The following is a 60,948-nucleotide window of genomic DNA, read 5'->3' as shown; positions in this document are numbered from 1 at the left end:
AACACAAATTACAACTCATTTCAACACCTCAGACACTGTATGCAGGTACTTAGAGTCAGGCAGTTCAGCACAGAGCTGAAACGCCATACACTTTTGTCCAAACCAAAATCTTGTCCAAACAAAAATGAATATGGTAGCATATGATGAGTTTAAACATTTACTGAAAAAGTGCTAGAAATTTACGTGCAAAATGTCAAAGTAAACTTATATGGCTGAGGGTGTAATGAACTGGATGCTGAATGCATTTTGAACTACTGTGCTTTTAAAGTTGGCACTATATAAATCCCAATAATAATAATACTGTTTCTATAGCTCAGTATTAGCATACATATACCTGCATATTTTCCGTAAGCATCATGAAATGACACCTATAGGATAATTTGTATCCCATAGGTGCCATTTCAAAATACTAACCCTTACCTATAAAGCTCTAAACAACTCTAACTGATACCGGAGAAACTGACGGAAGCCAAGCACAGAGAGATGGACACAGGTTTCTTCAGGAAGGAAGAGATTCTTTATTGGATCACCGATCGGGACTCAGAGGGACTAATGTCACCAAAATACAGCAAGTTCTGAGCCCCGGACAATAGTGCAGGCTCCTTATATAGGCACATAACTCCTCCCATATTAAGCTCCACCCGCACATTCTCTTGACCAATCAATACAAATAAGAATTAACTTCCTGCTTGACCGCATGGCCTGTCCAGCACAATGGAGGAGGGGAATACTACATCCTGTATTCTTGCACATGCTCCGTACACTACTGATCGTATCTTGCCTCGTGCAACCAACTGATCGATACGTCAGCATATGCACGTACACATGCCACGTGGTAATCTCGGCCTACTAAATTTATTTTTACAGAGATTCCACCACATTCCCCCCTTTGATGCCTCTTGATATTTCACAATTACTTGAGGCATCACTTAACCTTAGTTTGCATACACCGCAAGTTACCTTGAACCAGACCAGACTTATCTTATGATGTGAATCTTCAACACTCATCTTCCTGCATTGGTTCTCCCTGATCTAGAGCCTTATATTTATAAATTGCCATTATCTGTGCAGCAGCCTTCCTCTCTGCTATATTTTCTATCAGGCTTTGCACAGACCTAACTACTAAGGGTATAAGACACGGCAGGAGTAGACACAACATTAAAATCAGTAGGACTCCACCTACCACTGCCTTAAGCCCTCCAAACCACTCATACCAGCTACCAAACCAACTGCTTGGATTATACCCTTTCCATACCTGAGTAGGCACATGCGCTAGTTTAACCATATGGCTAGTAAGCTCAGCTATTGCTTGCCCTTCGTCATCTATTTGAAGACAGCAATTGCTCAGGTTAAACTTCCCACATACACCTCCCTCTACTGCCAAAAGGTAATCCAAGGCTAATCTATTTTGGTAGACTGCTGTCCTCATCCTGGTATTATGCTTCGCTAGAAGATTGAGCGCTTGTGATGTCTCGTTAGTAATGATCTCAACCACCGCCTGTAATCGTATAATACGGTTGAGCATATCAATAGGGGTTCTATAACCAAAGGTACCATCTTCTGCCCACGTGGCTGGCCCATAATAATCTATAATACGCTGGGGAGGCCATTCATTATCTTCCCAGGCGCCTATCTCTATGGGTCCTCTTTTCTTCCTATGATTCACATCATACACTTTAACACCTAAAGTCTCACCTGGTTCAATAGGTAACAAGAAGAAGGATGGTTTGAGCATACCCAACACACATGCCCCTTCCCAGTCCTGTGGCAACTCCGAATAGGCTTTCTTACCACAGATCCAGTACAAATTTGCTGGGGCTCTCCAGGTAGATGTGATGGATAGATCAAACCACACATCCTTTAAATTGGCGTATCTAGCAAACGGGTTAGATGGTTCTGAGACATTTGAAGCCGACCACCAAGTTGTATTCTTTGTATCATCATCATAAGCTTTTTGCCCTAGACAAGTTAATTCTCCTACAGAAGTATTATACATCATTCCTTTCCTTGCTATGCAAACATAACCTATGATGGAGGTCTTTAATCTCCACTCAGATTTACCTCTAACACTCATATGATAATCGGCTTGTGTAGATATTAATTGGTCAACTGCCTCAGAACCGGACATTACCTCCTTTGCTTCCCAAGGCCATTGGTCTCCCATGTTAGTACCTCCACACACATAGCAGTTGGTAACATTAAGACTACCGGCAATACTTTCGGCTAAATCAATAAACAGGTTTTTAGCATTATGGGGGATCTTATTATCTATGCTCATCTCTTCATAAAAGGAATGGTATACTTGATGAGTCTGGGAGGACACCGTATCAGTCTCTATCCCTATAAACAATACTGTCCCAGGATCTAAACCCGTCCCATATATTTGAAACCCAAATAAATTACCATATTTATCTAAGAACTTGTCGGGGTTATTTATAAGTATATGGACTGGATTGCATTCCATAGACTTACAATATGGGCTGGTAGGCAACTTAGTCACAATCATGTCCTTGTCTACTGTCTGTCCCCAAGTTGCCCACCCCACACAAGACCAATATGGGCAAAATTTATAATCTCTATTTGGGCATCTAGGACTCACATATTTATTTTTACTACTGGGACAAATATATTTATCGTTAGACCCATACGTCCTCTCCCATCTAAGATCCCCACATACATTCCACGGCTTTCTACCACTTGATATCGCCTAACACGCATCAAATAGCAGAACACCCGAAGAATGTACGGATTCTAACACCGTCTTATTAATTAGGGTCCCCTGAGGATCTCCATTCCTGAGAGTCAACCAAATTGTACGAGGTTGATACTCCAGACTGAAGCACTTAGGTTCTCCTACTCCTAAATGGCACACACTATATTCTATATTTAGGTATCTACATCTTGATACATCTCCTTTACACTCGTATTGTGAATGCCAAATTAGGGTTTGGGAAATATGGTTACCTGTTCTTGTAGTCTTAATGCATACCTCACAGCTAGGAGTGTCGGTACCTCTACCTTCCTGAATATAAAAATACACATAAATAAACATTATCATAAACACATCTTTCGTCGTCATCCTCAGTCTTCGTCCGTGCGAAGGCACCTCAGCTTCCAGGATGTAAGGGCTGCAGGGAATGGAGTTCTGCTCGTCTTCACAGGAGTCCCTTCGAGACTTTTCCTGGCTTATATACTATACGTCGGTGAGCGGACAGGCTTTATTATGGCCCTCTCACTCACTTATCAAATCTCTGAAACAATAAAATTTTGTAATCCACAAAGTTCCTCGTCACTCCGACTGAGTCGTGCGCTTTAACCGGATCTTGCAGGGATTCTCTGGATCTGCTGTAACTTGCCAAGAATCGACTGCTGCTGGTTTAACCCTGGAGTGATGTATCCACGGAGTCACTTCGGCTACTTTTATCGCTGTAGGGGTAGACAAAAGAACAACATAAGGACCTCTCCACTTGGGCCCTAACGGTACATTATTCCACTCTTTAATCCACACTTGGTCTCCTGGGTGGTAACTATGAACTGGGGGATAAATATTCACAGGTAATCTATCTTGTACCCATTTCTGTACCTCCTCCATAGTCTTACCCAACTCTACAACCTGCTGCCGGGTAATTCCTTCTCCCAACTGACTCAAATCCCCCCTTAAGTTACCAAGTACGGGAGGTGGTCGCCCATACATGATTTCAAAAGGAGAGAGGCCCATCCTTCTGGTAGGTGTACTGCGGATTCGCAATAGAGCTATGGGTAAGAGAACGTTCCACTTAAGTTGGGTTTCCTGACACATTTTAGCCAACTGATTCTTAATAGTTCTATTCATTCTCTCTACCTTACCAGAACTCTGGGGTCTATATGCCGTATGAAGCCTCCACTTTATACCAAGCATATGAGTCAGTTGTTGTAGGCACTGATGAACAAAAGCTGGACCATTGTCCGATCCTATTGAGCAGGGTAGTCCATATCGGGGTATTATTTCTCGTAGCAGGAATCTCACAACTTCTCCTGCTTTCTCTGTACGAGTAGGACATGCTTCTACCCAGCCTGAATAGGTACACACAACCACCAGCAGGTAGCGATGTCCACCCGATTTAGGCATCACTGTATAGTCAATTTGTAAATCGGACATGGGGAGTCCCCCCATAAACTGGACTCCTGGTGGCTTTACTGGTCCTTGCCTTGCATTATTTTTAGCACACGTTACACATCTTCGTACAATGGCCTGAGTCAAGTTGGACAATCTTGGTATGTAGAAATGTTTTCTGAGAGATTCTTCTGTGCTATCTCTCCCAGAATGTGTCCTGTTGTGATAGTTTTGGACAATTTCTACCGCTAGTGATGCTGGAATGACTATTCTTCCATCTTCTAACTGATACCATTTGTTCTCCAAATACTTTCCAGGTTCAGTCTTTAACCACTCCTCTTCTTGAGCTGTATAAACTGGAGTCCATTGAGACAGTGGAGTTGGTATAAGAGCAGCTATATGCCCCACATACTCCTGTCTTCCCGATTCAGCGGCATGCTTAGCTGTACTGTCTGCCATCCGATTTCCTTTGGTTACATCACCATCTCCTCTCAGATGCGCTCGACAATGTATAATACCGACTTCTCTCGGCTCCCACACTGCTTCCAATAGTTGTAGGATTTCAGCTGCGTACTTGATTTCTTTGCCTTCTGAATTCAATAGTCCTCTTTCTTTATACAAAGCTCCGTGGGCATGAGTGGTTAAAAACGCATACTTGGAGTCCGTGTAGATGTTCACTCTTAAACCTTCAGCCAATTGTAACGCTCGTGTCAGTGCTATCAATTCTGCCTTTTGTGCTGATGTTCCTTTCGCCAGTGGCCGAGCTTCTATCACCTTGTCTATTGTTGTTACTGCATATCCTGCATAGCGGATCCCTTCTTTCACATAACTACTGCCGTCGGTGTAATATTGAACATCGGGGTTCTGGATGGGAAAATCACGAAGATCTGGTCTACTTGAAAATACTTCATCCATTACTTCCAAACAATCATGTTGACTTTCAGTAGGTTGTGGCAAAAGGGTAGCTGGATTTAAGGTGTTTACAGTCTCTAAATGCACTCTTGGGTTTTCACACAACATTGCTTGATACTTGGTCATACGGCTATTACTAAACCAATGATTTCCTTTGTAATCCAACAACGTCTGTACTGCATGTGGGACTCGTACATAAAGTTCTTGACCCAGAGTGAGTTTATCGGCTTCAGCTACTAGCAGGGCGGCTGCAGCTACTGCTCTTAGACAAGGTGGAAGTCCGCTGGCCACTGCATCCAGTTGCTTAGACATGTAGGCAACAGGTCTTTGCCATGATCCCAAGTACTGTGTCAATACTCCCACAGCCATTCTTCTTTGCTCATGTACATACAGGTAGAATGGTCGTGTGTGATCAGGTAGACCTAATGCTGGGGCACTCATCAAAGCCTTCTTCACATCTTCAAATGCCGTTTGCTGTTCTTGAGTCCATAAGAAGGGGTCGTGCTCTGTACCTTTGATAGCTGCATACAGAGGTTTTGCCAGTATCGCGTAGCTGGGAATCCATATCCTACAGAAGCCTGCTGCCCCCAAGAATTCTCGCACTTGTCTTCTATTCTTGGGTATCGGTATTTGGCACACAGCTTCTTTTCTCTCTGGCCCCATAATTCTTTGACCTTCAGAGATATGGAATCCCAGATATTTGACAGTTGGCAAACACAACTGAGCCTTCTTTCTAGACACCTTGTATCCTGCCTTCCAGAGAATGTGTAGTAGATCGTGCGTTGCTTGCTGACATATTTCCTTTGTAACTGCTGCTATCAACAAGTTATCTACATATTGTAACAATACACACTCTCCTGGGATGGACTCGAAATCCAATAAATCTTGACTTAGAGCTGAACCAAATAGGGTAGGTGAATTTTTAAACCCTTGGGGCAGTCTTGTCCAGGTCATTTGGCGTTTTGAGCCCGTTACAGCGTTTTCCCATTGGAAAGCGAAGATACATTGACTTTCTGCGGCAATTCGGAGGCAAAAGAAGGCATCTTTGAGGTCTAAGACTGTAAAATAAGTAGCCCCGCCCGGAATTAAAGCAAGCAGATTATATGGATTGGGCACAACTGGATGTATACTAACAACCGCATCATTGACTGCTCTCACCTATCAAATTTTAGGATACCATACCGTATGAACTTATCCAGATAAGATTGGATGTTCTTCTTAGCCTTCTGCGGGATGTGATATTGTCTTAGGCTCACTGGATAAACCCCAAGTTTTAGTTCGATTTTAATAGGTGGAATATTGCGGGCCAGTCCTGGTGGGTTGTTCTCTGCCCAAACTCCTGGTATGTTGAATAAGGATTCATCACTCCTAGGGTTTTGGCTAGTCAACGCTGTATAAAGTCGCCACTCTTCTTCCTTTGGTACGGATAATGTCATAATACCTGAAGGTCCATTAAACTTTAAGGATGTTGTTCCATTTGGTAGGAACGTAATCTGCGCTTGTAATTTAGATAGCATATCACGTCCCAGCAATTGGACTGGACATTCAGGCATATAAAGGAATTGATGTTTTACTACGTGGCCTCCCAATGTACAGAGTCGACTTTTAAGAACCGGTTTTTCAGCACTTCTTCCAGTTGCTCCTATTACAGTAATAGTTCTTCCAGATGGAGGAGCAACTAGATTAGTCACCACCGAATGTTCAGCACCAGTGTCGATCATGAACGCACTCCTTTTTCCCCCTATTGATACATCGACCATAGGCTCCGCTCGACCAAGGGGGATGGAGCCCGGTCGGTATCAATAGTCCTCCATGACCGTGTCAGCCAATCCTACAAAGTCCCTACCTTCTCTATCGCGGGACCTTTGCGCTGCTGGAAAATACCTATCTTCCCTAACACTTCCTCTGTTCCCATTGCTCCCTCTATTACCATTACTCCCTCCGGGGGCCTCCTCTACCTCTCGCTCTGCCTCTAAAGTTTCCATAACCTGTCCTAGGTCTGTCTCTCTCATACTGTTCTCTTCGCGGACACTCATTTCTCCAATGCCCTTCTTCCCTACAGTATGCGCACTGATTTCTACTCAGAGGTTCCTCATTCCACTTACTATCGCCTCTATCTGGGCCCCGTCTATCTACGCCTGCGTTCGCTACCGCTAGCATATCTGCCTTTCTACGCATCTTGCGCTCTTCCTCTTTCTTACTTTCTGTTTCCCTATTCATATACACTTTATTCGCTACCTCCATTAGTTGGGTGATAGACATACCTGCAAACCCTTCTAACTTCTGTAGCTTGCGCTTAATATCTCCGTAAGCTTGGCTGACAAAGGCGGAGTTCACCATTCGGGAATTATCTGCGTCTTCCGGATTAAAGGGGGTATACAAGCGGTATGCCTCCAATAATCGGTCATAAAAGACACTGGGCGCTTCATCACTTTTCTGAATCTCCTCAACTGTCTTCGACATGTTAATAGCTTTCTTTCCTCCGGCTTTCATGCCAGCAATTATAGCGTCTCTATAGGCTCTGAGTTGAACCATATCTGCACCATTTACATTCCAGTCGGGATCGGTGTTAGGATAATGTGTTGCGGCCCATGCTGCTGGATTGGCTTGATTCAAAGCACGGGCTCTATCCTCTAGCGCTTTAATGGCCGCTTGGTTAATCCTTGTCCTTTCCTCATTGTTAAACAAAGTCATTAATAACTGCTGGCAATCAGCCCATGTCGGGTTATGTGTCTGAACTATCGAGGTGAACAGATCGGTCATAGCTTGTGGTTTCTCAGTGTACGAGGAATTGTGGGTCTTCCAATTCAAGAGATCGGTAGTCGTGAACGGGACATATACGAAGACTGGGTCAGCATGTGCCATTTGACCTGCGGCATCGATATAGGCTGACCCGGGATTCAGACGAAGAGGCATCTGATAATGTTTTAATTGTTGGGTACCGGTCAGTTGTCGGGTTAGTATGGGGCTACGTGGAGGAGCGTCAGTTAGAGGTTCCGGTCGGGGGGTAATAAAGCATGAGGATGTGGGAGCTTGGTTTTGGGAAAAGTTAGTAAATAGAACACTTCGAGCCGAGCTAGAAGAAGCTTGACCGGAAGTCTGAAGTGGCGCCAAATCAGGATATTCAGATCTAATGGGGGTTGGTTCTGGTTCCGGAAGGGGAGATTTAGTACGAGAGGGGGTGGATTCTGTACTGGAGGAGGAAGCGGAAGTGGATGGGGGCAATGGGGGAAGGGGTGCAGGACTTCCTGCATTCGCGTCACTTCCTCTTAAAGGAAAGTAAGAGGGCGGCAAAGGGATCTCGGACTCAGGGGGCGTGTCCAAAATGGGCCTAACACCAGTCCTAGTGGACAAACAAGTCCTAGCCACCATGAGGCGACATTGCTCCTCGTGGCATGTCTGAATCCATTTTGGCGAGTCATTTACGGCCTGTCTCCAACAATCAATATAAGGAAACTGCCCGTAAAGTTCAGGCCTACCCGATACAGCCACGTGTACGCGCTGTACCAGAGTTGGATCCAAACTGCCACGTGGCGGCCATGCCGCAACCAAAGTAGGCCACTCCCTAGTACACAAAGTGACCAAACGTACAGGAGACATTTTAACCCCAAAATCACATGTTTTGAATCCCTTTTTAAAATTCTTCACCATACAACCTAAGGGATCCGGAATCGTTGACTCCGACGCGCCCATACTTATCAATGGAACGTCGTTGACAACGAATACTATGCACGCGTTCTATTCAACAGTCACACCCGTTTCCTCTGGCAACAGCACCACGTGGTACGGTTACCAAGTGAAACGTACACAATAACACAATAAACACTCAGGGAATTCCCGTACACGCACAGCTGTTACACCAGTCACTAAATAATCAATATTATGCCCTTTGGCGAAACTATACAGTCACCCACGCTATAATTCTCTATATATGAATTACCCGTCTATAACACACCCCAGTAACATCGTCTTTTACAAATAGCGGTTACAGTACGGTTAGCATAGGTCAAAGCACAATTTAAGGTCACAATACAATTATTAGTGGTTATGGTGTTAAACATGCAATAGACGACAATGATTAGTACTTATATACAGTGTCAGTAAATATACAGGGTTATGGTACCGTGCACTATGATACAGCAACACACTATTAACGCTCTCGCTAGACGGCTGAGCTCGCGCTATCTAACAAGATATACACTTTACTAAACAATCTTTAACACATTTACAATTCCCAACTAAACTATTGGCCAGTACCTTGAATGGACTACCTAAAACTATGTACACCCGTTTTGGTTATCCACACTGCCCAAGCACCACATATAGCGAGCTAGAGGACCGAATTTACACAGACTCCTCTTAGTCGATTACTATCAAAAATCTAGTGGGTTCCAAATTTACACGCCTTCCCACTTAGCCAAGATAGGTTGAGAGCTAGCGAACCGAATTTACACAGACGCCGCTTAGTCTCCCGGTCCCTCCGACCTAGCGAACAAAATATACACCCTAGAACGCTAGTCTAGACAAGACACCGGTGTCCGGCTAGGGCTATTTACACCAGAACCCCGCCTGACTAACCAAATCAAACGGTCTGACTAAAGAGCGTTCGATTGAGCGGTGCGCCTTCGCTCCTTCCCTCCGACAGAGGGGGCAGATTCCATACACAAATAACCCCTTATGGGCCTACCGCACAATCGGTATACCCCTAGTGGGTCTGCCGTCTAAAACAGCAGTTGTCTTACCTCCTCGTTCCTGAACCTGAGTTCACACTCATCGACGGGGACACCCCAGCACTTCTTACGTAGAGGCCGATGATCTCCTGGACAACAGACCAGTGGCGCCGAGACGAAGGGAGGTCCACGCAGAAGTTCAGGGGTGCAGCCGTAGAGAACGTGGGCAAAGATAGACCGTCTCACGCCTCTGCCTCTCAGCTACCGTTGAACGATGAGCTTCCCGGCCAATGCACCAAATGATACCGGAGAAACTGACGGAAGCCAAGCACAGAGAGATGGACACAGGTTTCTTCAGGAAGGAAGAGATTCTTTATTGGATCACCGATCGGGACTCAGAGGGACTAATGTCACCAAAATACAGCAAGTTCTGAGCCCCGGACAATAGTGCAGGCTCCTTATATAGGCACATAACTCCTCCCATATTAAGCTCCACCCGCACATTCTCTTGACCAATCAATACAAATAAGAATTAACTTCCTGCTTGACCGCATGGCCTGTCCAGCACAATGGAGGAGGGGAATACTACATCCTGTATTCTTGCACATGCTCCGTACACTACTGATCGTATCTTGCCTCGTGCAACCAACTGATCGATACGTCAGCATATGCACGTACACATGCCACGTGGTAATCTCGGCCTACTAAATTTATTTTTACAGAGATTCCACCACATAACCCTGTTACATTTCTTCCCTGATTTGCAGATATGCCGCTTTAGGTGTCTCCTTTCTGCCTGTGACCTTCTCCTGTCCGCTGCTTGCACCCTTACTGCTAACACGTGCTTGCAGAACATTTCCTGGGTGGCTTCTTTTCCTTTGGAACAACCTGCCCACCCCGATCATACTCTCCCCTATTCTTCAATCATTTAAAATGTCTATCAAAACCCATCACTTCAGAAATGCTTATAGCCTCCCAGAGTAACTCTGTCACATATCTGTCTCTTGCTCTCACCTAAAGAGCCGCATTCCATCCTTCCTCCAGTTCTGTTACTTTCCCACCTTGTTTGGTTGCTGCACCATTGTGTATTTATACCCCACCTCCTCTAGACTGTAAGCATGTTTAAGCGGGGTCCTCATCTACCTATTGTCACTGTGTAATTGTCTCATTTATTGTTAAATTTCCCCCTTCCATAATATTGTAAAGCGCTGCGGAATAAGTTGGCGATATACAAATACCAATAATAATAATAACCACTACAGCCCAAGTTGTGACATAAACCAAGTGTCCCCCTGTCCCTTGCTGTTCATTTTGCTAATGTGGATGTGACGCGTCCACATTAGTAATACAGTATACATTTTTGGTATTGATATTAATTTTTGTCTCAGCTGACGCGCTGAATTAAATACTGTACAAATAGGGCAAGAATAAATATGGTTAACATAGCAGAAAAACTTCTATTGGCGATATGGGCAGCAAGTAGCTTTGCCACGGGTGCTAAGTGGGCCATCAATTTGTGTAAAACCGCTTTAAAACAGTTTGATACAGAATTGGGATAAAGTCCTAGAGACATGTTGGCACCATGACCACTACAGAGAGCTATAGTGTGTGTACATCTATTTTTTTATTATTATTATTATTATTAATAGTCAGTCATTGTTAAGGCTGACTGAGCATCAAATGTGTGTACTGGTCTGCATTGCCAATATTAGCCAGCAAAGCCACATCCTATTGCTTATCATGACATTATGACTGCTGTGGACTGCACAGCTTTCCATACAGCACATTTAGCATCACGGGAAATGTAGTCCAGCAACCTCCATACTCGGCTATAACCTAAGCATACCGAAGTCTAAACTGCGTACTACAATTCCCGTGATGTAAGCAGAGCGCCTAGCTGCCCCCGCTGGGGTCCTTTTTTAGTTGACCTCATTGCTGCCCGAAACGATGAAGAATACTCGGCTCGTTACTCCTGCAGTAAAAAGTCGGCCAGATGACGAGGTTTAATAATGTCTCTTTCAGTCGGTTCGTGGCTCGGTTTTGAATGGCCGTTACGCTCAGGCATTGACGCGGACAGCCTCTCAGTCTTCTTTTAGGGGGAGGCGGGGCTTGCTCTCTCTCTTTCCGCCGGACCCGCCATCTTGCAGGTAGCCACATGAGAGCTCGAGCTCCGCCGAATTCACTAAATATCGGGGAAGTGGGTTCCCCCTCCGGATACAAACAGCTGGGGGTGAGAGGGTAGCATGTCTGCCGTCACCGGGGAGGGAAATCTGGGGATTGTGGGTAATGGGAGAGGTCATGGCTGGGCTCACTGAGACTGGCCGGCCTTCACAGACTGAGACTGCCTAGCCTCAGCTTATAGCATGGATCCCACTAACTAACTATCCAGCCTCTCACTGAGCCCAGCTATCAGCATGGATCCCACTAACTAACTATCCAGCCTCTCACTGAGCCCAGCTATCAGCATGGATCCCACTAACTAACTATCCAGCCTCTCACTGAGCCCCAGCTTATAGCATGGATCCCACTAACTAACTATCCAGCCTCTCACTGAGCCCAGCTATCAGCATGGATCTCACTAACTATCCAGCCACTCACTGAGCCCAGCTATCAGCATGGATCCCACTAACTATCCAGCCTCTCACTGAGCCCCAGCTTATAGCATGGACCCCACTATCTACCCAGCCACTCACTGAGCCCAGCTATCAGCATGGAACCTATTAATAGTGATATCCAGCTATAATCACTCAGACTGCCCGGCCTTCACAGACTGAGACTGCCCGGCCCCAGCTTATAGTATGGTCCCCACTAACTATCCAGCCACTCACTGACCCCAGCTATCAGCATGGATCCCACTAACTATCCAGCCACTCACTGAGCCCCAGCTTATAGTATGGACCCCACTAACTATCTACCCAGCCACTCACTGACCCTAGCTATCAGCATGGATCCTATTAAGTGATATCCAACTACAGACACTGAGACTGCCTGGCTTTCACAGACTGAGACTGCCCGGCCCCAGCTTATAGTATGGTCCCCACTAACTATCCAGCCACTCACTGACCCCAGCTATCAGCATGGATCCCACTAACTATCCAGCCACTCACTGAGCCCCAGCTTATAGTATGGACCCCACTAACTATCTACCCAGCCACTCACTGACCCCAGCTATCAGCATGGATCCTATTAAGTGATATCCAACTACAGACACTGAGACTGCCTGGCCTTCACAGACTGAGACTGCCCGGCCCCAGCTTATAGTATGGACCCCACTAACTATCCAGCCTCTCAATGAGCCCAGCTATCAGCATGGATCCCACTAACTATCCAGCCTCTCACTGAGCCCCAGCTATCAGCATGGATCCTAATAGTGATATCCAGCTATAATCACTGAGACTGCCTGGCCTTCACAGACTGAGACTGCCCTGCTCTCACAGACTGAGACTGCCTGGCCCCAGCTATCAGCATGGACCCCACTCATATTGATATCCAGCTACAATCACTGTGACCGGCTTTCACTAACTGAGACTGGCCCCAGCTATAAGCATGGACCCCACTAACTACCCAGCCTCTCACTATGACCGGCCTTCACAGACTGAGACCGCCTGGCCCCAGCTATCAGCATGGATCCTATTAAAAGTGATATCCAGCTATAATCACCGAGACTGCCTGGCCTTCACAGACTGAGACTGCCTGGCATTAGCTATCAGCATGGACCCAACTAACTATCCAGCCTCTCACTATGCCCGGCCTTCACAGACTGAGACTGCCCGGCCCCAGCCTTCCAGCTACAGTCACTATGACTGGCCCCAGCCGTCAGTATGAACCCTACTAACTATCCAGCCTCTCACTGAGCCCGAGCTAACAGTATGGATCCCATTAATAGTGATATCCAACTACAGTCACTATGACTGGCCCCAGTTATCCATATGGATCCTACTAATTATACAGCCACTCACTGAGCCCCAGCTAACAGTATGGATCCCATTAATAGTGATATCCAGCTACAGACTGAGACTGGCCCCAGCCTTCAGCATGGAACCTACTAATTATACAGCTACTCACTGAGCCCCAGCCTTCAGCATGAACCCTACCATGTTTACAGTACCTCACTGAGCCCCAGCCTTCAGTATGCATCCCATTAATAGTGATATCCAGCTACAGTCACTGTTACTGGCCTTCACAGACTGAGACTGACCCCAGCCTTCCAGCTACAGTTAATGACTGGCCTTAGCCTTCAGTATGGATCCTACTAACTATCCAGCTACAGTCACTGTGCCCAGCCTTCACAGACTGAGACTGCCTGGCCTTCCAGCTACAGTCACTATGACTGGCCTTAGCCTACAGTATGGATCACATTAATAGTGATATCCAGCTACAGTCACTATGACTGGTCTTGGCCTTCAGTATGGATCCAACTAACTACCCAGCCTCTCACTGAGCCCCAGCTATCTGTATGGATCCTGTTAAGTGATATCCAGCTACAGGCACTCTCTGAGCCCAAGTTATCGGTATAGTCCTTACTAATGACAAGCTACAGTCACTGTGACTGGTTTTCACAGACGGACACTGGCCCCAGTCTTTAGTATGAATCCTACTAATGGTCACATGCAGCTTTATTAAATCACGGTGCCCCAGCCATCAATATGGACCCTGCTAGTACTGCGATCCAGCTACTGTCACTGGGTCTGCACTTCACAGATTGAGACTGCCCGGCTCCAGTGATCAGTATGGATTCTACTAAAATCTCCGCGTTATTTACTCTGTGAGCCTCCGTTATCAGTATGGATTCACCTATTAATAAAATCCAGATGGCAAGGCATAGTAAACTATTTCCAAGTATTAACATAGGTGTTTCTTTAGAGATGTATTTACATGAATGGAATGTTGTAGAAATATAAACTATTTAAAAAAAAAAAAAAATTTTTTTTTTAATTTTTTTGAAGCTTGTTTCAAAACAGTTTTGTGTTTATTGGTAAATTTGTTTATTAATCTAACTTTACACAAAGATTGACGTGTACAGTTTTGCTTTAGAGCATGTGCTAACTTTTCTGTTGTTGCACTCATCCTATTTAAAACAAGGAATTTTCAACACCTGGATTAGCATTTTGAAAACTTCCATAAGTTCCTTTGGAACTATAGCAAGAACTTATTTTTGAAATATATTGTAATTCCTTATTTTCCAAGCCCTAGAGTTCAGGTTTTTGTGACTAGTATCCTGTGTAGTGTTCTGTCATGTACAGTTAATGTGGCCAGTGTCCAGGTTAGTTTGCAGCATATATTTCTGAAGTGTTGACTTCTAAAACGTTTCTGTGTTTTAAGTAAAGATTAATAATGTAACTTTTTTTTTTCCATGTCTCTTTCTACTCAGTAGTAAATCGCAAAAATGACGAACACAAGAGGAAAAAGGCGTGGAACCCGTTATATGTTCGCCAGACCCTTCCGTAAACATGGTAAGAGTGCTGTATTTTTATTTGTAGAAAGGTGTGTGTGTGTGTGTGTGTGTGTGTGTATGTATAATTTACTTCTTTTGCTCTTTAGAGAAAATATGATTGTAAATGTCAAGGCTAGAGTACTTATGGAGTGTATTTTCTCTCAATTTAATGTAACAGCTGCTGTTAGTCTGCCTACAAAGCTGCACATTCAGAATATAATTCTAGCGCTGCCAATGAAGTTAAATACAGTAATAGGAAAGTTTTGATGCAAGCAAAATGTCCTTGGGAGTCAGTGAATTGGATCATGATTTGCTTCACTGTCCCTTGCTAGAGAAAAACTCTGCCATCCACAAATCCTTTCGATAGCAGTTTTGTGGTGTGATATTCCCTGTGCTGGCAAAATAACGTAACGTTCATCTGTCTCCCACTATGGAGTCCTGAACTGGATAAAGTGAATGCTCTTCTACTATTTTAACTAGGGGGAAAAACTTAAATACCTAATGGAAGTTCTGCTTTGAGATTTGGTGTGGTGGGTGGTTAGGTTGACAAACATGCTATCCATTTCTCTCTAATATTTGGGTAATTGCTACTACCCTAATGCTCTATGATGATCTTTCTCCTTACTATTTACGCAAGTAAATGTGAGTCAATTATTTCACCGGTTCTGAGAGCATTTATAGTTCTTTTTGGGGATATTTGTAAATGCTTAAGATTATATAGTTTTAAACTTGGATTTAGAAAATTGAGCAGACCAGATGGGCCGAATGGTTATCTGCCGTCACATTCTGTTTCTATGGGCCACTCCTTTAAAACATACACTATTATTGCAGCCTACGTTTCATACTTTGAGAGCATTATGCTTGGCTTGCTCTTTGTCCAATCACGTGCTTTTAGTAGAGAAATATTGCTGACATGACAGAGCTTCCAGTGTACCCATGCATTGCTTGGAAGTGGCTACGGTATTTGGTACTTTAAGCCATGTAGCCTTTCAATGCATGCAGATGGCAGTGTTTAAGCCAACTTTAATAAGGTCAAAGTTAAAAGAACCCTCCAGCCCCACAAAACTGCTTCATTTCAGTGACGAGGGGTCTGAAGGTGCTTTGAACTGTAATAAATAGAATGGCACGTGTGAAGGAAACTGGTGCAAGCGTGAATGCAAATGCAGCATTTTCATTCATACTGCCTATCTAATTGTGAGGCTAGTGATGTCCTTTTTATACTCTATAGTAGCCATTTCGGAGGAGGCAGACCAGTTTCTTTTGTATGTTTATGTACTGGCTGAGAATTTTGCTAGTCTGATGTACTAATGCAGGCATAGGCAACCTTTGGCACTTCAGATGTTTTGGATTACACCTCCCATGATTCTTGTCCAACATTAGGGGGATGTAGTTAAAAACATCTGGAGTGCCAAAGGTTGCCTATCCCTGTACGAATGTATAGGTTACTACATGTAGCTGGCCATACCATTAATGTTTTCTGAATAACATGTCCAACGTTGAGATTTCTTCCGCCTATGTATACTTCACTATTGTCATACATTAGCTTTTGTAGTAACTCTTGCTTTGAAAATGATATAAATACATTGAGTATTGTGATCTATGCAACTTAGAAATAAAAGCTTGCATTCTGCTCCCTTATAGACCCATTAATAGGCTTCTTTTTGTGGAAATTCAAACCTAAACGATGTCTGTTCTGTATTTTGAGTTTGAATGTCTTTTTTTTTTATTATTTGTAGGTGTTGTTCCACTTTCAACATATATGCGCATCTACAAGAAGGGTGATATTGTGGACATAAAGGTAATTCATGCTTTACACTTTGTGGCCTTCTTGCCTTTTATTACTTCAACCATTTTAATTATGAAAAACTTGTATCGGGCAAAAATCTCAACTGTTTGGTCAGGACAAATCACTGTGTAAAGTGCACACTGTAGGGCAGTTCTGCTTTGACGTTTGGTCTGGTGGCTGACTAGGTAGACAAAAACATGCTATCCATTTCTCTCTGATAATTGGGTCATAATTGCTACTACCATAATAATGCTCTGTGATGATATTTCTCCTTACTATTTACGTAAGTAAATGTGAGTCAATTATTTCACCGGTTCTGAGAGCATTTATAGTTCATTTTGGGGACATTTGCAAATACTTTAAATATATCTTTAAACTGGGCCTATTAAAAAAAAAAAAAAAAAAAAAATGCTTCTGGTAGAGAAAAATTGCTGTGCATGAGTGTCCCTTGCTATCTCCCAATTCAGAGCTTCTCTTCAGAAGAATTGTATGCACGCCCAGTGTTTAGCAGCAGCATACTTTGATGGTAGATGAAAAATTGATGGTTACTGATTTAGTCTGCACCCCTATGTGGCTGGCTTGCTGACAACACTCGAGGCGTGCGAGTTGTAATATATATAGTACCAGTTTTTAAAGAACTGGCACAGATTTCATCTGTACGTTTTGTAGGGGCAAAATCTCTTAATATAGTTATATTGTCCCTTTAACTATGTTGGGGTTATTTTCACTTTTAAAAATACAATTTCAAATTGGGGAGGGGGGAGGGGGATTTAAGGTTTCAGGTTTTTCATAAAATTTTCTTTTTCAGGGAATGGGCACAATTCAAAAAGGTATGCCCCACAAATGTTACCATGGCAAGACTGGCAGGATTTACAATGTCACTCAACATGCTGTTGGAATTATAGTGAACAAGAAACTCAGGTAAGTGTTACTCTTGGCAATGTCCATGCCCTTTCACTTTACCATGTAGATTGGTACATGTCTATATTGGTCATTCAGAAGGGCTACAACAAACATCTTCTTAAAACCCAAGCAAATCATTTATTTGACTTGAGTCCTGTCAGAGGAGACAATTTTCTGATTTTTTTTTTTTTTTTTTTTTTAAATAACTGGTAGCTGGTAACTTCAGTAGGGCCACAAATGTTGAAATAATGTATACATGTAAACTTACGGTTGTGACACATTTAAAGGGGGTTTTCTACTGGTTTAGTTGCACCTTTTTATAACAAGCAGTAGGATTACAACTTCTACATTCAACACCTCATCTATAAAGAACTTGAGTCACATTTTATACACTTTATGTTAAAAGGTCACCCATGAAAATATTATGATTGGATAAAGAGGTAGTTAAATGTATCACACTGTGGCAGAGCGGGGCAGTCTTTGTGTGCTACAATAAGTTTAGTGGTAATTATATTTTTTCCTGTGTAAGTGAAACATCCTGTCCAACTTTGTGCCTTTATCATATATTAGACCAATTGGTAGTTTCTTAGAATGTCAGAGATAAAAAAACACAACTCCTTAGAACATTATCTACCGGTGGATATTGGTTTGACTCTTATCACTGCACTATTTAAATATGAAGGAGGATGTTAAAAGTAGGCTATAGCTAAAAGTAATGTTCTTGTATTTGCAAGTAAAGGGATGCCAGGCTGAAGTGTTTTGTAATATTTTAATAGTAATAAAGCTGTGAGTCAAAATGTGTACTGAAGGAACAGATCCTACAAGTCTCAAATGCAGGACAACTGTCACCTCAACACAATTTTGTTCAGTTTTTTACAATATAATCCTTTCGTGCATTCAAGTTTTAAATGGAAATGGATTATTTGCTAAATGAAGTATATGTAAAAAAAAAAAACAAAACTCTGCCCTACCTTTAGTATGAAAGAATTTTCTATTTTTTTTCCCCCAGTTCAATTAAATTTTTTGGTGAATTCCTCATTCTCAGGTCCTCTACCAGAGGCCTAGCAGTCTGAGTGTTCTGCGCAGTATCTTGGCTGTTCCTAGAACTACACTTTTCTAGACAGCGATCTCAGATGTTACACCAGGAATCTGTTGAAGCCACTATCCCAACTTGGGGGGGGGGGGGGGGGGGGGGTCACAATCCCGGGAGCTCCTATCACAACTGGGACTACTACTGCCTTCACTTTCCACATCCTTTCTAGATCATCTTTCAGTCATTGATGTCTCCCTTCTCGTCTTCCTTCTACCTGATGTTTTAATTACTTTGTATTGCTACATCCACCACCACTGCAGTCTTCTATTTCTTGTGTTAATCGGTGCTGAGTTACTCGAAGGCATTGACTGACGGCTAGGAGAGAGTCCCATTTTTAAACAGGGTTTTCTCCTAATCTAGACATTTATCAAAACTGCTAGCACGATGTATAGATAAAATCTTGCACTCAATCGAATAAGCATAAGTTTGGGGCATGACGGGTGTCCTTTTATCACACACTAGAGGATCCTGCAGGCTATTAAAAAAGTTTAAAAGTACCGTATATACTCGAGTATAAGCCGACCCGAATATAAGCCGAGGCCCCTAATTTTACCCCCAAAAACTGGGAAAACGTATTGACTCGAGTATATGACTAGGGTGGAAAATGCAGCAGCTACTGGTAAATTTCTAAATAAAATTAGATCCTAAACAAGTTATATTAACTGAATATTTATTTACAGTGTGTGTATATAATGAAAGCAGTGTGTGTGTGTATGAATGCAGTGTGTGTGTATGCAGTGTGTATGAATGCAGTGGGTATATAATGAATGGAGTGCAGTGTGTGTATATGAGTGCAGTGCAGTGTGTATATGAGTGCAGTGCAGTGTGTATATGAGTGCAGTGCAGTGTGTATATAATGAGTGCAGTGTGTATATAATGAGTGCAGTGTGTATATAATGAGTGCAGTGTGTATATAATGAGTGCAGTGTGTATATAATGAGTGCAGTGTGTATATAATGAGTGCAGTGTGTATATAATGAGTGCAGTGTGTATATAATGAGTGCAGTGTGTATATAATGAGTGCAGTGTGTATATAATGAGTGCAGTGTGTGTGTGTGTGTGAGTGCAGTGTGTGTGTGTGTGAGTGCAGTGTGTGTATGAGTGCAGTGTGTGTGTATGAGTGCAGTGTGTGTGTATGAGTGCAGTGTGTGTGTATGAGTGCAGTGTGTGTGTATGAGTGCAGTGTGTGTGTGTGAGTGCAGTGTGTGTGTGTGAGTGCAGTGTGTGTGTGTGAGTGCAGTGTGTGTGTGTGAGTGCAGTGTGTGTGTGTGAGTGCAGTGTGTGTGTGTGAGTGCAGTGTGTGTGTGTGAGTGCAGTGTGTGTGTGTGAGTGCAGTGTGTGTGTGTGAGTGCAGTGTGTGTGTGTGAGTGCAGTGTGTGTGTGTGAGTGCAGTGTGTGTGTGTGAGTGCAGTGTGTGTGTGTGAGTGCAGTGTGTGTGTGTGAGTGCAGTGTGTGTGTGTGAGTGCAGTGTGTGTGTGTGAGTGCAGTGTGTGTGTGTGAGTGCAGTGTGTGTGTGTGAGTGCAGTGTGTGTGTGTGAGTGCAGTGTGTGTGTGTGAGTGCAGTGTGTGTGTGTGAGTGCAGTGTGTGTGTGTGAGTGCAGTGTGTGTGTGTGAGTGCAGTGTGTGTGTGTGAGTGCAGTGTGTGTGTGTGAGTGCAGTGTGTGTGTGTGAGTGCAGTGTGTGTGTGTGAGTGCAGTGTGTGTGTGTGAGTGCAGTGTGTGTGTGTGAGTGCAGTGTGTGTGTGTGAGTGCAGTGTGTGTGTGTGAGTGCAGTGTGTGTGTGTGAGTGCAGTGTGTGTGTGTGAGTGCAGTGTGTGTGTGTGAGTGCAGTGTGTGTGTGTGAGTGCAGTGTGTGTGTGTGAGTGCAGTGTGTGTGTGTGAGTGCAGTGTGTATGAGTGCAGTGTGTGTGTGTGAGTGCAGAGCATTGGTGGGGTGGGCATTTTATTAATTATTATTTATATATTATAATATATATTTTTTTAATGTTATTATTTTTTTTTCTTATTATTATTTTTTTATTTTCTTATTATTTTTTTTTTTTTTTTTTTTTTTCGTCCCCCCTCCCTGCTTGTTAGCTGGCCAGGGAGGGGGGCTCTCACTCCCTGGTGGTCCAGTGGATGGGCTGTAGGAGGGGGGCTGTCAGGAAGCTGTAACTTACCTTCACCGCAGCTCCTGTCAGCTCCCTTCTCTCTCCTCCGTCCGTGCAGCTCCCAGGTCAGCTCCCTCTGCAAGTCTCGCGGCCGCGCGGAGCGTTGCCACGGTAACCCGTGGCAACGCTCTGACCCCGCGGCTCTCGCGAGAGTTGCAGAGGGAGCTGACCTGGGAGCTGCACGGACGGAGGAGAGAGAAGGGAGCTGACAGGAGCTGCGGTGAAGGTAAGTTACAGCTTCCTGACAGCCCCCGGTCCTTGTCTGTATTATGGCAATGAAAATTGCCATAATACAGACAACTGACTCGAGTATAAGACGAGTGAGTGTTTTTCAGCACAAAAAATGTGCTGAAAAACTCGTCTTATACTCGAGTATATACGGTAGTTATTTGTTTTCCTCTTTGTTTTTTTTATTAAACTTTTTACAGGATGTTTTTGTAGGAAGGCTGCTGTGTAAGTCACTGCCAGGGCTGCATAAACAAAGGGATTTCACTCCTTAACAGAGAATTGAGCACTGGCAATGCAGGTGCATGAACTAGACACCATAGGGTGTATACATTGATTTAAAAAGAACTATAACTAGAACCTATAAAGTTAAGGGGGGGATTAATCCTATTGCTCTTCAAATCTGTGTACACACAGAACAAGTAGTTTTAGCAAAAAGAGATGGGATACAGCTGTGTAATCTGAAAGAAAATCAGCAGAACATGATGGTAATATTGGTACAAAATAGTGACACACTGCTTAGATTGCACTCACAGGATTTGTAGTTAAAATTCACCTTAAAGGGACACTATATAGTCACCTGAACAACTATAGTTTAATGTAGTACTGGTGAGTAATCATTATATGCAGGCATTTTCATGCAATCTAAAAAGGCAGTGTTTACCCCTAGGGACACCACAGATGGCCAGTGAAGGTGCTTCCTGGGGCAGTGCTGCTGTTCAGGGTCTCCATGATCTGCATGGGATGCTGAATTTTCCTCATTGAGATGCATTGATTCAGTGCAGCTCTATGAGGAAGTGCTGATTAGCTAAAATGGCGTATGACCCTGCCCCTTTGCTGATTTTGATGTCACCAAGCAGACCAACATGGCGCTAGAAATAATGGTTTTAATTCCTTTGGGGGGGGGAGAGGCAAGCCACCTAGATGGTGGGTTTAGCACTATAAGGTCAGGAATAAATGTTTGTGTTCCTGACCCTATAGTGTTCCTTTAAGGGTGCCTTCCCTGATGGTAGTGGGTGTGGTAGTAGGTAAAAATTAAAATGTGAACAAAAAGTATGTCTTGAGTCCCTAATTTATTTTTTATTTTATTTTTCATCCTTTGGACTGGTTTTATCTTTCAAATGTGCTTTACATTCTTGTAAAATCTAAATTTTTGTATTTTTCAGAGGTAAGATTCTTGCCAAAAGAATAAATGTGCGTGTTGAACATATTCGCCACTCTAAGAGCAGAGACAGCTTCCTGCAGCGTGTCAAGGAGAATGAGTTGAAGAAAAAGGAAGCAAAGGAGAAGGGAACATGGATTGAGCTTAAACGTCAGGTGAGTCCTCTAACAAATTCAAATTACGTGTGTGTGTGTAAGCTCCATGAAGACATTACTCCTAACTATTTACAAACATGAGTAAACTGTTTCACCGGTTCTGAGAGCACTTAAACTTTGTTTTACATCTGAAATTCGTGAAGCAATGTGCTGCATATTTACGTGTCCTTTCTTTTCCTTGCAGCCTGCCCATCCCAGAGAGGCACACTTTGTCCAGAACTTCGGCAAAGATCCAGAGCTCCTTGAGCCAATTCCATACGAGTTCATGGCATAATTTACTTCAATTAAAAACCTTTTTTTGGAAACAGACAATTGATTTATTTGTTTTATCAAACTCGGAGGGTTGTGTGTGGGGGTCTCCCCCCAACCTTTAGTTTTCTTGCCATTTTTTAAGTGGGCATTTCTCATTAGGAAATTTATTCAAGGTATCAGCAATTCAGTATCTTGATATAAACCTTCAACCTCTATTGGTGGCATTCATTCCGGATGTTAGATTTCTGACCCTAAATAATAACCCCATAAAGACAAATGCTTTGCTATACGGTCATCCCAATTTTCCATTTATCAGTGTATTGGCAGCTCTGCAATGAGAATAAATATTTCCTTTTTTTTTTTAAGTTAAGTTTATGCATCGCATGATGTTTGCTTAATGGGATGCATAAATGTAGAATAACTGCCATTTTATGGAGACATGACTAATAAATCTTAAGACAGTGTTTTTTTTTTTGTTTTTTTTTTAAATTCTTTATTCCAGGGCATGGCAGTACATCAAAAACATAATACAACACATTATTGCAATATCTTATCACGGTCAGTTTATTAATCTCACATTTTTCTAAATGATGAGGCATTTGTTTCTATCGGTTCCTGGTAAATTGTTGTAATAGACATTGAGATTAGAAAAACGTCAAGTCCTGGTGTCCTTGTCCGCCCTGGTAGGTTTTTTTTTTGTTTGTTTTTTTAATTTAGAATTAAAACATATATAACTAAAGATACAACCATTTCTTATTTTTATTTAGCATCCCTTGTCTTCTCCTTTGTGCTCCATAATTCGCTCCTATATCCAGTTTGTAAAGGGGGGGGGGGAGCCTGCGATTATGGGCTTATCAAGCGTTTGCTGCGCTATTGATCCAAGGGCCCCATATTTTCTCAAATTTTCTCGTGGTTCCTCTTATCCGAGCTGTTAGATCATCCATGAGGCATGTATTTTTTTTTGATTTTTTTTTTTTTGTATCACCGCAGACATATTGGGTGTCTCTCTCTGCAGCCACACCTGTGCCAAACCTCTCCTAGCGGCCAGATTCAATATATTGAATAAAGTTTGTTCTGCTTTGGTCCAATTGTCTATAGATCTAGCTATCAGGAATACCCATGGATCCAGCCTGATCTTTTTCAAATGTCTTGCAGCAGCTGTACAACTTGTTGTCAATATACCTGCACTAGTGGGCATTCCCAACACATATATGGATATATGTTCCTTTCAGGCAGCATCCTCTCCAGCATAGGTCAGTGGGTATCTTATTCATTCAGTATAATTTTACCGGTGTTGTATACCATTGAAATAGTCTTATAAGATTGTTCCTGCAGTGAGACACGTATAGAGGACCGCGCGGCTGCTTACCACATTTCCTGCCATTCTAAAACTTCCAATGTCTCGCCCAGGTCCGCCTCCCACTGATCTATATGATTCCTCCCCATTCTAATGTATTATTGCGTAAGTGTGTGTTAAAACAGTGTTTCTGACTACTCATTTCAGATCTTGTACAAAATATTGCCAGGTATAGCATGAAATATATATATATTTTTTTTCATTCCCAAACTTTTTTTTTTAAATTGATGAACCATTGAAGATTGTGTAGAAATAAACTCCTTTCCCAGGTGCAGTCGATGGGATAAAATATGACCAAATTATCTTTGCTTGGTATTTCTGGGAATGGTGAAGTGAAGAAAAAAAAGGCATGTCTACATAATGCAAGTCCATAAGCAGACTCTTGAAAAGGAAAATCATATCTTTGCTGGTTGAAATGAGCTGTAGTAATTTATCATGCGCTCATTACAAGCTGTGCAACAGCTAGCTGCATATTTACTGTACATCATAAAAAAAATGGAACACGTGTCCGGACCACAACACTGGGGAGCATTTTCTTAAAATGTAATTATATAATCAACCTAAACAACTTATATTACAGTTCAGGAGTACATTTGTGTGTCTGACATTACAAAGAAATATGATCTGGGTTTATGTAAGTTGATTTTATTATTGAAGAGTGCTTGTATCCTAGGGCCTGTTCTTAAAAGGGTAGAATGCTGTTGTGTGAAGGTATACCTCAAATTTGTTTGCAGTTCCACTATGCTAATTTGATGTTAGCATTACCATTTGTAGCCACATGAGGGCATACTGGGTCTACTACCTATTGCAAACATTGGTAACAAGATTTTATTCCGAATGTCCAAGCAGCAGTTATCACAAAGGGGTAGTTTAAAACCCACAGAGAAACACTATTCCTAATCACTGTGCACATTTAAATAACTGTTTTTTTTGGTTTAGGTAAAATTTGAGACAGAGGTGTATATTTTCTAAAACCCTACACACTTATTAACCCTTAATAGAAGGAACACGTGGGTTAGGTGGCCGCACTGTAACATAGCTGTGTAATACAAATGTACAAAAATAAGTACTGCCCTCAAAGTCCCACTATGCCTGGGCGGCAGCAATGTCTATGGTACAAATCCGCACCAATAAATATAATAAACCAATCCAGGTATAGTGTGGGCAAATGCATACTTGATCCTCGTTTTGGCGCAAAATCGGATGTGACCTAAATTGGCACCTCATGTAACATCAGGCGGGAGCACCAGAATTGGCCAGAGTTCTACTGGATATTCCTTCTCAACCTTGTCATTTTCAACTAAGAATTAAAGTGACAAATGTCAAAAACCTCTTGTTATGAATGATTATTCACTTAATCTAGGTTTCAAAATATCTCAACACGCAAACAAAAATAGCTCATGCACCATCTGTACCCAAGGATTAATAAAGTACAATGCTATAGAAGTAAATATATTTTTAAAATTAATCCTTTGTTTTTTACTCCAAATAGAAGATTTGACATATATTAAAAATAAGTCGGTACTTAAAATTAATCTTTTAAATCTGCAAGCAATTTGAAAAGTGACCATTCAAAATCCAAGTTCAAACCATGTAGTTGGAGGGTGTTAAGCTAAAAAAACAATTTCATTTCCATTTGGCCCAATGTTTCTTAATTATGCTTTCACCTCTCCAATAACATGATTTGGTGTATGGCAAAACAAAAAACATCCCTTTTGACAGTTTTTCCATATACATTTTTATTTTCCTGAATACAAATTTGTAATGGATGCGTTGTCATAGTATAGTCCACATGGACACATTATAAAATATATTATATTTTGGGAATAACCAGTAAGCAGTTTAATGTTATATACATTGTCTTCTTGTGGGTGTTTGAAAACATTTCATGCAGCATTACTTTTTACATTTATTTTTGCTGTGCAGATTATAGCAAGCACAATATAGTCATACAGACATAAGCATGGCATTGAGACAGTAGCACAATTTTAAGTGTAAGAAATACTGAGTTGTAGAGAATAAAAACAAATACGGAATGGTACGCCTACAAAGGAAATGCGAACTGGAGCTTGTCGATGATAAGTTGGTACAAGCTTATGCCCACGCATAGCAAAATCTAAACAAATTCAAATTGTGTTAGTAGATTTAGGCTAGGCATTCATGGCTAATATGTTGATTTATACTAAGTGAAGTTGCACAGGAAATTATTTAGACAAATAGATTGAAGGCAATAAAACATACATAACCATATGCTGAAAACTACAGTTACATGGACAATGTTTGGATTCCAGTGACTTGGCCTACACCCAATGTATGATGGGATACTGCTTATATGATATGAAGTCTCTAATGTCTGCACCCTTCCGGCCCCAGTCCCCAGCGCATTCCTGAGCACCTGTAACATTAGTTCCAGAGCAGAATGCCGTTAAAACTAGGTGCCCCCTGACATGTTGTTTTCTCACAAGTTGAGTGTTGATCTCCTGGAGGACAGAGAAGCTTTGAGAGAATCGTCCCAGAGTAGGCCACTGCCTAGAGAGAGGGCGGCCTACTGCTGGTCTAAGTCTTCAACGCTGACACTTTCGTCGGAGCACTCGCCTCCCCGCTATCTGATCTGAGTCAGGGCCTCATCCAGGAGATGTGGATTGTTGTGCGGTTTAATGTTAAATTGTTGCCGGTAGAGCCTTCTCATGAGTGCCCAGGTGGTAAGAGAAGTTGGCGTACAAGCGGTCAAGTTTCTCAGAGAGAGGGGGCAGGAAAGCACTGGATGTAGGATTACACGTGGCATCCACCATGGTAGTCATAGCTGGTCTGTTGGTACAGGTAGGACAGTCTCTGTATCACAGTAATTGTCAGGATATCCTTCACTGGCAGGGGGTGAAGAGTATGCAGGGGAGAGCTCCAGGTGAGCATGCTACAATCCGCTAAGGGATCAGCCTACCTCAAGCTGTCTAGGACTCGTAGGCCTCAGGTCTATACCCACGAAGAAGCCTCCGATCTCGGTCGAGAACACAATCATTTGTAGCCTCAGTGGTAGACACCCAGCTCCGGGGTATGTAAGCAGGCAATATTCATGGCTATTTTAAATAGTTTTGGCTGAATATGAGCTGTTTTGCGTGGAGCTCATATGATGTGTGACTGATCAGCGTGGCTACTAGGCTCCAACCGCCCATGCAGAATTTTTTTGGTTTCCAGTTTATATACATGCAGAACAGACACCACAATCATAGAAGTAAAATAAAGGGTGTCATCAGAAAATGCGGCCAATATTTTAAGTAGGATTTGGAAACAGACTGCATGTGAGGAGAAAAGTAAAACCTGAGTTGAAAGTAACTCCAAGACAGCAAGCTATGGGGTTATAATAATAGGTGTTCAATTGACCTGCTGGGAGATAGATGGGAAAAGGACTATTGGGGGGAGGGGAAGGAGAGTGAGTTTAGTTTTAGAAAATATGAAGACATCCAGTTAAAGATGGGAAAGGTAGTTTCTGTCGTGTTGTTTGAACGCTGGAGAGATTCGTGAAGGAGAGGTAAATCTGAGTATCGTCAACATATAGATAGAATTGAAATCTAAAAGAGTAAAGGTCACTTAGAGAGGCAGTGTCAATGGAGAATAAAACATGACCAAGAATAGAGCCTTAGGGAACACGAACTGAGACGAGCCATAGAAAGAAACACTAAATGAGCGTTCAGAATGATAGGATATAAACCGGGAAAGTACAGCGTTATGGAGTCCAAGGTTGTGAATGGTTTGCAGAAGAAGAGACTGGTTGATGGTATCAAAGTCAGCAAAGAGGTGGAGGAGAATTAAGGGAGAGTAATGAACTTTAGAGATGACAGTCACTTTGGTAAGGGCCGTTTCACTAGAATGGAGGGAGTGGAACCTAGACGGAAGAATGTTCAAGGAGAGTTAGTACTGAGATATTGTGTTAGATGGGTAGACACAAGCTGCCCAACAATCTTCGAAGTGAAGGGGAGTAGTGAAATGGGTAGTTGGAAGGCAAGTGCTTACAGCATTACACAGGTTCATTGTGGGACAGTCAAATTGCTAAGGATTTGCCTGAGAGTTTTTGGTCTTGGCCCAATACTGCCCTTCAACGCCATTCCTTCAGTCCCAGACCATTACAGGAATTGGCTCATAACATCTACTGTCCCCTACACGCAAGGTCACTGGGTCCAAGAGAGCCCCACATAGTGGAGATCCTCCAGGTGTTGTGAGCTTTGAACAGGGTGAACCCCCTTCTAGGTTCCGAGGCCAGATAGAGAACAGTGGCCGAAGGCACTGATGCCTCCCAGCACAGCGGCCTTGCACAGACTAGGGGACCTGGTCGTGCTGCTAAAGGGCTGTAGCGTCTGACCGGGGCCCTGATCAAAGGTGGCCATCGGGTGGTCCTTACTGCATGGGCCACTCCATGGGCCCCCTGAGCTAGCAGGCCCTGGTATAGCGCACTAGCTGCATCGGCAGTAGTTCCGCCACTGTGTCAGTGTTCTCATTTAAACTGTTGACTGCTACTTTTCCTTTCTACCATCTTCTTCATTCCTTTGCTCCTTTTCCTCATTCTTTTTAATGCGTTTCGTTTTCTTTTTTTCTCTTTGATTTTGTGTTTTATTACTCTGAAAAAAAAAAGTCTCAGTGGGGGATCATGCATGTTTTTTTGTTTACCAATCTAGTGTTGTTGTTTTTTTATAGCGTTTTGTGTTGGATGTATTTTTCTTCTCTGATGTCCTGACTGTTGCTTCCTATGTATACCCAGTCGTGATTACATAAAGAATTATGTTTAAAAATGTTGAGCATTATTTATGAATAGGAAACTGCTTTAGTGAAAGTTCTTTATGGAACTAATCAAAACCACAAACTTTTTCTTTGCAGGCACAACAAGGCTGAATGCATGAGAGCCCAAATTCCACAATTAAAATGTATTCCGTCAAAATGTAAAAAAATTGTACAACGTTAAGCACGTCACTAACATTTAATATGTTAAGACCTAAAGGGAAATTATGGTGCCAGGAAAACAAAGTTGTTTTCCTGACACTATAGCTCCCCCCTCCTTTGTGACCCTCTCCCCTCCTCTGTCACTTATCTGAGTCCAGCACCCAAGTCCCTCTGTGCTGGCTCGGGCTCCACCTCTGCTCCTCCCATGCCGACGTCAGCCAACGAGGGAGGCCTAATGCGCATACACAGCCATTGCAGCGCTCGCATTAAGACTTTGCCATAATAAAGCATTATACAATGCTTTCCTATGGGGTTCTGGGTGCGCTGGATGTTATCATGCCTAGCGTAAGGATTTCCAGCATCACTTAGGCGACCAAAAGACGCCTAACGACCTGGAAGTCCCTCTAGTGGCTGTTTTCACTCTTGTAGAGATGGAGTTAACCCTCACATGTAATTATTGCAGTTAATTAAAAACGGAAATAATTAACATTGCAAGATTAAGGGACCTGGGACTATGCACCCAGACCACTTTAATGAGTGGTCTGGGTCCCTATAGTGTCCCTTTAAGATAAGATCTTTTGTGCTGGAACCTACTGTACCAGATTGTCAACCATGTCGTGTTTTACATATATTCATACATACAGCATTGTGGAATAAATAAATTGGCGCTATAAAACTAATTGTAAATGCATTATGATTAAGTGCTTCGTATAGGAAACGCGTGTTAGTGGAGTGCTGTCCTCTGTACAAATCTTCCACTTTTCATGAATACATTTTAATTCTGGAATTTTGACTCCCATGCATTCAGCCTTATTGTATTGTGCCTCCACAGAAAACCTTTATGGTTTTGATTTCTGGATTGGTGATCCTGCAATGGGAAGCATTGATTTTTTTATTTTGTGGTGTAGGATCCTTCAAGCTGTCTAAACACAGACCAGCACTGTTTTAAATGTTACTGCCCAGGGGCACCTAAATAAGTTGTCAAACCATGCTTAAAACATACCCATCTTACCGTTGTACGGTGCCGGGGCACAACAGGTACCATCACTAGTACAGCAGACTGCAGTGGTCATGGTGCAATCACGCTGGGTATATTTATCAAATTGAGAAAGTGATTTTATAAAGGTAATATTTATTTTAAAGAATATATATATATATATAATATTTTAGGCAACACATAGTATAAATATATAGACTTACCTTACGTTTATTTTTATTTCCTATCAAGTGATAACACATGCAAGAATTATAAAATAAAATGATTAGGAAAGAAGGGGAATGTAGCATACATAGAATAGTAAGGATAGAAAAAAAAGCATGTTTAGGAATGAAGAGTCTGGGGGCACAGCAAGATGAATGGAAGTGGGAGAAAAGCGGTGTGCAAAAAATATCCACAAAATATAAACTTTTATTATTAGAGTTATAAGGGCTCACATTATTACTTATCAGAAGCCATCTTATTATTAGGGGCAATAAACTGTTGTGCTGACCCTGTTAGCAGCCAGAATCCAGACATTATGAAGTTAAAGTCCACCTTTGGGAATCTCTTGAGCTGATCATTACACAGGCAGTGGATACCATATATAGAGCAATGTACAAACTGAGAATTCCAGGGGATATTCCGATACATTGTATACACAGACATTCCTCCACTTCCTCTGTGTCTGCTGGACCTGACAGCTTTATTATTGGGATTATTATCAGCAGCCATTCATTGTCCCTGATCCCTGGTTATTCTGTATGTGTGGCTGTGAAAGCTCTAATGGAATGACGAGCAGTGGGCATTGCGTCACCGTGCGTAATGCAGCCCACCCCCAGCGACGCCTATGCTCCCTTTCCTGCTGGGTGGTGGGAGGTCTATCCTTGCTGTATCCGGGAGCAGCCTGTATAAAGCTCAGAGCAGGCACCAGGCTCCCACAGTCACCCACCATCAGCACTTCACCACAGTGCTCCAGGATCCCTCTAACTGATAACATCCCCTGTGGCACTGCACAGAATAAATAGCATTACAGATTTACAATTACAGCTGGATTGCACTCCATCTATTGCTTTTGCATCAGATCTGTTGCGACCAGTCGCCAGGGTCGCACCAAGGCTAGGACCCTTCCCCTTGGCTGGCAGGTGGGGGGCAGGGACTGTGCTCAGCTGGCTGAGATATTGAGTTGTGGATCTATACCCATGCGTTTGCCAAATATGTCCAGTAATTTCTTGTTAGCCCCTATCCCAGAGAATGCGGATTTTTTCTCCATCAGGGACATAAAACTGGCTGTTTTTGGAGCAAGTGGAGTTGGGAAGACTGGTAAGTGTTGTCTTGGCATGTGTGGAAATGGGCAGAATTAGCAATAATTGGACTTTTAAAATACAGTGATCATATGTCACTCAATTCGTTATACAGTTATCCAAGTGATACTTTGAAATTCAGTTTGTAACATGATGATACCTTGTGATGACACGTGCAATGCAGCAATAACTTGGGGGGCTTTCTAAGTCATATAAATCCCCCAGATGATAGCTATGCTGTAATTTGAATTGATTTAGAGATTTTTTACAATTTAGTTATTTTCTGCCTAAATTTTGCGAAGTTTGATTTTTATCTCAGTATTATCCACTGTTTAATGTATAATACATCTGGGATTTTTGTTATTTATCCATGATGGGACATTTTGTAATTGTCTCATTTATTGTTAAATTCCCCCTTTTTATAACATTGTAAAGCGCTGTGGAATAATAATAATAATAACAATAATAATTAATGGTGCATTGCTTGGACTGGCTATTACAATTGACCTTTATGCCTTTTACATATTAAAAGATCATACAATCCTATAAGCAGTTTGAGTGCCAGAGGGTCAAAAAGTGCATTGTTCTATCTTTGGCACACAACATGTTAATATTTTGTTTCACCCACACATGTGGCACTCAAAGGGTTAAACCTTCACATGTACTTTTGATCTAAATACATATTAATTCACATATGATCACTGGTGCATTTCACTGGTAGTTTACACATAAGCTTAGCACTAAGTATTTGCCAAAATCCTGCCCACCTGGGTGAAGCAGACCTTCATTCTGCTAGCATTGGGGTGTATTCACTAAGCTTTGAATTGTGGTGGACTGATAACGGACTTGCCCCCACATTCTGCAGTCAGAGATGGGCAGCCATCATATAATTAGTAGCAGATCTATACTGGAGCTTAGTTGGCAAAGTAACTAAACCTTAGAATGAAATGTTACAGTAGAGTCATTTAAAAAGTGTAAATTCTGGGAACTAGATTTATTATGCACTATGCTAGGAGATTGATTCATGAAACTATTTTTATAGGAGGAAACTATTAGAATGGCAATTTAATGTCATGTACACTGAATGATGTAGAAACTGTTATTCCTGCATGTTATCCCTATATAGAATCAATGTCCTCCTGTAGAAATTGTATTCAGAAATTGGGCTTATGCAGTCAGAAATGAGAGTATTTGATAGGCTGGGGATGTGCGCTGATACTGTCTTCATAAGCCACTATACTTATCAACTAATACAGCTAGACTGTGTAAATGTATCTGCAAAAATACTTCAAATACTCGTATCACTCACACTGCATTTTTTTAAATTTACCCCATATCAAAACAGCAATAGTCAACGTAAACTTGTATTGTTGCTTTAACCAACCCTTCATGTAGAGTGACCAGGGATGAGGATGGCACACGTAAAATAAACCACTAAAGTGACTCAGCCCTGAGCAGATTCACATAACCAGCAAAGTAAAAGATGTGAAAGGGAAGGCACTCCGTATGTTGTGGACTACATCTCCCTTGATGCTTTGCCAGCATTACGGCTGTGAGAGGATTATGGGATATGTAGTCCATAACGAAGGTTGCCTACCATTGTTTAGGGCTTCCTATTTTCTTGGTGTGGCGGCTGAGACTATATCTTAGCAGTAATAACCAGTTATGGCATCCCAGCTGTTGTCGACTATCTATTAGCTATCTGAGTATTATGGGAATGAAGTCAACCAGTGGTGTAATAATGTGTTGAAGTGCTTTACCCATCAGCTATGTTGTGTATAACTTGCTTTTTGTCTGATAGAAATATACACTAATTTGCTGTATAATTAACATTCATTTTGTATTTTCTCTCTATAGCAATGATTGTCCGATTTCTTACCAAACGATTCATTGGGGACTATGAAACCAATACTGGTAGGTGTACTGCTTCCTTCATTAAGCTGACATGCTAGCATCCAGGCTAACCTTTCAAATTGTACAAAAAAATAACCATTTTCTAATTTATTAAACAGGAAACCTGTACTCCAGGCTGATGTGCCTAGAAGGAGAGCAGACATATTTGCAGATTCAAGACACGCCAGGCCATGTAAAGGTAGGTGCTTCAGACAACAATTTATCTTTTACTATTGTTATACAATACAAGGAATCTGCCATTGCAATTGGTATTTTGCTTTTACCCTTATGGGGAGACCGAGATTAGTTATAATAAATGTTAGGTTTGAACTCTGACACACCGAGTTATTATTGAATTATTGGGAAATTAAAATTTTACATTTAACGCCAAAATAGCTGAAAATATAGCTGACTTAGAAAATGTTTCCAATTCGGCTGTTTAGGCCCTTAAATTTGAAACACTAATGCACTTAATTTTACTAACAGTTTATTGCATAGTTCTTGAAGCCATATATGGAACGTCAGGGTCTCTGTACATTAACCTTATGGGGAATGGTCAATACAGAATTCCTTGAAGTTGTTGCCTTTTCACAATTTAAGTCCAAGCATTGCAGGGTTAAGTATTAAAAATGCTCTAAGACCAATCACCTTGATACCCAGTGACAATTATAATAAAATGAGCAATTACCCTTCTAAATTCAGAAAACCATAGAGAACATAAGATTCCTCCAAATCTTCAATACTCAATATAAAAACATACCACTCTACAGAAAAAAATAAAATACAATCAACGACAAATAGAATAACACTGCTAAAAATTGTTGGTTTTCTATGTATCTGATTGAACTCACACAATGTATAGAAAGTACCATCAAAGGGTAAAATCAAAACTCTCATCTCTTCTTGCATATTTCTTGCATATTTAAAAAAAAAGACAAAACACAAAACCTAGAGTGTACCTTTTTAAAACCATGATCAATTTAATACAAATGCATTTAGAAGGTATAAAGTGTAAAATCTGCTGTCACTATAAGTTAATATAAAATCCAATTCCCTAAGTCTGTAGAAGATGGGCAGGTAACCAGTAATCAGGTGGAGATCCAATAGCCCTACGCGTTTCAACCGTTCGGCATAGTCATCTTCAGGGGAAACTGATTAAACAAGTGCACAGGAAAATATTATTCCACCCACTCAAAAAATGCTCTTCAATCTCGTAACTCACCTATCAACGGTCTTTCAAGCTGAACAATTATGTCTTCTTTATTCTTGACCAAGTAGGCCTCTTGGGTGTACATTTCTATGGGGGCTTTTTGGCAGAGCAGGGTATGAATTTAGAAGTGGTGAGGTCCTGCCAAATTCAACTTAATCTTTCAAAATTCCAAGTCCTGAAGTTGAACTCATTATAGTTTCCAAAAATAGTTCAGTGTCTCACTGCGCCCCATCTGATAGTGATTTGCTGCTAATAAAAACTTGGAATTTGATCTCCAGTGGTCTTAGTCTTCTGCAAAAAGTATTTGCTTTTTTTTAACACCAAAGTAAAATGAGACGGCTGTGTGATTTTATTTTTTACCCTTGATGTATTTTTATAACAGTATGTCAAGATGATTGTAAAACCTTTATGATTGGTCTCTTTGTAGATGGAAATTGATTCGGCCCCAGTTCCAGAGATTCTAAGGTGTTTGCAGTGGGCTGAAGGGATCCTCCTGGTCTACTCAATCACGGACTCTAAGAGCTATGAATACGTTCGCCATCTTTACCAGCACATCCGAAAAGTGTATTCGGACTCGAAGATTCCTGTAATTCTAGTGGCTAATAAAGGAGACCTTCTTCACGTAAGGCAGGTCTCGTCAGACTCAGGAATACAACTGGCAAATGAACTGGGATGTTTTTTTGTAGAAATCTCAACCAGTGAAAACTGCCAGGGTGTTTGTGATGTGTTTCAGTATCTTTGTAAAGAGATAAATAAAGTACAAACTTCAAGCTCTGGAGAAAGAAGAAGAGTTTCCATCATACCTCGACCCAGGTCACCAAACATGCAAGATTTAAAGAGACGATTTAAACAAGCTTTAACGCCAAAAGTTAAAGCTTCCTCTACGGTGGCATAGGACTTCTGACATAACTAATAGGATTTTATATTTTTGATACCTAATTTAGAGTAATTTATTTTTTTTATGGACAGTAACTGTTGTTTTTGTATAATTGTATATAAGGAGATGTCCTTTTGCTTGCAAATAAACCAGTTAAGTCCTAGAGGTGAGCTAGCACACAAATAGTTCCCGTGTGGTCAATTTCAACTCACCAGGGCAAAATTTGCACTCGAAAATGGCCTTGTTTACCTGTCAGGGAGTTGTGGCCTTGCTACTCACTAAAGTATTTTGGAACTAAAAGTGTTAACAGACTGACGCATAGAGCCTGTGTTCTAGACTGTCTGACACATTTGGCTGGCATTACGGAATGTTAATATGTAGACTGAGTTCAGTAGCCAAAACTTATACATTTTAATTCTACATTCCTGGGATTTAAAGTTTGTTATCCAGGGATTTTTTTTTCTCTTTTTTTCATGCATCAACATAATCCAGATGTCAGCGATCAGGCACCCATCCAATGCTGTGACCAAAAGATTTCCTGTATCCAGACAAAAGGCAGACACAAAGACACATTATTCTCTTGTTCTCCACCGGCTTCTAGAAGTAGCAGTGTTATGTAAAGTATAAAGATATTTTAACACCAAAGTCAGAAACAGGATTTTAGTCAATGAAAACTTGGTTGGTGCTTAAGGGAAAAGGTACTTAAGTTTAGTGATCGCTGGACAGACAGACGATATACAGAAAGACAGACAGATAAAATACTGTTTGTTTAGCTTTCATGCTAACCTTAAAAATAATAAGATCATGGAATTCTGTATTACGTGAAAAGAAAACATTACTGGCATTGAGAATATAATGAGATTGTGTTCTTATAAAGCAAAAATCAGTCAATAAAAAGAATGTGACCTTTGAAAGGTCTGATGGATTTCATCATGCTAAATTCTTCTGTATTGTTACAAGGAGCCTCTTTATTAGACTGATAATGACCAGCCATATAGTAGCATCCTCAGACATTTGTTCTTCTGCGTATAAATGTCTTCAGTGGAGCAGGTTCAAGTCTTCTATAGGACACTTACAGGGCAGTTTCAATTCACTATGTGGATAATGGGAGTTGTAATTCATAGATGTTGGGGGAACTAAGGCTTCTCCCAATGTAATATACCAACAATTATGTTTGTCCACTGATAAACCACTAAACATATTTGGAAATAATGTATGTTGGATAGTTTGATGGATATTGCAACATCTGGCTCCATACCACACTATCTACGTTGTCATGATAATGGGACCGGATATGAGTGTTTATAAGTACATAATCCCACCCACATATACAGTACACACTGTCCAGATGCCCAAAAATGTGTCCAGAACATTGAAATATACATATATCGCAAACATTGTTAATGTAATTATTTATTTTTTTGTCAATAAACATCTCCAGTTGGTTAATACTTACTGTCTGTTTTTTTTATTTTTTTTTTAAAATGTCCTTTGTAAATCTAAGTATACTTATCTTACAATGATTTTACATGGTACGAATAATAAAGCAATCAGTGGCTCAAATTAAGAACAAAACTGCAACAGAAAAAATACTTAATGACTTGCAAACGATAACAGAATGATAGTTGGTGGGACCTAATTACACCACTGTCTCCACTGCTTAGGGGTTTGTTTGCCCTTCTGAGCTAAGACTTGTATTGCTGGGCTTAGCTCCGACTGAGGCAGTAATTTTATTCCTTGGTCTGTTAGGGTATACCACCTAAGGTGTTGCAGAATTTTCATGTAACTGTATGAGATGATTTGTTTCATTTTTGTCATATTATCACCATACTTATAAGATATTCAACTTTTAATAGACATTAAATAAATATAATTATTGCTTCATATCTATATTTGAGTGCGGTATTTCTCAGACTGAGGTAGTACCCTAGGTAAGAATTTAAATCACTCTAAGTTGTTTGACTGAGTACATTGGGGGGTTGCAGGGCACTCCTCGCCCATTGTGCTTGGAGTGTTTCTTTAAGAAACAAAGCAAATCTCTCTAGCTCAAGGTCAGAGCCAGGGTTTGCCGGGAAAACTAAAACAAAAGAGGGCTACCTCCTGCTAAACTAAGGTATGGCTAAAATATTGTATGTGATATCCACGGAGCAACTCTTGATTCACAGGTTCAATGTTTCCAACAAAAACCTTCTTTAACACATGGCAACCAGGGAGACTGAAAGTTTACAAACTAGTCAAAAAAGGATCCAGGTTGCAGTTATCTTTGACTACAGATGGTATAAACCCTAGCATGTTTTTCAGTTGCCTCCTTTATCTCTTTTTTCTTTTCCAAGCTTTTTTATTTTTTAGCTCACATTGAATGATTGCACTAATTTATATCGATTTCTTTTAGTTGATCAATGATATAGAGATGGAAACTACAATGATCAGCCATAACAGTACAACCACTGAGAGATTAAGTGAATAATATTGATTATATTGTTACACTGGCATCTGTCGAGAAGTGTGATATATTAAGCAGGAAAAATGGGCAAGCAAAAAGATCTGAGTGACTTTGACAAGGGACAAATAGTGATGGCTTGACAATACGGTCAGAGCATCTCCAAAATGGCAAATATTGTGGGGTGTTCCTGGTATGCAGTGGTGAGTAGGACAATCAGTCAGTTGGGGTCATGGGCAGGGCCGCCTTAGGGGTGTGCGAGCTGTGAGGCTGCCATGGCAACAAGGGCACTGGGGGGCCAACACAGCTCGCAGTCGGTCACTCACAGGCCGGCCGAGTTATGTATTGCAAGTGCAAGTGCATAGTGCTGCTCGGCATTTGACCTGCAAATTATGAGCGGAGAGCCACGGCTGGGAATCCACTTATGGATGGAGTGTGGAGGAGGAGCATGGGGGCGTGATGCCGCATACTGGTGCAACGTCGACATGTTCTGTCTTCAGAGGGAGCCGCAGAAGGATCCATTCAGTGAGTGAGGGCGGCGCCCAGTGCTCTTCAGTCGGCTGAGAGGTGAACTGACGGCTCAGTCCAGGGAGCAGCAGCCTTTAATATGAGTGACTGTTCTTTTTTTTTTTTTATTAAATATGTTTTGTTGAAGGGGTGCAGGAGTTTGATTGGGGGGGGGGGGGGGCAGGGGATTTATGAAGGGAGCTGATAAAGGGTGGCATGGGATTGATGAAAGGGGTGGCCAGAGGTTTGATTAATGGACAGGGGTTTGATTAATTGGGCAGGGGTTTGATTAATGGGCAAGGGAGTTATTAAGTGGGCTGATGAAGGGGGCAGGAGATTGAAAAGGGGGGCATGGGGCTGATTAAAGGGGGGCAGGTGGCTGATAAAGGGGTGGGAGGGGATTGATGAGGGGGCAGGGGGCTTATGAATGGGGTCAGAGTGCTGATAAATAAAGGCAGGTGGCTGATAAAGGGATGGGAGGTGATTGAATGGGGGGGAGGGTGGGACAGGAGTGGCCAAGGGATTGATGAAGGGGTTGCCAGGGGTTTAGTGAAGGGATTACTAGGGCTTTGGTGAAGTGCTGGCCAGAGGTTTGGTGAACGGCTAGCCAGGTGTTTGGTGAAGGGAGGGCTAGGGGTTTTGTAGAAGGGGATGGAGGTGACAGATTTTGAATGTGCCTGAAATTGTTTGAAGGGGGACAAATAGAGATTGGCTTGCACAGGGCACCTGAACACCTAAGGCCGGCCCTGGTCATGGGAACCCAAGGCTCATTGATGTACCTGGGGAGTGAAGGCCAGCTTGTCCGGTCCAATCACACAGTACAGCTACTGAAATTCAAATTGCTGAAAAGGTTATTGCACAATATGGTAGGAAGGTATCAGAACACAGTGCATTGCATTGCTGCATATGGGGCTGTGTAGCTGCAGACAGGTTTAGAGGGCACTAAAAGTACCTTCAATGGGGACATGAGCATCAAAACTGGACGATGGAGCAACGGAAGAAGGTTGCCTGGTCTGATGAATGACATTTTCTTTTAAATCAGTTGGATGATTGGGTGCATGTACCCGAGATGGTGTTCAGCCGTGGGAGTTCAGCCATGTTAGGTGGAGGCTACAGCAGGGATGTGTATATCAGCAAAGGGATGGAACATGTGTAATATGTGACTTGTGATCAATAAAGATAGAAACATAGAATGTGATGGCAGATAAGAACCATTCGGCCCATCTAGTCTGCCCAATTTACTAAATCCTGCCTGATTAATAGACAAATTGTGTTTATTAGAATTTTTTTGCCTAAAACGTAGACTCTGAGAAGAAGTTGTCAAGCTATATTCGAGCATTGGACTTATACATTCTCTTCCACACCGCCTGCTGGAATTGATATCACTTCGACATCAGGGATGTGGACCAGGAGTTGTTCTGCTGGAGGGACTAACAGGGGTGACTGTGTTAAGTTAGGTCACTGCGACCTGTTTTCCATGTCTTTCATGCCATCCTTCTGGCGTCAGCATCTGTAAGTGTATAGTGTTTTATTCTTTTCTGTCTGTTTTTTTATGTATTTTGTGGATTAAAACTTTTGAAGATCCCCTTCTATGCTGCTAATTAAGACTTACGATATCAATACCCATGAATTATATATGACTTGATTTTGATCTTTCCAAATTTTGGGTGATCGGTGGGTTGTCCAAACTCCAAAACGGCATGTGGACAAATCATAAAGCAAGCAAAATAGACAATGGATGAACTGTTTTATTTGTTTTATAATTGGGAGTGCCATTCGTGTCGCCAAAAAAAACCAAAAATCCATATGATTGATGGGAAAAAAGATGATTGATGGTTAGGGGACAGTCACGAAATGTTAATTTAATTCACAGATCAAATGAGAATTGAGAAATAAAGGTGAAAAAGAGGAGCAGTTAAAAAACAAATCTATATTTAAATATTATGTATTTAATAAATAGTTAATGTATAAATATATATATATATATATTTTTACTACTCCTCTTTTTCCCTTTATGGATTACTTCTCATCTGGTCTGTGAACCAAATGGCATGAAAATGTACTGGGAAATATATACATAATATTTGTATTTTGCAACAAAATGATTGTCCTATTTTTGCGCCCTTTTGGTTCATCTGAATTGTTTCCCGAATTGTTTACATTAACTAAATTGCCCAAACCTAAATTATTTATTTATAAAATATTTTACCAGGAAAGATACATTGAGATTTCTCTCGTTTTCAATATATACAAAATGTAACATAGAACAGGTAGGAAATATATAATCAACCATGACAGGTGCATTCTGTTTTGAGGTATGTAGAGACGGATCTCTTGAAGGACTTTAGGCTTGGGGAAGATTTTAAAGTGTGCGGGAGGTCGTTCCATAATTACGGTGCTCTGTAGGAAAATGAGGATCGGGCTGCTTTCTTTTTGTATTGAGGTTTTCAGAAGGATATTGATACCTTAGAGAGAGTTCAGAGAAGGGCTACTAAACTGGTTCATGGATTGCAGGATAAAACTTACAAGGAAAGGTTAAAGGATCTTAACATGTATAGCTTGGAGGAAAGACGAGACAGGGGGGATATGATAGAAACATTTAAATACATAAAGGGAATCAACACAGTAAAGGAGGAGACTATATTTAAAAGAAGAAAAGCTACCACAACAAGAGGACATAGTCTTAAATTAGAGGGACAAAGGTTTAAAAATAATATCAGGAAGTATTACTTTACTGAGAGGGTAGTGGATGCATGGAATAGCCTTCCAGCTGAAGTGGTAGAGGTTAACACAGTAAAGGAGTTTAAGCATGTGTGGGATAGGCATAAGGCTATCCTAACTATAAGATAAGGCCAGGGACTAATGAAAGTATTTAGAAAATTGGGCAGACTAGATGGGCCGAATGGTTCTTATCTGCCGTCACATTCTATGTTTCTATGTTTCTATGTTTTAGGTATACTAAATAAAGTGCTGGTACTGGATCGGAGGTTATAGGAGGTGGGAACAGCCGAGGAGAGCATTCTGCTCAGGTAGGGTGGGAGCTTCCCAGAAAAGCTCTTAAACACAAGACTGGAAAGATGCCATAAGAAGGAATTTTAGACCACCTGAACTAAACATTTTTTTAAAGAAATCGATTTGGCTGAATAGATTACTTTTGCTGTGCACAGTATATTGTGCAACCTCTTCCCTTTTAACTATTAGGACCCAGAACGTGTATTCCATTGTCAGGCTATTAATGGGCTTGACACGCAAAAGTTCTCCTTATTGTCTTATACTCAACCCACTGCCACAGGAGTCGAGCAAGGCTTATTGCTTCATTTACTGGGCCCTACAGGTATTTCTATTAATTTCCACTCCACCAACCTTGGGGTATAGAAGTGGTAGGAGTCTAGGTCCATACCTGGTTATTACCCTCCAACCCACCACCCACGGGATGGAGGAAACTGTGTGGGACCTTTGCTTTTGCAAATGTACTAGATTTACTCCAAATATATCTCTATTTTCTGAGTGTGTTCCCTAATGTCAACTAGTAAATTGTGATCAGAGTAAACAATTCTGTGCATGTTTATTGGACTTTTTTTGGCTTTGCAGAGCGCTGCAGCTGGTTTACACCAGATAGTAAATAGCAACACATCATAGATTATCACTGGTGCCAGTTTTATGCCCCAGTCCTCACTGGTAAATTCAGGGACTTGAACATAAAGTCTTTTATTGTCTAATCCAACTTCACTCAACTAAAGGATGCACTGCACATGCAATAAGGAGGGATATGTTAAAATAAAAGAAGGCATCGGCCGTTACTGAAATAGTGCCAGAAAATGTGAAAGAATAATAAAAAAAAAATCAAAGAAAACATAGCATGATTATGAACTGGATGTTGTGACATATTTCCTATGACTGCAGTAAGTCACCAGCTTTAAAAGGACGGTAGTTCAAACTGTATCCGGCGATCAGTTCATTACCCTCTCAGCCATCTAAGTAAACTTTTACATTTTGCCTGTTATTATTATTATCTCATGCTATCTGGCACGTTTTCAGTAAAGGTCAATACTTTTTTAAACTCACTGTATGCTACCATGTTTCTATATTTTTTTTCTTTTTTTTTTTCTTGGTGCATCCATTAGCCAGTGAAGTTGAATTGGACAATAAAAGTATTTTCTCTGGTAAAAATATAGAATTTACCATATTAACTGTGTGCACAGTGGGCTATACAGCTCTGTGCTGAACTGCCTGACTTTTTCACTAAATGTTTAAACTCATCATATGCTACCATGTTCATTTTTGTTTGGACAAGTTTTTGGATTGGACAAAAATGTTTACCATAAAAATTGTGGACATGGAGGGTTATACAGCTCTGTGCTGAACTGCCTGACTCTAAGTACCTGCATACAGTGTCAAAGGTGTTGAAATTAGTTCTGATTTGTATTTCTTCTAAAATATTTTCTTAAAGGAACACTCCAGACCTCTAAAGCACTTCAGCGTCCTTAAGTGCTTTGTGGGTAAACAGACGTCCCCTCTTTCTTTCTATATGAAAGTGAGAGAGACTGCAATAATGAAAACGATAGTACAATAGACAAAAATATAAATATATAAAATACATGAAAGTATTTGTTATAACACAAAAAACTACATTCTTTATTTGGTATCAAGAGATTAAATATTAATATAGCACTGTATCACCATATCCACTACATCCCAGACACACACAGTTTAGCCATTTTTGGTCGCATTGATAATGTGTTGACACTTCCACATTATCTATGTCAATTTCATCCAGAATTGATGGCCAAACATTTGACAAAACAAAATTAGGGATGGCACTTACAGAGTTAGCTGTAGTTGTTATGCTGCATTGAGTGCCCCATTTTGAAAAAAAATATCCTATATATAAAAAAATTAATAAGAGTGAAATAATATAAATGAAAATGTAACATTATGGGAGAAATATCTTACAAATTAGCACAATCGTAAAGAAAAAAACATACATTTGGAAGGAAAAATGATATGTATGTAATATAAAATTGATAAACATTATTCCCTCTCTGCTATTTGGACATTTCTTTTATGAAGTTCCTTTTATTTGCTATATTTATTTTATTTTGTTTATGAACTTTTATTTTGTTTTTATTAACACTTTGTTGTCACATCTTCCTGCCTGATGGAAACACCACCTTGTCCCACTTGCTAGTGGAGATATGCCAGTTGATTTCAACATTGATTTAAGAGCAATCAGTGAATACATCTTTGCAACTTTTAACAGTATTACACAGCTTATTGGAAGAGGTTTTTCACCACCTTACAGATTACCCCTGAGGCGAGATATGTGCAGAACATCTATGTTCTCTTGTAAGTTCTCTACCTCCTGGATTTAGTAATTTATCTGTATATACTTCACTATATGTGACTTTATATTTTCAGATCTCTATTATTACATTGTATGTATTTCAGGTTGTATCCTCTATATATTTTTGTTCTATATCACCTGTTGTTTTAGACTTTTCTACGGAGTTGTATAAACTATATCTTGTTTTTTGCTACTTTTATATGTGTATGTGAGGTACACCTTCCCAGGTGATAGCGCTGTTTGCTGTTGTGCCACATATATAGTACACCTTTTGTTTACTTTCCTCTTTTTTTTTTGCTTCCTTTCTCCACCTTCTCTCTCTTTCACCCATCAACAACTATTTTTGGAATCCCAATTAGTAATTGATCTGACAGGGAGTATTTTAAACAATCTCCCAACTATTTGAAAACAGGAAATTATATTTAAACAAAAAACTAGCAGATATTTTGACATTGTTTGGAAATTTTCAGCTGTTGCCGCAAAAATAAAACAATAATTCTTTATTTGGACAGAACGTTTTTGTGAAGCCTACTGTGCCCTTTAATTGCATGTTGTTTTCTGCATTTGTGTATAGTAACTGGATCCTGCAATGCGTATTTTAGACCGGTAATATGACAACCTCTCAAAAAAGAATTATGTGTTTTCCTGCAAAGAAGATTCAGCTGAATTACTGTTTATGCGCAAGTTAATTTATATTTTCCGACTGCCTTTATACTGCCTTTATTTACATAATCTAAATGTCACGCAAAACACATTTAACTGGATTTTGATTACCAAGTGTTTCAGAATATTACGGTTGCTCATAAGATTTTCAAACGTAAAGTGTTTTTTGTTTCTTTATTGATTATTATATTATATTAAAAGCTTACATATTACCCAGAGCTGTACAATAGGTAAGGGGCACTTTGCTATCCTTGTCGGCACTGGGCAAACCTAATAGATTTGGCCGTTAACCTATTTCCAAGCATAAAAAAATCCAATGTTGAGAAAGCATCAGGGTAGATGCGAAACGCGTAGAGAGCCCTATTAGGTGTTTCACATATCTTTATAACTTTCTCCCCCAGTCCACCCTTTCAGCAGGCAAGGGTTCTATTTTTGGACTATATATTTTTTGTGGTATTTCTACTACTTCTTCTGTATTTTTGGTATTTTGGATACACTGTTATTTATGAGGTTTACCCGCTATTTTGATGTCATGTTATACTTTTTTAATGAAATAAAGATGCACTATTTATGATATACCTTGTGGATATTACATGGATATTACATGGATGACAGTCAGTGTAGACTTTCTGGAGCGATGTGATCATAAACAATCCATCTTACAGATATGAAAGACTATCATTGCTAAATATTAAGCAAACACAGATGGCCAAATAGTTTAAAATCACATTTACTATATAGAGTACAAGTCTTTTGCTCAGTAATAGCTTTTTCTTTTTCTTTTGATTCATCTATACCAGTCATTGCTAAGTTTAGGTTAGGTTTATCTCTATCATGTGTTTAGGTGTTTTTCTATCCCCTAATAGCCCTATTGTGGTATTGTGGTAAATATAATATAAGCAGGCATAGCGAGCTAGCAAAACTAAGGTATATTTCAGCTTTTGCACAACGATTACTGAGTTATAGTGGATAGCACAGTGGTTATAGTGCTATTGGGATGCAGTCTTGGTCAAATTGTTTATTGAGTGATTTCACCAAAACCGGGGCAGGGGAGGGGGGGTCACACAGCCTCTGTGAACTAGTTTGTTCCTCCACATTACCAATATTAAATTTTGTCCATATTTGAACATCAGTGATTGAAGTTCATTTGCTGACACATTCAGCAAAGGAATGCCATCCAGTTATGGATATTAGTTATTCAGGCCCGAGAATGTGCCTTTAGCCATGTTTGTCATTCAGGCCATCTTGTTGGGGACTAAAAAAATCAAAACAACAAATTGTAAAAGCATAAATGGAACCAACATATCCTGCAGAGAAAATAGGTGCTCACTCAAAACCCTGATCCGTGCAAAGTCAATAAAGAGTACCGTACAAAAAAAAGAAAAGAAAAATAGCATACCCTATACAAAAAGTAATCTTTATTCCATATATACTACAAACGGCCATATGCCAATATCCAAATTCACATATTAAAAGGCGCATGTTGACCAATCGTCAGGATTATAGTTGATGCAGCACGCAGAATAGTATCCCATCTAGGACTAAGGATAACGTTTAACCGGACCTTAGAATTGCCGGACTTAACGTACCAGAGAATAGTCAAAATTCTTGCCGAGGTCAGGCACACAGAGCGAGACACAATGATGAGGAAAGCCAGAAGTCAAGGATACCAGAAATCAGGGAAGTTGAAACAAAGCCAAAGTCAAATACCAGAACAAACACGATCAGGAACACACTCTCGGACAGGTGTGTAAGGTAGAGGCTACTTAGGGAGGCCATAAGCTTTCCTAAAGAGATGGGTTTTAAGGCACTTCTTAAAGGATTGAAAACTAGGGGAGAGTCTGATGGGGGTAGGCAGGCTATTCCATAGGAAGGGAGCCGCCCGCGAGAAGCCCTGCAAGTGCGAGTTGGCCGTACGGGTGCGAGCAGTGGCATAAACAGTATACACCTGAAAAATGGGTGGTCACCCACAGGTAAATCAGAGAAACTCCAATTCGTTGTTACATGATTTCAAATAGAGAGACCTCCAGCACATCAACGTATTTTCATAAGTACCATAAAGAGTTATCAGATCATATACTGTACATATAAGCATAATCAGGGCTATCCTATCAAAGCCAAAGATGTAAAATTACATACGCGGTCATAAAGAAATGCAGTAGAAATAAATGCTGTAATTTGAGGCATGGAATGGAGACTGAGAGGGGTACCTGGCAAACCACAGTAAAACTGTTTGACTACTTAAAGTGTCAGGACACTTTTGACACTATAACTACTATAGCAAACTGTAGTGTTTATGGTTTTTGGAGTCAATAGAATTTTAGTAATGAAGGGTTTAATATTCTCCCTAACCATAACTGTACATAGTATGGTAAAGTTAGTAACAGATAAACAAGATGGGAATGATCAGAATGCAGAGCCATCGTAATGTATGGGCCTCACGAACATTGCCCCGGGAGATTTATCCAGTACCCATAAACCCTCTTCATTAAAATATTTAGCAGGACTAAATCCTCCAATATCAGCTGTTTTCTGTACATGCAAGCTTGCTGTTGAGAATACATATCTTGACCTTGACAAAAACAACATACATGTATTATTAGTGCATAAGCAAGACAAAATCAACACACATTGTTTGAAGCCGTAAAAAGCATAATAGAATTCTACTAATATTTTTAACAGCCCATGTCTGTTGCCTCCCTCTCCGACCTGGATTAATTTCTGCTGTGCAAAAAGATTTTTAATGTTTGAACACTGATTTTGTTGGAGGTATCAATAAATATAAGCTTAATATTATCGATAATTTACATTTTTATTCCTGCGAGTGGTTGGGTAGGCAGGGCTTGCACTGCTTTTCCCAGGGCCCTATAATGCTGTTAAGACGGCCGTGTCAGAATGGGGAAAAAAATGTGAAACAACAATAAACATTTTTGCTTGTGAGATATTCCCCTGTGAGTTTGGAGTTTTAAATAAACAATTGCAACACAGTATTTAGTACATAGTTTACACAGGAAGGTTCCTAAAGCCATGACCTATAAGTAAGTGCCATTACAGTGAAATGTGTTAAGCTGGGTTTGTGGGGGCTGCCCGCCGACATTCTATTATCTAATGTGCTCAATGCCATTTTAAAATCCAAGCAACATTTATATCTACATGGCTTGTGGTTATACCTTTACCTGTGGTATAGATCCTGTGTAAAACGTGTACTGGATACAAGGTTAATAACAGTCACAGATGTCTTTACTTCCTCGCTCATATCACCTTGCACTTTGCTGATTAGCCAGAGGGTTCCAGTAGACACATACAAGTATAGCCATTTACATTGTTAACACGTGATCATTACTGACAAAAAATTCCGTCTGCAAAATAAAGCAATTTTTTAGCACTACACATGTGCTAAATGTTTTATGAGCTTTTTGTGGTTGATGTTTTTTTCTTCTTCTAATTTTCTCGTTTGTAAAATGATCTATTTTTAGTAATTTTCGCACTCAACTAAAAAATTCTTCAATCATTCAGTGTAATCTAATTTTGCAATAGCAAATTCACAGAAAATAATGCACTCCAAAAGTCTCGAAACTTGGCAGGTGATGACATTATACACATCACATTATATACCCAGGTCTTATCATTTTTAATAGGGCCAGAAGTGTGGTGCAGCCTCTGGTCCTTTACGGAAGGATTGGGCACCTTCAGTCCTAAGTTTGGGGTATAGGACTCAGGTACACCCTAACATGTACTGAAAATTACACAGCTAATAAGTAAAAAGATCCATCTCGTAAAAAGAGAAGAATTTGTATTGACTCATAGGAGTAGGGAAAATAGAGAGAGAGAAAAGGGAAAGAAAAAGGAACAGGGGGTGAAAGGGTAAACTTAGAGTGGAGAAAAAAACAAAAAAATCACTACATCTCAGTCCTTGCCAGTCCACCTATTTGAGGTCTGCCACACAATCATTAAAGCACTGATCCCAGGTGGGTGGAATGCATCCTTTTATGGCGAATCGGTGATCAAATTTTAAGAAAAATGCTCAGAAGTCTCATGGAGAGCTAGGTTTTCCATCTTAATTAAGGCCTGGATTTAATATTGTTGGATAAGCTTTTTAAAGTGAACTAATATTTTTGGATTAACATTTAAAATGATTTAATATTTTTTAAAATATTCTAATATTTTGATATGCAAAGATATGCTTTGATACTTTAATCATTTTAGAAGTTTATTAAAAAATATTAACTCATTTAAAAAGATTAGCCAAAAATATTAAACTGAGCCCCAATTGGGCATGCGGGTAGATTTTTAATTCTTTGCAATGCACATGTGAAAGTCCCCATAAACCATAAGATCACCTTATGTGCAGTCTCTTTTGGGTACTCCCCTAATTTCACTGTTTTGGTGTGCCATTTGCAAATCCCGTATTAATTCTTCACAGTTCCAACTTTAATGAATAAACCTCATAGGGCTTATTTCTAATGTCGTAAAGTGTTAGCGACAAAATGCTAATCATTAAAGGACCGCTATAGGAACTCAGACCACTTCAGCTTAATGAAGTGGTCTGGGTGCCAGGTCCATCTAGGATTAACCCTGCCTGCTGTAAACATAGCAGTTTCAGAGAAACTGCTATGTTTACATATGGGTTAATCCAGCCTCCAGTGGCTGTCTCATTGACAGCCGCTAGAGGCGCTTCCGTGCTTCTCACTGTGATTAGCATGTGCATTCAGCCGAAGAGGGAGAAGAGTCCCAGCGCCGAGGGAGCCCAGCGCTGGAGAAAGTTAAGTGTTTAACCCCTTCATCGTACTTCAGCACGGCGGGAGGGGGGCCATGAGGGTGGGGGCGCCCTCAGGGCACTATAGTGCCAGGAAAACAAGTTTGTTTTCCTGGCACTATAGTGGTCCTTTAACCCCTTAAGGACACATGACATGTGTGACATGTCATGATTCCCTTTTATTCCAGAAGTTTGGTCCTTAACCCCTTAAGGACACATGACATGTCTGACACGTCATAATTCCATTTTATTCCAGAAGTTTGGTCCTTAAGGGGTTAAGGGGTTAAAATATATTTTTCTAATGTTATAGACTAGCAGATGCTTCCATTCAGGAAAATGTAACAAATTGCTGCTTTTAATTCCTGCCTGGCAAAAGTTTTAAAGTCTCCCAGAGAGAATTTTAGGACACACGCACTACTTACCAACTCATTTCCATGCTAGATGTCACTGTTTAGCTGCTGTTAAACCATTGCACCAAAATTTAATCCTAACTCAACTAGGTAATTAATCTCAAAGATTATTAATGCAACAACTAGGATCCACATCACCCAGATATTTACATGGCAAATCACAACAGTACAGTTCAAAACATGTGGTATACATGTTTTGGGACATGTGCATCAACCTTCATGTACAAATAAGGAGGATTTCTCCTATGTCAATCCTTCTTAGGCTTATCACAAGTGAAGTGACCATGTGCACATAGATGTTATGGTGCTAACATATAAAAAATGCTGAGACTTGGAAGGTATTAGTTGGGGCAGACATTAGTTATGGTAGACTGCTAAGCATGGGTTTGGAAGTTGCAACCATACTGGTATTTTGGGTTGCAGATATGTATGGGCTGTTATTAATGACACCAACTCACAGCTGATACTTACCTACCACAATGGAAATGTAACCATATTGACCTGTTTGGTGGTACCTGAGATAAAAGCCATCTGATGGAATATTGACCTGTTTGGTGGTACCTGAGATAAAAGCCACCTGATGGAATATTGACCTGTTTGGTGGTACCTGAGATAAAACCCATCTGATGGAATATTGACCTGTTTGGTGGTACCTGAGATAAAAGCCATCCGTTGGAATATTGACCTGTTTGGTGGTACCTGAGATAAAAGCCATCTGCTGGAATATTGACCTGTTTGGTGGTACCTGAGATAAAAGCCATCTGATGGAATATTGACCGGTTTGGTGGTACCTGAGATAAAAGCCATCTGATGGAATATTGACCTGTTTGGTGATCCCTGAGATAAAAGCCATCTGATGGAATATTGACCTGTTTGGTGGTACCTGAGATAAAAGCCATCTGATGGAATATTGACCGGTTTGGTGGTACCTGAGATAAAAGCCATCTGATGGAATATTGACCTGTTTGGTGGTACCTGAGATAAAAGCCACCTGATGGAATATTGACCTGTTTGGTGGTACCTGAGATAAAAGCCATCTGATGGAATATTGACCTGTTTGGTGGTACCTGAGATAAAAGCCATCTGATGGAATATTGACCTGTTTGGTGGTACCTGAGATAAAAGCCATCTGATGGAATATTGACCTGTTTGGTGGTACCTGAGATAAAAGCCATCTGATGGAATATTGACCTGTTTGGTGGTACCTGAGATAAGAGCCATCTGATGGAATATTGACCTGTTTGGTGGTACCTGAGATAAAAGCCATCTGAGATAAATTGACCTGTTTGGTGGTACCTGAGATATGGAGGCAGACTCAGTGCTTCAATGTAAACATTGCAGTTTCTCTGGAACTGCAATGTTTAACATTGCAGCACTGAGGTCAATATGGACACTGTATCCTGACCACTTCAATGAGCTGAAGTGGTCTGGGTGCCTACAGTGCCCCTTTAACTGTATCTAAATTATTGACAATTTTAAAGTTTACTCCAATTTAATATGATTTATGTTGTTATTTCTGTAACCTCATGACCTATACATAAAAACAAACCACAACTTCCAAATATCATATATACGTAAGTAAATAGTTTGCACTGCATAAAATCCAAAACTCACAAAAAAATGCATTGCGATAAAAATATATGTAGAAATTATAGACGCGGCCCGAATAGAACACCAAAAAGTGCGTCAGAATTTCAAACGAGAAATGAGAAGAATGAAAAAAATATACCTCTGGGGCATCCAGAACACAAAGGGCTCACTGTCACACTGCTAAGAAGAATACCATCCTCCTGTGTGTGCACCTACAATTTAAATAATTTGATTCCACGAACTCTATGAATTATATGGAATGTTGCAAATGTGAAATACACTTTTGACTTCCTGGAACTCACTTTGAGACAGGAATGCATATTTTATTTAATTGAATACTGAGTTCAATTACCAGTAGATTGGAATTACATTTACAAATATTTATCACTTAGATCCAAATATAGAATGAATAAGAGTATAAGTGAGTGGTCAAGGCTACCAACAGAAGAATGCTGAGAAAGGCTTTGTTGACTTGAACTGAGTTCTACAGAACTGTTTCACAATATGTGTCAGAAATCTGTGAGTCAGTATGAGTGACTCTGAAGAAAATTTGTCACTTTATTTGTCCCATGCTGTAGCTTGCCCATAATCCTGATCCATATTTGGGTGCTTCATCTACTGAATGTAAGACCATAAAGTCTCAGGAAAGAGGCTCAAACATATAAGCAAACAAGTTCAGTTAAAAATAATATGCTAAGCTTTAATAAGTTGGGAATAAATATCCGCAGGGCACAGCCACACCCCCATGGCATCTCGCCCTCCCCATGCTCCCCCCCCCTGCATATTCAATTCCGATACCAAACTTCTTTCTTCTTTTTCTATTATTCAGAAAATTGACTTCTTCAAACTGACATCAGAGAAATTAAAGAATCACTATAGGGTCAGGAACACAAACATGTATTTGTAATCCTATATTGAAAACCCACCATTTAGGTGGCTTGCCCCCTGCCCCCTTAGCCCTCTCAGAATGGGTTCAAACTCTCCTTATTTTCAGCTCTCCACGGGTCTGCCGGCGCTGGCCCCGTCCAATTGGTGACATCATCAAACTTGCCGATTTTTTGTCGATCCAAGCATTGGATCGACTAAAACCGGCGAGTGGGCTGGGCCTAACGCCATTTTGGCCAATTAGCACCTCCATTTAAGGAGTGGCCACTGGGAGGTGTCCCTAGGGACAATGTAAACACTGCCTTTTCAATGAAAAGGCAGTGTTTACATGAAAATGTCTGAAGGGAACTATTACACTCACCAGAACAACTACATTAAGCTGTAGTTGTTCTGGTGACTATAGTGTCCCTTTAAATGAAAGCAAAACAGTCACAAGTCGCTATTTACTGTCAGTAATATATATTCCAACTTACTTATATTTTTATGGCACCTCATGCTACTATTTATTTACTCTTTTAATACATGTAATATTTGAAATGAAGCCTGGCTTGTCAAAATAACAAATTAAAATAATAATAATAATAATAATAGCTTATTTAAGGGAAAGGAGAGATTGAAAATAAGCATTTAAAATCAGAAAGCAATAATTATTTAAAAAAAAAAAACCAAACAAACAAAAAGATATATTATAACAAAGAATAGAAACTGGAAAAATAATGAAGATTATTGAGGACCCTTCATTGTATGTTCCTCCAAGTTAAATTCTTTGTTTATATGCATGCTAATAAAATATTCAGAATAGTGAAAAATTAGATGAATACATCAGACTTCCTGAGAATGAACACATATTGAATCTAGACTCCAAGTGTTCTAAAGAACTTACAGTGAAATTAAATATTTATCAGTTGACCAGGAAAATAAAATAAACTGGGATATTACTTAAAAAAAACCTGTGGGTCAGTACCATGGGAATAAAAATGTACCCCTGCAAATCTTTATTCCAACACATTCGCCGAAATCCTTTGAAGTTCATTCACCATGTGGTGTGACTCACGCAGAACCCTGATTAATGTCAAGAGGCATATTTGGAGTCAGTTCCCAAAGAGTTTAGTTGGAACTAAGGTCATAACAGTACAAAGCAGCGTGGTACTTGATCATCAGGAGACAGGGATAAAAGGAAATTATAAATCATAAGAAAGAAAGTCATAATTCTGTCTTTGCTTACTTTGGGCATTGGATCTTAGTGAGCTGTGCAGTTAACGATTGCTGACGAAGCCTTTTTTTACATTTGTGACCAAGTCCTTTTTTTGGCACTTTTGCTATAAGCTTTTGCGGAAGCTTTTTGTTGGAATGATACTAAGTGTTTTACTGTACTGATTAGCAGCACACGTCAACACTATTTCTAACATTAGCTAACCCTAACTCTATCTAACCCTGAGCCTAGCTAACTGTATCTAACCCTATCCTCAAAGGAATTTGAGACAACTGTCTCATTCAAAAGCTTTAGCTTTAAATTAGACCATTGCCTCACTCTGTAGGCCGAAAAAAAGCAGGCAAATATGATTGTTTTTAATGTTTACCTGTTTCCTCTTTTTTATGCTTTCCACACCCAATCCCGGGGGACACTGATCTAACCAATCAGTGTCCTATCCCTAGGAATGCAAGAAATGTTAATTTGGCATGCCTGACAGATTTGCACATGTGCATTTGGGTGATCGCTTCACTTTGCAACATACTGACCAGGGGAAAAGAGAGGGAGTATGATCAGTGATTCATGCAGAGTGGACTCTGGTTTCGGGTTATTCTCTCCTGTTGATGCCCTATTTCTGTCATTAGTGTACTGGTCCGAAAATGAGATGGGTGGGTAAGAGGAAGGATTGGGGAGGCTTGAGATGTGTTTCCAACAATACAACCTGACCAAGTTTATAGTAAGTTTATAGAGGTATTACATACTTCTCAAAGTTTTTCTTACTTTATTTTGATTTGCATATTTGTTTTCAAGCGTTTGCTTGCGGTTTTAAAATAATGTCCCTGACCCTAAATAACCCTAGCACTAGCCACCACTATCTAACTCTGACCCTAGGTAGCCTGTAGAATATTTATTTCTATTATAAGAAGTATTTACTACATAGCCCTAACCCTAAATAACCCTAACTCTAGTGTCTGTTACTGAGGAAGCTCATACAAGAGTGAAACGCGTTTAGCTGGAGTTTGGACTTTTATACTTGGACTTTCTACCATTTAGCTTATATGCTTTTGAGAAGTCTTAATATTGTTTTTATTATTTTTTATCTCTACAATAAATCGTTATTTTTTTATATCAGTCCATATAGTCCTTTCTAGCCTCCAGGAACACTATGTGGGGAATGCTATCCCAATAAATTAGCATATTGCCAACAAACCTCAGAGCCAGGAATTCAAGGCTCTGTCTAAGGTGAGCATAACCATTACTATCTCACTATTTTGTATACACTATCTGTACAATACCACCTATGAGGTTCTCTCTCTCTGCTTGTTCCATATCTTCAGGAGAACATCGTTTGGGATAAAGGGGTGTGTTGCTGCCTCAAGAGCAAAAAGGAGTCACTTACGGAGCCAATAGCTTATAGGCTCCAACCCACGTGAGTGGTTTCAACCAATTGCTACTATTATTCATTTTTTATTTTTGTAAACCATCTGCACTATATTCTCTCTTTTTGTTGTTTTACTTTGTATGTACATTTGGACACATTGTATCACTATGTTGGAGGGGTGAGTATACCCCCTCATTATTTATATTAATATTCATTATAGCGCTCCACTCGCTGGTATATTGTTTATACCTTTTTATTCTTATATTTTGCACTTTATTGTGGATTAAGGTATTCCACTTTTTGTGTTGAGCTGCTTTTATTAAGGCACTTTAGTATATCACTCACTATCTCAGTAAGGGATAGTTATTGTTTTCTCCTAGTGTCTGTTTGTCTGTATCTGTATGTATATCAGTGTGTGTATCGTGTATCTGCGTGTCTGCATGTGTGTCAGTGAGTGTATCCATGTGTGTCAATGTTTGTATCTATGTATGACAGTGTTTGTTTCTCTGTGTCTGTGTACCTGCATGTGTCAGTGTTTGTATCTGTGTGTCTGTATCTGTATGTATGTCACTGTTTGTATCTGTATCTGTGTATGTATATATATGTCTGTGTATCTGTGTGTGTGTCATTTTATAAATGTGTGTCTGTATATGTCTGTCAGTGTTTGTGTGCCTGTGTATCTGCATGTGTGTCAGTGTTTGTATCTGTGTCTGTATCTTGCATCTGCAAATGTAAGTTTTTTTCAATTCTAATTTTTTCCAATAACAACAATTTATTTATACCCGCTATGTGTTATATATGTGTTCTAAATTTTAATTCCAGGATGCAACAATACAAAATGCAGAAATGTAGGGCGAATTCTTATAGACGAGCTGAGTATTTCTTACGTGCTTACAAAACAAAAGCATAAAAATATTCTTCATTTTTACTGTCTGGTAAGTCTGCCAAGAATGAGAGTGAAAGTTAGGAAATAATAAGACAAATTCTTTGCTAAGCTGGGACAAAATAATAAACACTTAGAATTTACAAAAATAACCCAGCTGGAAAATTGCTTAATTGTGTTTTTATAAAAAAAAACAAAAAAAACTATAAGCAACATTAAAATCTAAAATATCTCACGTTCCATCTGACAATGAAGATGAGGAATGTTGATACTACAAAAGTTAATAATTGAGCGATGCGTATAATGTTCTCCGTGATTGGAGAGTCCACTCTCCTACCTATGTGGCTAATAGAAACAAGTCCTATAGCTGGACCAGTAGCAGCTTCTTAGCCATTGTGTACATAAAAGACAGGATTAAAGTTGTTAACAGCATTGAATTTAGAGATTTACATCTACAACTCCACTTAGAATAAAAAAAGAAATATTAACACAATCATTAATGGGATACAAGTATTAACAGATAAGTATGAAAACGGAGTACTGGACAATTCTGACAATATAGTAATGACGCCAAGTATAGGGACATTATACTACATATTTGTTTTGTGTGGGAAATCTGGCTAGACAAACCCCTTAAGGACCATTGATGGGAAAAAAATGAAATTCATAACAAAATGGCCTTTGAATATCCTACATGAAAACTGAATATCTCACTCATTTAAACGTATACAGCTGCTAATGCTTAAAAGAACACTCCAGGCACCAGAAACCTAACAGCTCATGTAGTGGTTATGGTGCTAAGAGTGCAATTTCATTGTATGTAGCCAGATTATCTTAGCACGGTTTGACTTCCTACTCGCGGTTCGCCAGGCTCTGCTCTCCACCTCAACTACTAACGATGAAGACACAGAGAGCTGATAACCAGGAGTTTCTGTTAGCACTCCTGTGCAAAGCTCATTGTGGCGTAAGTAGTGGAGGATGGGAGCTGCACCTGGCAGACAACAGGTAAGAAGTCAAACTTCCTAAAACACTCCTGGCACCATAACCACTACAGCAAACTATTGTGGTTATAATGCTTGGGTGTTACTTTAATAACCAAAACATTCCATACTTGTGTGAGTCAGTTAGGGATCATATGGTGATGACAGTAGAAGATATCATTGGTCCTTCATGGGTTAATAATACTTAATAATAATCCAGAGCCACTAACGAACTGCACTGCTTATTCTCCAATGCTAGCCATGTGGCTAGTGTTACTGCTAGCGTGCATAGCGGGATATAAATGGTTGTCTGGAGTTCCCACAGCCCGTGCATTCGGTTGGCAATTCACTAGTTATACTTTGTAGCAGAGGGCAGCCAAAAATAGCAACTTCTTTTTACGTTTCTATTGCTGGTATGAGAACAGCTGAAAATAGACCATTTTATCCACTGCCATTTTTCCATATTCCAAATTCTTTCGATTTAGAAAAAAAAAAAAAAATAATAATTAAAAAAGAAAAAAGAAAAGTTTTCCACATGCATATTAGTCTTCCCACCCTTACCAAATATGTATATATTTATTGGTTTGCATTTTTTTTTTTTATGTTTTAATGTTTCGGGTTTTTTTTTAACAAAAAAAAAGACATGTGTAGGAAAAAACTGAAATAACACTACCGTAAAATAGTACTTATGAGCAATGGTCTTACATGCAAATATTTGGGGAAGAAAATGATAAAACACATAATGATAAAAAGAAAAAATGGGAGAACTACAGGAGAGGAATCCAGTCTCTTCTCAGAACTGGTAATTTAATGCAATTGTTCAAGCGGGAAAAGTCAGTTCTACTAATATAAACAATTCTGTATCTTGTCAAACTTTACCATGCAGTTGTAAAATTACCTATTGTGCAGCGCTGCGGAATATGTTGGCGCTATATAAATAATCTTAATTGTAAATAAGAGCTTTCCAATTTTTTACTAATTATCAAATGCTGTTGAGGTAAAATTAGAGCTGTAGAAGCATATCTAACAAGTGTCTCTATTTATAAGGGATTGTCCCAATTTTTCTCCAAAATCCCTCTGTCCCACTTTTCTATCCCAAAGTCCCTATTTTCTTGTAGCTCCATACTGTTGATGTGTCTGAATGCATAATAGAGCCACACAGTAATAATACTTACAAAAATATGTATTTAGTGACGCTCTATATACATTTTAAATGTTGGGAGGTATGATTTTTTTTTCCTGCTCCTCCATGTATTACCTCTATTCAGGGCCATCTTTAATATTGATCGGGCCCTGGGCAAGCATTTGATAGGGCCCCCGTGACCCCTACTCCACACCCCCTCTCAATGACATGCAATCACACTCTCCACTTTCCAACGCAGTAGCGGAACCATTTTCCCATGCTTGCAGAGTTGTATTTAGCACTGAGGTGTGCTTGAATGGAAGCATGTTTTTGTATGGAGTATGTTTGTGTAAATGTAAGGGTGTGTTTGTATGTGTATTGGTGTTTGAATGCAAGCATGCATCTATGTGTTTATATATATTTTTGGTGTTTAACACAAAGGTGTGTTTGTATGTATTGTTGATGTTTCAATGCAGGACTGTGTTTGTATGTAGTGTTGAAGTTTGAATGCAGGGGTGTACTTGTGTGTAGTGTTGGCGATTTGAATGATGAAATGTATGCACATGTACACATACACTGCCACACACACACTGTGATACACATACATACACACACACACACACACACACACACACACACTGAAACACATGCAGATACACAGATATATACTGACACTCACACTAACACATGCAGATACAGACTGACAGATACACACACTAACACATACAGACACACAACCTGACACACATACAGATACATATATAAAAACACTGACACATATGGATACTCAGACACACTGATGCATATACTGACACACATGCACAGATACACAAATAAAAACACTGACTATATACAGATGCACACACAGATATACACATGCAGGTACATACACTGACAACATACAGATACACAAATACATACAATGAAAACATACAGATACACACACGCAGATACACAACCTGACACACATGCAGATACAGATACACACAGATCACATAGAAAAACATAGATAAACTAAATATAGATACACAGATATACACACTGACAGATACACAGATATACACACTGACACACACACACACACACACAGATATACATACTGACAACGTAGAGATGCACACTGACATAGTGACACACACTGACAGACAAACTGACACGCACAGACAAACTGACACGCACAGACAGACATACTGACACACACACACAGTGACACACAGACATAGTGACACACGCCCTGACAGATATACTGACACACACACTGACAGATATACTGACACACACACTGACAGATATACTGATACACACACAGTGACACACAGACATAGTGACACACACAGACATAATGACACACACACACACAGGAATAATGACACACACACAGATAGGCATCCAAAGACACACTAGCATACTGATAAACACAGACAGACATACTGCCACACTGACAGAAATACTGACACACATACACACCCTGACAGACATACTCACACACATACTAAGACACACACAGACATACTAAGACACACACAGGCATACTAAGACAAACACAAATACTGACACACACACATACATACTGACACACATGCAAAGTTAACATATTTTTTTTTTATTCTTTATTTTTGAGTGCAAGGGATTACAGACGATCGTACATTGCCACAATAGCTGTAGTAAGCATTAGATTGTCATAAAATATGGAACAGTAATATGGCAAACGATGAAACTGCACATTTGTATAATTGTAACAGTGGAAGCCTATTAACATACATATCGATTGCTTAGGCAAGATATAAGAGGCTAAAATAAAAAGCTGTACTCGATTGGGACATGTTAAGTAAAGAGCATTAGGTTACATGCTAGGCAAACAGATTTTATAATAGTAAAGACCACTGGGTTCGAGCTAACTGTTGTATAGATATTGAGGTCTGTGGAGGATCATGCTGGAGATGTGGTTAGGTGAGAGCCGTAACAGGGGCTGTCAGTGGCATCCCTTACACCGCCAGTCTCTTGTTGTGTGTACCTCTGTGGTGTCTTGAGGTGTCTGGGAGTTGTTGCTGGAGACTGAAAGTCCGAGTAGAGATTGCAGATTTGGTGAGGTAATGCAAAACTGCACTTGGCGGGTATTACTGGGTTCCCATTGCTCATTATTGTTGACAGGGCTTCCCCTCCTCGGTTGTGAGGCTTGTCGGCAAAGTTATTGGCTGCCTGGGGTTGCTTGGCTTTTGCCCTGCTGAGCTCTCCCTCTCGAGGGTTAACGGGGGGTCTGGGGTGTGCAGGTTGGTGAGCTGCAAGGCATGAGGCAGGGGCCATTGGTGTTCGGCTCCATCCTGCCGCCATCTTGGAAGGCAGGTCTGAGGGGTGCCGTGCCTCTCCTTCTCCATTCCTCCTGAGCTCCCCGCAGTGGGGGCCAGGATAAGGGAAACGGGACCGGCAGTGTGGGAGTCGGCGTGTGGCAGCCGCGAAGGGAGACAGGGCCATCGACCCCTCTCCCCTCTTGAGTAGGCCGCAGTCCCCAAAGCTTCATTCAGGCCCCTAGGGTCTCACAGCTCCCGATCTCGGGGCCTGCCACCTTGACCACCGCCGTGTGCGAGTTTTTCTGACTCTTTGCGGGTGTAAAAACTGCAGGATTTGCCTTAGAGGTCAGATTTCTCCGGAGCCTCTCCTGCATGCGACCGGTCAGCATGGCGGTCCGGCCCTCCCCCCCCCCCCCAAGTTAAAATTTTTTATGGGTTCAGGAGGGAGGCTTCCCTGGGGCACAGTGGCAGGCTGAGGTAGTTGGGAGTGTGAGGCTCTGACAGCCCCCTCCTGACAGCCTCCTCCTCCTTCCTCCCGCGTGACTTCACTCCATCTCCTCCCATCCTGCAGCAGTAAAACAAGGGGGCCCGGTCGCGCTTTTAAGGGGCCACAGCGTGTGGGCTCCCGGTGCAGCCGGAGCACCGGTGGGCCCAGGGGGCAAATAAAACATTTTTTGGCGGACATCTGCTTTGGGCTACCCTGGATTAAAGGGACACTGTAGGCACCCAGACCACTTCTGCCCATTGGAGTGGTCTGGGTGCCAACTCCCACTACCCTTAACCCTGCAAGTGTAATTATTGCAGTTTTTCAAAAACTGCAATAATTACATTGCAGGGTTAACTCCACCTCTAGTGGCTGTCTACTAGACAGCCACTAGAGGTCACTTCCTAGTTTCTAGCACAGGTTTCCTGTGCTAGAGCTTAGCTGGACGTCCTCATGCTGTGTGAGGACCTCCAGCGTCGCTCTATTCCCCATAGGAAAGCATTGAAATGATTTTTCAATGCTTTCCTATGGGGAGACGTAATGCGCATGCGCGGCATTTCCGCGCATGCGCATTAGGTCTCCTCGGCCGGTGAGCGAGATTAGTCTCGCCCACCGGCCGACGTAATCACCAGGAGGAGCGTC

General features: G+C 40.7%; 2 protein-coding genes and 1 non-coding gene across 3 annotated transcripts; all 3 read left to right on the top strand.

The window, feature by feature from the left end:
• Positions 1-11,887: 11,887 nt before the first annotated feature.
• On the top strand, positions 11,888-22,894 carry RPL21 (ribosomal protein L21). Its single transcript, XM_063444885.1, has 6 exons — positions 11,888-11,905; positions 15,050-15,128; positions 16,846-16,907; positions 17,704-17,816; positions 22,432-22,582; positions 22,767-22,894. Exons 2-6 carry the CDS (start codon positions 15,062-15,064, stop codon positions 22,854-22,856), a joined length of 483 nt encoding a protein of 160 aa, XP_063300955.1. The 5' UTR covers positions 11,888-11,905; positions 15,050-15,061; the 3' UTR covers positions 22,857-22,894.
• On the top strand, positions 17,840-17,970 carry LOC134576912 (small nucleolar RNA SNORA27). The gene has a single exon (XR_010085894.1). It is a non-coding gene; the product is annotated as a small nucleolar RNA SNORA27 (small nucleolar RNA).
• An 8,114-nt stretch (positions 22,895-31,008) lies between the features above and the next one.
• RASL11A (RAS like family 11 member A) lies at positions 31,009-35,495 on the top strand. The gene is made up of 4 exons (XM_063444884.1): positions 31,009-31,419; positions 33,258-33,314; positions 33,413-33,492; positions 34,931-35,495. Exons 1-4 carry the CDS (start codon positions 31,299-31,301, stop codon positions 35,396-35,398), a joined length of 726 nt encoding a protein of 241 aa, XP_063300954.1. The 5' UTR covers positions 31,009-31,298; the 3' UTR covers positions 35,399-35,495.
• The last annotated feature ends 25,453 nt before the right edge of the window (positions 35,496-60,948 follow it).

Source organism: Pelobates fuscus, chromosome 1 (genome assembly GCF_036172605.1).
Source record: "Pelobates fuscus isolate aPelFus1 chromosome 1, aPelFus1.pri, whole genome shotgun sequence".
In the NCBI taxonomy this organism is placed as follows: Eukaryota; Metazoa; Chordata; class Amphibia; order Anura; family Pelobatidae; genus Pelobates; species Pelobates fuscus.
The sequence above is the reverse complement of the archived record's forward strand: the minus strand, read 5'-3'. Positions and strand labels throughout refer to the sequence as shown.

What these genes read in the sequence shown, in the direction of transcription:
- RASL11A (XM_063444884.1), top strand. Translation starts at nt 31,299, where the DNA reads ATGCGTTTGCCAAATATGTCCAGTAATTTCTTGTTAGCCCCTATCCCA. An exon ending in AAGTGGAGTTGGGAAGACTG is followed by an intron (nt 31,420 to 33,257) that starts GTAAGTGTTGTC and finishes TTCTCTCTATAG; the next exon opens with CAATGATTGTCCGATTTCTT. An exon ending in ACACGCCAGGCCATGTAAAG is followed by an intron (nt 33,493 to 34,930) that starts GTAGGTGCTTCA and finishes GTCTCTTTGTAG; the next exon opens with ATGGAAATTGATTCGGCCCC.
- RPL21 (XM_063444885.1), top strand. Translation starts at nt 15,062, where the DNA reads ATGACGAACACAAGAGGAAAAAGGCGTGGAACCCGTTATATGTTCGCC. An exon ending in CAGACCCTTCCGTAAACATG is followed by an intron (nt 15,129 to 16,845) that starts GTAAGAGTGCTG and finishes TATTATTTGTAG; the next exon opens with GTGTTGTTCCACTTTCAACA. An exon ending in GTGATATTGTGGACATAAAG is followed by an intron (nt 16,908 to 17,703) that starts GTAATTCATGCT and finishes TTTCTTTTTCAG; the next exon opens with GGAATGGGCACAATTCAAAA.